General features: G+C 31.7%; 5 protein-coding genes across 8 annotated transcripts; 1 reads left to right on the top strand and 4 right to left on the bottom strand.

The window, feature by feature from the left end:
- Nucleotides 1-13397: 13397 nt before the first annotated feature.
- LOC129289161 (MDIS1-interacting receptor like kinase 2-like) lies at nt 13398-16366 on the top strand. The gene is made up of 4 exons (XM_054925968.1): nt 13398-14899; nt 15008-15150; nt 15256-15480; nt 15870-16366. The coding sequence occupies exons 1-4, from the start codon at nt 13398-13400 to the stop codon at nt 16364-16366; spliced, it is 2367 nt and encodes a 788-aa protein (XP_054781943.1).
- An 11580-nt stretch (nt 16367-27946) lies between these two features.
- On the bottom strand, nt 27947-32383 carry LOC129288428 (ent-kaurenoic acid oxidase 2-like). Its single transcript, XM_054924990.1, has 9 exons — nt 32356-32383; nt 29988-30186; nt 29418-29895; nt 29073-29339; nt 28835-28924; nt 28611-28689; nt 28400-28506; nt 28173-28294; nt 27947-28079 (listed from the first exon to the last, which is right to left on the bottom strand). Exons 1-9 carry the CDS (start codon nt 32381-32383, stop codon nt 27980-27982), a joined length of 1470 nt encoding a protein of 489 aa, XP_054780965.1. The 3' UTR covers nt 27947-27979.
- Nucleotides 32384-35788: 3405 nt separating this feature from the next.
- On the bottom strand, nt 35789-47210 carry LOC129288429 (3-hydroxyisobutyryl-CoA hydrolase 1). Its single transcript, XM_054924991.1, has 14 exons — nt 47085-47210; nt 46402-46482; nt 45901-45969; nt 44288-44351; nt 43988-44067; nt 43803-43886; nt 42860-42944; nt 42448-42533; nt 39654-39775; nt 38801-38861; nt 38593-38691; nt 36709-36810; nt 36577-36618; nt 35789-36100 (listed from the first exon to the last, which is right to left on the bottom strand). The coding sequence occupies exons 1-14, from the start codon at nt 47115-47117 to the stop codon at nt 35960-35962; spliced, it is 1149 nt and encodes a 382-aa protein (XP_054780966.1). The 5' UTR covers nt 47118-47210; the 3' UTR covers nt 35789-35959.
- A 1129-nt stretch (nt 47211-48339) lies between these two features.
- Nucleotides 48340-49849, bottom strand: LOC129288526 (late embryogenesis abundant protein 6-like). Its single transcript, XM_054925150.1, has 2 exons — nt 49546-49849; nt 48340-48585 (listed from the first exon to the last, which is right to left on the bottom strand). Exons 1-2 carry the CDS (start codon nt 49780-49782, stop codon nt 48388-48390), a joined length of 435 nt encoding a protein of 144 aa, XP_054781125.1. The 5' UTR covers nt 49783-49849; the 3' UTR covers nt 48340-48387.
- A 118-nt stretch (nt 49850-49967) lies between these two features.
- On the bottom strand, nt 49968-55409 carry LOC129288525 (uric acid degradation bifunctional protein TTL). 4 transcript variants are annotated; one of them, XM_054925147.1, is made up of 6 exons: nt 55315-55409; nt 54977-55224; nt 54269-54326; nt 53793-53894; nt 51564-51717; nt 49968-50654 (listed from the first exon to the last, which is right to left on the bottom strand). In XM_054925147.1, exons 2-6 carry the CDS (start codon nt 55204-55206, stop codon nt 50197-50199), a joined length of 1002 nt encoding a protein of 333 aa, XP_054781122.1. In that variant the 5' UTR covers nt 55207-55224; nt 55315-55409; the 3' UTR covers nt 49968-50196. The 4 variants fall into 4 exon arrangements, with proteins under 4 accessions (XP_054781122.1, XP_054781124.1, XP_054781121.1 ...); XM_054925149.1 differs by having other exon boundaries at nt 49968-50615; nt 54977-55393; XM_054925146.1 differs by having other exon boundaries at nt 54977-55392.
- Nucleotides 55410-72089: the final 16680 nt, after the last annotated feature.

The following is a 72089-nucleotide window of genomic DNA, read 5'->3' as shown; positions in this document are numbered from 1 at the left end:
TTAGCCACTCGAGATCTAGAATATTAAATTGTTTAACCTAAAATGTTAAAGAATGAGACCAAGACGCACAATACATCGATGCTAGTGATGAGAGGAAGATGTCAATTGATGACAATGGAGGGAGCAATAGTACGAGGAAGAATGATGAATCATCAATGGTGTCAACTGCTAGCTTTATAAGGAGAGCTTTGGTGTTAAGGTAAGGTTGAGAAACGCAATACGAAGTTCTAGCAAGGTACTATCATTGTCACTTCTTACTCCTCGATGGACATCATAGAGCCAGAACAACCCTAGGTATCCAAATTATGACCAAGTTTGTAGAGATTCGACTATTATTCTTCTCTTCTTCTATGAGTCAATCATTATTTCTGAGCTTTTTCACATTCCAAGGAAGGTGTTGGTACTTCACTTGGCATGATAATAAAATTAAGCAGAGGTCAAAGGATGCATAAATGAGTTAATTGAACATATAGATAAATTTATTGATGAATTGTAGCCTTGAGAAGACGAGTAGAGCGTGGGCAAAGCTTTTTGGGAGAGATTGACTTGATGTTAGGGGAAGTACGAATGTTGCAGAGCATCCAAGTTGAGGTTGCACATTGCAAAGAAGAAGATGAAGATGTTTAAAGTAGCGTTGATAATGTCTTGGTTGTTATTTTTTGTTTTTTTTTCTTCATTTTGTGAAGAACTTGGCTCGTCGAGGACAATTGCAACCTTTTGAACTACCCTATAAATCTCGAGGACTCATGTGGATGAGGGAGCCAAGCTACACAACCTCGAGTATTGTTGCTGAAAGGGAGAGGAGGATACGGCAACTAAGGAGGAGGACAAGGAATTCTAGGATCTAGAATTAGTTATACTTTTGCTATGTACTAGTTTGATGCTATTTTTTGGATATAGGAATTTTGGTTGTTATTTTGGATGCTAGAATTCTGATATATAGGCTATTATTCAAACTTAAGACTATATTTTGATTGTTATTTTGAACTACTGTATTTAAGACTAAATATGTAATGCAACATGGATTTATGCAAGAATAAGACAATTTGTGCAAGAATGGCATTATAGTCAAATTGTGCTTAATAAGGATAATTGGTTCATACGTTTAATCTCTGACGCTCTATTCTTTTTTGTTATCTTGCCTAAAGCTTAAATTTGTTATTAGGATAAGTATTTGATTTATCTCAAACCCTTTTGTGACTCTATCTTGGGTTTTGAAAAGGTTTTAGCTTAAATCTAATTATGTTATTGACATTTATATTTTGAATCAAGAGTTGTGGAGATATTTAGTTTTGACCTTTATTCAGTATATTTTTATATATATCTTAATATATAAATCCATTTGATGCAAAACTTCTTTTATTTGAAAATAGACTTGTACATATTTCCAAAGAACTTAATTTTATTCAAAATAGATTTTATATGAAAGAGATATGATTTTTCAAAGTTGGCTATTGAAGTTTCTTTTTATTCAAAAAAACGCTACTGATCTTTGCTTACCCTTTTGATCATATCTCTTTATATAATTTGAATTTTTCAAGTGAATCTAATTTCATTGGAAACTAACCATCCATAGCTTTCCAACCATAGGTATTTTCCTAATTTGGAGTTAAAATGAAAGAGTTATGACCTTTAGAAATTGATACAAACTCTATTCTGAAACTGTGTCCATTATTCCAAAATAGCTCACTTATTTTGGTATAATCTCACTTATTCTAGTATAAACTCACTTGTACTGGTATAAGCATCAATTGTTCATGCTCTATTCTTTATGGTTGATTTCATACTCTTTAAAACTCATTCAATATAAATTCCTTTCATTCTCTGAGTTGTATTAACCTTATAACCTTTTTAAAATCATTTTAAACACAGCTTTGGCTAGGATTGAACTCTTAATTCTTTTTTTTATCATTATCATCTCTTCATTTTTTATTTCCAAACTATCAAGAAACTCAAAAGCTTAATCTATGTTTGATCTAACTAAGTTTCTTTGTAAAGATTAAGTATTTGACTTGATCTTAATCTCTCAATGACCATTTTTAATGTTCAAGAAGTATTTCAGCTACTCTTAGAATTAAACAATCTTTAGCTTGAAAGTTTCTGTGTGTTTTTCATTTCACATCTTATAAGTTTTTATTCTTTCTTATTACTAAATCTTTTCATAATCTAAATGTTGTGTTAATGTTCTTACATATTTTAGAATTCTTTTTAACACAACTTTAGGTTGGATTAAGCACTTACCGATTCTTATAAATTCCTTTTACCCTTATAGTAACTTAGTACTGTTCACATATGAGTTATTACTTACACCTTTACAAATAGCTTATACTAGTACAACTATGAAGATTTATGCTCTATTTTTAAATCTCTTTTTTGTGCAACTTGAAGCTCACTTGTTTTTCATCTCTTTTATAATCTAAGTGATAGGCTCTAATATTCATCTGTCTAGAAGCCTTCCACATACATTCTTGGGTTAGAATAAACTTTTGTTCAATCCTTGGTTTTTCTTTATACCTAAATATTATGCAATCAACAAAATCAAGGTTGAACAACTATATTATGCATTGCTATTAAATCATCACAATTCAATACGTAAGCTCTATCAACAAGAATGATTGTGCCATTGCCATCATCCTAGTCCTTCCTCAATATAACATCATCTTAATGACAATTAGAATTGTCCTCAATGAGCCAAGTTCTTCACAAAATCAGAAAAAAATAACAAAAATAACAACCAAGACGTAATCAAAGCTTCTTTAAACATCTTCATCTTCTTCTTTGTATATGTATCCTCAACTTAAATGCTCTGCAACTTCCTTACTTCCTCTAACATCAAGTCAATCTCTCCCAAAAAGCTTTGGCCACCCTCTATTCATCTTCTTAAGGCCACAATTTTATTAGTAAATTTATCTATATGTTCAATCAACTCATTTATGACATCGTTTGACCTCTGCTCAATATCATTGTCATGCCAGGTGAAGTATCCACACCCTCCCTGGAACACGAAGAAGCTCAAAAACAATAATAGACTCATAGAAGAAGAGAAGAACAATAGTCTAGTATCTACCAACTTAGTCATAATTCAGACACCTAGGGTTGTTCTGGCTCTATGAAGTCCATCGAGGAGCAAGAAGTGACAATGACAATACCTTGCTAGAGCTTTGTATTGCATTTCTTGACCTTACCTTAACACCAAAGCACTCCTTCTGAAGCCCATTGTTGACACCATTGATGATTCATCATTTCTCCTCATACCATCGCTCCCTCCATTGTCATCGATCGACATCTTCCTCTCATCACTTGCATCGATGTGTTGTGCATCTTGGTCTCATTCATTAACATTTTAGGTTAAATAATGTAATGTTCTAGACCTCAGGTGGCTAAATGAAGAATTGAATGCCTTATGTGGACAATGACCTGGCAGCACCCATTGAAGAACACAGTCAAAATATGAAGGATAACAGTCAAAGTAGTCAACACTTAATGGGAGGGCAACATTGTACCCAAAAAAATACAATGGGGAAAAATTGCATACAAAAAAAGTTCAACATATGGGGTGCGCTTGAAGAAAAACATTGAGGGTATTTTTGTTCCTTAATCCATTATTTTTTTTCAAGGATATTTTTAAAATAAACATTTTAATTACTTTTAATTTCTTACATAATTTCTTATAAATTGTAATATAACGTTTTTAAAAGTGTCTTAGATCATAGTAATTTGGCAATATATATATATATATATATATTTTACCAAGTACTCCATTTTCTTTTACTGCTCATTACGTGCATGCGATCTTATTGAGGGCAATTAATCCAATTCGAGGGCATGTTTTAATATTTAAATATATGCACATTTTCCATGCTCCCATACCAAGAACTCCCTTTATTTTCATATATAAACAAAACTTTTACATTATTTCATATTTTTTAAGTAAAATAATTTTTAAAAAATATTTGACTTTTTAAAAAAATTCACTTCTTTAAACTAAAATTTATTTTTATGAGATAAACTTCTTTCTCATGCTAAATATTAATTAAAAAGAATTTTAATTCAAAATTTTTAATTTTAAATATACTTATTAACATTAATTATTTCTTTATATATATATATATATATATATTACACAACAGAGGGCAAGACCCTGCAAAAGAAATAAACATATAGGGGGTTGAGATCTCAAGCTCTCTCTATCCACTAGTTTCCTCGAGTGAGGTGGAACCACATCCAGCAAAGAAGAATGAAGTTCTTCTTTAGCTAACATATCTACCACATTGTTTTGCTCCCTTGATATATATAAAAATATATATCTATATATGTGTGAGAGAGAGACATGTTAGACTCAAAGTATCTTATTTCTTTTAAAAAGCTCGTATAATTGAGCCCGATCCTAACTTTCTTCGAATAGGTTTAAGCTAATTTGTTGGGTTGGGCATGAACTGCCTTATCTACATACATATAGAGCAAATAATTCTAATTGTTGAACTTACTTAAGTCAAGCTTATTCAAATTAAACTTAAAGTATTCTACTTTTAAAAAATGCTCATATAGTAAAGCTCAGCCTTAACTTTTTTTGAATGTGTTTGGGCTGGCCTATTGGGTTTGGCTTGAATTACCAACTCTAATACCTCTTAGTTAGCAGTGGAACTACATCTTACTTGGAGGCCAAAGTTCTACCACTTCAATATGTATATAATAGGAAATTGCAAGACATATTCTATTAGAAATAATAATTTCCAGGTTTTCCTTCACCGATTCACACATAATACTATACAATTATGGAAAGTTGTATTTGATGGTTAATGTCGCACTGCAATAAGGTATTGTTAATATGGCACTTTAAAGGTAATAAGGTATGATCTTTAATTTAGAATAAGAATGGATAAAACTTGTAAAATTAGCCTTATATACTTAATATAATTGTTTCTAATTAAATCAATATAAGTAGATGTTTTATGAATTATTTATACTATAATGAATTTTTATTATTAATTTAGTTAATATATTACGATCCACTAATCATGATTAGACTAGAAATAAATATATTATTGAGTATATATAAGGCTAACTATATAAGTCTTTTGCAAACTATAAATTTTTAATAAGAGTTTTTTATGATTAATACATGCATTGTCATCCTATTTATAATCTTAAAAAGAGAAGAATTTTTTATTTCTATTTATGAGGTATATCATTGACTTTTTATAATCTTAATGTTAGCATGTTTAATAAAAGCAAAATTAAAAGTTTATTAAATTTTTAGATTTAAGTTAACAAATTTTAAGATTTTCATAGACTTTGATGAAATATACTAAAAATAACTCTTAAATAAGATTGGAAGGAACATATAATTGCACTTTATCATATTTTTTAAATTTTCTTCATCTATTATTGACTCTATTAGAAAATATAAAATATTTTTAACTGAATCTCATTATCAAATAAAGTAGTTACTCATTTTTGAACTAATCATTTCTTTTTATTTTTACCCCTATTAAACACCCTAAAACAAATAAAGTGATTCATTTAATAGGGGTAATTTAAAAAAAGGCAATAATTATATGTTAAAAGATTAAAAATGAATTACATTTTTTAACATCCAACTTCTCAAAAAATGCTTTATATTTTTTAGCAGAAAGAGTATATGATTATATGTAAATTATTTTCTATTAATAATTGTTGGCCCCCCTTCACATTGATGTTGGTTCTGCCACTGTTCCCAATCCAGATGAAGCATAGAGATTTTTTTTTTCCCTAAAAAAGGTGAAACACAATTTTTTTTTTTGAATCAAAGACCATGGATAAACAATGCTAATTGACAAGGTGAGTTATGTTAGCGTATAAAAGATTCCAACAACCTAGCAATGAGGTATCAAAAATATGAGCATATAAATTATTGGTAGGAGTTTGATGAGATAACCAATCTATGCATTTATTTGTCTCCTTAAAAACAGGGTCAAATGTGATTGTTCAATTTTACATGATAAAATCTCTAATTTTATTGATAATTGTAGAAAGTGAGTGATTAGAAAAAAATTCATTACAAACGAACGAGAGAGCTCTAGCAAAGAGTTGAAGTAAACATTAATTTTGTGAATTTACGAAAGAGCCCCCGTAAGGTGATATAAATTCAAATCAGAGAAAAATTTACAACACTAAACGAACGTCGCAGCGCACAAACGACACAAGACAACTTTCAGTTACGTTACGTCTGGTCCGAGATTCTTAAAGCAATCCTCAGTGCGAAGGATGTGGAAAAACTGAGCGTAGACCATATTGACCAGTATAGAGGGCTCCACGCATTCATTGCTGAGGTGAAAGATTTTGAAAAGTAAGTAAACCAGGTTCCCCAAAAAGAAGAAGAAGAAGAAGAAGAAGAAGAAGAAGAAGAAGAAGAAGAAGAAGAAGAAGAAGAAGAAGAAGAAGAAGAAGAAGAAGAAGAAGAAGAAGTAAGCAAAACACTAATGTCCTTGGCCTACCCTGCAGAACTGAAGTAGACTACTCGTTGTATCAAGGCCAGAACCAAAGACGCATGGGGATGGGGATAATACAGAAGATGTTGAAATGATCTTATCTAGAGACGGTACTTTGAACTTATTGACTTAGATTAGAAGTGACTTATATTATTTATTTAAAAATTATATTTTTTATATAATTTATATGATATGCTCCCTCCGTTAAAAAATATAAAATATTTTTAATTGAGTCTCACCCCAATAAAATAGTTACTTATTTTTAAATTAACTTTATCTTTTCATGTGTATCCTTATAAATACTTTAAAATAAATATAAAGTAATTTATTCAATAAGAGTACTTTAAAAAAATTATTGCAACTTAAAAAATTAAAAATGCCTTATATTTTTTAATGGAAAGAATATATATATATATATATATGTGCGCGCGCGCGCGCGCTTTAACTATAAGTAAAATTTTAATGTATTATTTTTTAAAACGAATAATAAATAAAGTAACTAGGGATATAGTTAAAAAAATAATTATAGAAATTACTCAATACTCTACATTTTGAACTCAACAAAATTTTTGAAAAATATCTTATATTATAGTATGAAGAGAGTAGATATTAGTCCTAGTGAAAGAAGCAACTTAAATATAAAGTGTTACTCCCTCTATTCAAAAATGTAAATCATTTTTAACCGAATCTCACCCCTAATAAAGTTATTACTTACTTTCAAACTAACCCTATTTTTCTATATTTACTCCTATTAAACATTCAGGAAAATTTAATCCTGGTTTTTTAACCTAATGAAGGTAATTAGTGAGTTAATGAGGTGTATGGTCAGAGGGGCTTAACTTAGTGTATTTGTGGTGATTTTATCCCTAGAAGTGGTTCTGGATCGATGGTAGGCTACCCGGGCAAGGAAAGAGAAAGAAAAAGTGAAGAATTGTCCTCTGTGCCACATGCTGCGATGCGTGGTCAGTCCATCGTGGCGCACAGAGATGAATTTGAATGCAACGAGCTCTTTTGTGCCATGCGCCACAACGAAGGGTAGCGTGTTCCATAGTGCACGGGCAAAAATATGATAAATCAGATATGTTCTGCATGTGAAAATAGAAGAAAAGGAGGAGAGAAAAATGAAGAGCTCAACTTAAGCTCTGCTAAGGCATGACATTGGCTTCCATTATTGACATTTTAAAGCTTCCAAACACCAAAGATAAGTTTATGGTGTCTTATTCTTCCTTTCTCTCCCTCATTTATGATGATTTATGGTAGGGTTTGAGTTGAAAGATGGATTTTCAGTCCATCAGAGTATGGGTTTGAACGGGAGTTGTTTAAGGTATTGGAACACCACATTGATGATTTTGGAAGTGGTTGGTCCATGAGAGCATTTAATATTTAAAAATTAACATAAATATGGTAGTTGGTAGAGGTTTATGTGCATTAATGATTATTGGAGGTGTTATTAGTGATAATGTGCATTATTAGAACCTAATGAGCCCATTGGGCATGAATGGTAAGCGACTATGGGTTGACAAAATAAAGTGCGTAGAGTTATATGTTGATAAATTTTCAAGATTGAGATAATAATGATATTGTGATATGATTGTAGTGTGATTCATTTTGTCACCATTCGAGCTTGTTGAAGCTTTGGGAAGTTGGTATAGTGAGGGGTAAACCTTTGACCTCTCAAAGGTTTAAGGTAACCGGAAGAAACTTAATCTTTATAGTTGAATGTTAATTGTGTTTGTGAAATTTGATTTATGATTTAAATCAATATGCATATTGGCAATGTGTTTGACTTGCAAAATGGTTTTAGAAAGATAAACATGATTATGCCACCCTTTATGTTTTAAGAAATTGATTGTGATTTGTTATTATGGGTGAAGAATTGTGATGTATTATGTGTTAAGTTTATGGAGTATTTGAGTTTATGTGAGTCCATGTACTATGAATTGATTGTTAAAATGCATATCATGTGAGAAATGTGCATAGCATGATCACTGACGGGAGTTCGCCTAGAGAGAGGAGAAAATTGATTTAAATCTATATGGTATTAGTAGTGACCATTGGAATAGGGAACTAGCCTTGGCATCAACTGTTAGAATCGATAGGTAGCCCTTGTCCTATGGTTGATTTGAGATTGTCCCACTTGATCTACAAGGGATTTAAACCTAATTAGTCTCCACCGGTTCATGAGAAGGCTAGATTAAGGGTACGACACCCCATGGTTATTAGTATTAGGAAAAACTGGCACTACTACAAAATAACCCTACAAGAACGCTTATTTTCAACCTTTTGGAGTGCTTTGTAAGTGCTCTTGTATCCAACGCTCCTATATATATAGGAGCGCCTTATAAAGCACTCCCGTAGAGGTGTCTTATAGGAGCGCTTTTATAAAAGCGCTGTCATATATATCAAAATAAAGCGCTCTTAATATGTGAACTTATGGGCATATGGGAGTGCTCAGGAAAAGAGCGCTCCTATATGCCTCATATACGGGAGCGCTCATGCCAAGAGCACTCCTGTATACAACTTATCGAAGCGCTCTTTTATAGAGTGCTCCCGTATGTAGTCCTACAGGAGCATTTTGTTTTTGAGCACTCCTATATGTATTTTTTATTTTTACCATAATTTAAATTTTTTGAAACTTCCTCCAGTATCCCTTGAAAATGATTATTGCCAATATTAAAAACCAATCCAAAAATAATATTGACTAATGAACCTAAAAATTTGTATACAATGAAAGAATTTGAAAATAAAACAATTACTTCAATTTCCTAATTTAACTAGTTTGATCTCTAGCTAGTCTAACAAATGAAGCTATTTGTATTATTATTATATGTTAGAATGATATGTTAGAATAATGAGGCTTCGGATGCTGGGCTACATTAAGATCAATATACCTTTGCTCGCAATACAAGCGTACATTCAATTTTATATATACATGCATGTTTGTTTTTCACTTCATTGAAAGATAAGCTTATCTGCATCATCAAAATTTAGAAGACTATTAGAATAGGCAGGGGGAAAAAAGCAATGCCCAGAGATAGCACTTTGTAGCTTATTGCAATATACTTTGATTGTATTATAAAAGAGAATATATATCATACATTAAAAAATTTGTATTCAGCTAATATCTTTAAACCTCAAAAATAGAACCCCAAGCTAACTAAACGTATACTTGAATAATTGTTAACGTGGGAAAGGTTATAGAAAAGCAAGTAATAAATTGTTTACCTGACTTTTTTTTTGTTTGGATGCTTCTCGACCCAATTAATAAATTGCTCAATCTTGTCATCTACCTTCTTTTCAAGTTCATCTTCTCCACTTTGCACCTATGTTGGAAAAGTTAAGTAAAAATAATAATAAGAAAAGGAACTAAAATATAGGAAGACATGAAGAATAAGAAGTTTCTCCAGTTGTCGAATGTTTAACACATTAAGAACTAGGAAATTTTAAAAAGATCAATGAGTAGAAGCCACTTGCTAGAACATAAAAAGAAAAATATGGGAAGGAGAACGAGGAACCCCATTTATATAGATTAGAAGGGAAAGCTACTGAAAATTTACGCTGTACAGACATGTATATGAAATGAGTTGAAGGAGTTTGGTAGCCAGCATAGTGGACGATATTACTAAGCTTGGTATAAAATGGAAGTTGATCGAGCAAGCAAAAGTGAGCAACACCAAGCAGAGTCAGTGCAAAATGGAGAGTTTATATTTTTCCACACTAGAAGGGAGATGGGTAGAGGTTGTAGAGGAATACAAAAGCAACGAAAGGATACACAAGAGACCAATCAACACCACGAATGAGTAGGCATCGTGAAGGAGCTGGTAGATGAAATCAAGAGAAAGAGGACGTTGTCAGTGGTGGAAGCAGTAAACGAGCGAGGAGATACACCACTGCACTGTGCGGCGTTGACAGGGTCCTATCGAGCGGGTTTCGTGGAAGCTGAAGCGGCGGCCGCAGCGAGCTACATCTTTGAAGACTGACAACATTTTAATATATATATATAGCATGATAAATTTTGTACCCACCGTCGGCAATGCAAGACTCAACAGCTCACCAATGGCGATGCAAGACCCAACGGCAACGGTGTGACTGAAGCGACGGCGTAAGGGGATTCGAGCAGGATAGGCTCGACGGTGTGAGACTAGTTCAGAGGCTTCCGGTGATTTTGATACGTTCAGCTTTGGCGATGCTGTGCGGCGGTTTGAATCTAGGACCAAGACTCGGTAGCCACGTTCTGACGAGCATCTTGTGGCGGCAAAGAGTTTCAGGGCAAGATTTGCCTCTTGCGGCGTGCGACTGAGAGACGAAGTGGGAAAGAAAGAACGAAAAATGAAAATGGCCAAGAAATTCAAATCTGAACTGCTAAAAGCTAATAAACATAAATTTTTTAATTCCTTGCAACATCATCATCAGGAGCGCTCAAGTGGTGAGCGCTCCTGGAGCATAAATGATATGGGAGCACTCTTTGAAAGAGCGCTCCCAAAGGCTATTTTTTTTAAATTTTTTTAATATACTCTTCCAGATGCTCTTGAACAGTATAGAGTATGGGAGCTCTTTTTCAAAGAGCGCTTCAAAAAACTCATAATTTTTTTTATTTTTTTAAAAAATAAGCTCTTTAGGAGCACTAAAAACTTGAGTACTCTTAAAAAATGAAGGCTTTTAGAGTGCTATTTAAAAGAGTGCTCCCAAAAGCTTGTACTTTATTTTTTGAATTTTTTATATAATGTTTTGGAGCGTTCATTTATTGAGCGCTCATAAAGACTTATATTACAGGAGTGCTTTATTTTAAAAAGTACTCTTATAAGTTTTGCCTTCATATTTAATAGTGCTTTTTTCGTAAGCGCTCTAAAAGATATGCTCTAAAAGACAGTTTTTGTAGTAGTGTGGATTACATAAGTAAGTGAGTTCGCCCTAACTCGGTAGCTCCTTACAAGTAGAAGGTTGGGTTAGTCCATGAAGGACGTAGCCACCGGTTTCGTGTCAAAGGTAATAGAAGAATATAAGATTGGCATATGATCCTGCATATAAGTCCGGCCACCTGGTTATTAATTTTGTGGTTTGACATGTATTGAGGGCATATAATTGTTATTTTTGCAACCTCATGTTATGTTTTGTGAAATAATATGATAAAGTATGTTGTGGTAAGCTTGGTCACATGGTTGTTAGTTTTATGAATTATGGCTAAGTGTTTATTTGTGATATGTGTGTTTATTTACTTATTTGCATCTATTTCAATTGATATGAAACTGTATGAGTTAGGTGAAACTTAGTTACTGGGTGATTGTACTCACCCCTCAATTCTCAATATTTTCAGGACCTAGCTCATCGGATCCAAATAGGGGAAAACACACAGAGGCCTAAGATTGTGGAGAAATTCTCTTTATGCCTCTTTTTGTTACTTTCATATGTATTTGTTGATGTACTTACCAACTAGGATTATTTGACATGTTTTATGTACTACTTGTATGATTTCGTGTATCACTTGTGTATTTTGTGAATTGGGTTAGTGAGTTTTAGTTGTAAACCCATGGATAGGGCCAAAATACTTATGTAAGAACATATGTATTTTGAAAGATTTGGAATGAAATTGATGATTTTGTGCAACATTTCCTCCCCCTTTGTGTTTTGTGAAAATCGGGGTTGAGTAGTGATTTTATGATATAAGTGTTTTATATTGTGTATGGTGCATTGCATGGGTTCGTTAGAGTCTATTGAGTGTAGTCAGATGATTGGTATGAGCTATTGGCATGAGTGGTTGAGTTGGGACACCTGTTTGTGAAATTTTGTGCAAAAGTAGTCAAAATGAATTTTGGTGTCCAACTTTTTATAGAAAATAAGTTTGAGTATGAAACTAGTGCCATTAGCTAGAGCTAGGAGGAAGCTCCATGTAGACACCAAAACCACCTCAGTCGGACGTCGGATGAAGATTTATAATGCATCAAAAGTTCGCTCCCGCTAATACTGTAAAATTCATGTAATGTACCACGACGCATGGCATAGAGAAGACAAGCCACAGTGCACATGACATAAGCTGCAGTACACATGTCATTTTCTATATAAAATCTGTTTTTTGAGTTTTAAAACTCATGATTTTGGGTCCCAATTAATTTTTAAACTTCCGCATTGCTTTTAAAACTCTGATTTGAGACTATTAAATAATGTTGAGATTCAAAATATTGAATTTAGGATTTTTTTCAAAAAGAATTAGAGAAATTTATTTTATGAAATTTTATAATTTGGTAATTCTTTGAGGGTTAAACCCTAAATTGTCATGATTTAGAGTTAAACGTAGTTTAGCAAGGGAGACCTTAGTTTCATCTCTTGGTTCTTACATTATCAATAAGGGCACTTTTGGAAAAAAAAAAAGGCAATGATTACACGTCAAAAAACTAAAAATGCCTTACATTTTTTAACATCCAACTTCTCAAAAAATGTCTTGCAATTTTAAACGGAGGGAGTATATTAATTGAAGTCCATAGATGCAAAAAATTATGGGAGAGCTACTCCCAAGTCAGTCTAATAATAATTATATAAACAAGAAGTATTAAATTTAAACATGATTTTTATCCAGTTAAAATATTTTATAAAATAAATTGTACTGCCCAAAATTATAGATAGAACAACTTGTAACGTGTATATAATATATATATATATATATATATAATTTATTATTTATATTCTTCAAGCTGTTGTTGAAGAAAGGAAGAACCTACCCGCCGCTATTACCATGATGACTTTTCTTCTACCACACGATGGGGAACAGTACAGATACCTTTTTTATTCATAAATAGACCACCTGACTATCATTTACACGCATTCATATGCTTCTCTGTGAGTTCAGTTTAATTCAACATTGAGAAGGCATAGCCAAGTCATGGTGTTGAACTTCAAAAAGGTTGATTCAATTATTCCATCACTTGTTACACAATGGCAGATTATCTCCATATTCTTCATCTGCACTTCTTTGCTATTTCTTCATCCTTCACAGCTGGTGGTGATGAAGCAAATGCTCTTCTAAAGTGGAAATCTACCCTTGAGATTCAAAGCCAAGCTACCTTGTCTTCTTGGAATGGAACAGATCCTTGCAAAAATTGGAAAGGAATTACATGTGATGAATCCATGTCTGCCTCCACCATAAATCTTACAAGGTTGGGAATACAAGGTATACTTCACAGTCTCAACTCCTCATCATTTACTAAACCTCGAGCTCTAGACATCAGTCAGAACAAGTTCTCAAGAATTATTCCTTGCCAAATCAGCAATTTGTCTAGTATTCATACGCTCAATATGAGTCATAATTTCTTGAGTGGTTCTATCCCTCGAGAAATAGGAGCGTTGACTACTCTGAATATGCTTTCTATTAGTTGGAATAATCTCACAGGGAAAATTCCAAACGAGATTGGAATGCTGAGTAATCTCGTAGTGCTTGCCTTGCAAAGAAACACTTTCTTAAATGTTAGAATCCCTCCTGCAACAGGAAAGTTAACCAAACTACAATATCTTTCCCTCTTTCAAAATAATTTCTCAGGTCCTATTCCTTTTGAATTTAGGAATCTCCATTCTCTCATTAGTTTGCAAATGTCAAATAATAACTTGCATGGTCCATTTCTATCATCTATAGGAAACGTGGTCAAATTAGAAGACCTCAAGCTTGGAAACAACACTCTTTCTTGGCCTATTCCAGCTGCCATAGGAAATCTAACGCGGCTCAAGGTCTTAAGTTTGAACATGAACAAACTGAATGGAACAATTCCAATAGAGATGAATAACCTTACTGACTGGAAAAATTTAGAGCTAACCAAGAATGAATTCACTGGCCATTCGCCACAACAGGTTTGCCTTAGTAGATCACTTGAACATTTCACTTCATGTGCAAACAAATTCACTAGCCCTATTCCAAACACCTTGAAGAATTGTTCTAGCCTTATCAGACTTAGACTAGATAACAACATATTGGTTGGAAATATAACAATTGATTTTGGTGTATACCCACATTTGAAATACATTGATTTGAGTGGCAATAAAATTTATGGCCACATTTCATCAAAGTGGGGAAAGTGTCATAATCTTACATCACTTAGGATTTCCAACAACAATCTGTCTGGTAGTATACCTCCAGAACTTGGAGAGGCAACCAATCTTGGGGAATTTAATGTCTCTTCAAATCAGTTGACAGGAGAAATTCCAAAAGAATTGGGAAAGATGATCTCATTGACTAGACTTTCTTTGAGAAACAATCAATTTTCAGGCAAGATTCCAACAGAAATAGAATCGCTAAATCAACTTGAACAATTGGAGTTGGCAGCAAATAAATTCATTGGCTCAATCCCCAAAAATCTTAGAGGATTTTATAGGTTATGGCTCTTAAATTTGAGCAAAAATAAATTTGGAGGAAGCATTCCCATTGAGTTTGGTCGGTTACACGCAATGTAAGAACTTGATCTTAGTGAGAATATGTTAAGGGGAATAATACTCAGAACACTTGGAGCACTGAAGATGCTACGAATTTTGAACATTTCGCATAATTACATCTTTAGAACCATTCTATCCAATTTAGATGACATGTCAAGCTTGACAATTGTTGATATATCATACAACCATTTAGTAGGACCTCTTCCAAACAATCTTGCCTTTCAAAGCATTACATTTGAGGCAGTAAGGAACAACATTGGTTTATGTGGTAATGTTACTCGGTTGGAGCATTGCAATAAAAGTATCAATAACCAGCATGGTCATATGAATCAAATACTGAAGCTATTGATGCTGTTACTATTATCTTTTACAGCTTTAGTACTAATAGCAGGTGGAGTGTCTTGTATTATGATTCAAAAGTCAAAGCAAACCAAAAGCCAAGATGGAGAAGCACTAAATCTACTTTTTTTCTCCATTTGGTTTTTTGATGGGAGAATTTCGCATGAAAAAGTTATTGAGTCAACAGAGGATTTTAATGACAAATATCTTATTGGTGTGGGAGCACAGGGAAGTGTTTACAAGGTTGAATTACTTGAAGGTCAATTTTTTTTGCTGTAAAGAAGCTTCATTCACATTGTAATACATATTCCTCTAATCTAAAAGAGTTTTCTAGTGAAATTCAAGCATTGACTGAAATCAAACATCGTAACATAGTGAGGTTACTTGGGTTTTTTTCAAATTCATGCCTATCATTCTTGATTTATGAGTTCTTTTAAGGTGGTAGCTTGGATAATATTTTACAAAATGATAAGCAAGCAACTACTCTAGATTGGGCCAAGAGGGTGAATGTTGTTAGAGGTGTGGTTAATGCATTATTCCATATGCATCATGGTCTTTCATGTCCTATAGTTCATCGTGATATATCAAGCAAGAACATTCTATTAGATTCAAAATATTGAGAAGCTCACATCACTGATTTTGGAATAGCCAAGTTTCTAAAGCTTGACTCGAACAACATAACCTCATTTGTTGGTGCTTTTAGCCCTGCAACTCCAGGCAAGGCCACTTTCTCTATAGCCAAGCAACTTTTTTTTATCATTCCATACTACGCCATTCTAATGCATGGTACAGAGAGTGCTTTAACAATGCAAGCAAATGAGAAATGTGATGTATATAGTTTTGAAGTTCTTGCATTGGAAATCTTAATTGGAAGACATTCAGGGGAGCTTATTTATTCTTTGAGAGAGATTTCAACAATGTATAATCTGCCACTTAAGGATGTGTTAGACCAACGACTTCGTCCACCCTCAAACTTGGTTGCTGAGGAAGTAATGTTGATTGTGAAAATAACTCTTGCTTGTTTGAATGAAAGTCCTCACTGTCGTCCAACCATGGAACGAGTATGTTTGGAACTTGAGGGGCCTAACCATTATTCTGTGAACCAATTTGGCAATATCACACTTGGACAACTCAAGATAGTTTAAACTTTAATTTTCTCCAATAATTACTTTCATAGTCGTATGTGCATTTACCATTGCATCTGTTTTCTTGTATATATAATCCAATGTCACATCTTTGTGATTTGTATTATAGACTGTTGTTAGTTTGATCTAGGAAAAAAGTGACATACTTATCGAATATTAGTCTTCCAATATCAGTAAATGTTTCTTATATTGTGCATATATATGCCCAACACTCTGGATTTGACAATAAACTTCTTGTGTTAATTTAAAAATATTAATACTCTTACTTTTTCTACAAAAATAACCAGTATATATACCTAACCACTTAATCACAGCATCAATTATTTTGGCTCTCATCAGCCTTGGTGTTATCAGCTAGGGAGGCACTGAGCTTTATCCTAATTTTGAACTTCTATTTGTTTTTAAATAAATTTGGCATTTTCCTCTTGAGGAACAGGATAATGGGTTCGGTCTCACGTTTTTCCATTTCTTTGCCTCAGTTCAAGACATATTTTTGAATGAAACTTAGATTCATTAATCAAAAGTTTACAACTAGTTAGAGTATACTAGACAAGTTCTTATTATCTCCTCCACCAACTTTCTTCCGGGGAAAAAAAAAAAGTAGGGGTTGATCAAAGGTATAATAGTATTCAACTCAATCTTTAATATTTGCAGCTAAAGAAGGGGGTACAAAAATTAGCTTCATGTACATAAAATGTAATGAAACATAACACTCTAAACAAAAGCATCATAGTTTGTTCAATAATGTCTTTAAAAGGATGATTCACTATGTCACATATTACAATAAGATTAATAGCTTCAACACATGCAATAAGCAAAAACAAGAATGCGACAAAAGTTTTTGTAGCACAAACGAAGACCATAAATAATACCAATCATCTATGTTATAGGTGAAGTAAGTGCCAATATTTGCATTAAAACCAATTATCCCCATTCTGCACTGTCTCGAATCACTCATCCACATTTGCCGCTACCATCTTTTTAAGAGCCATCAACATCCAAATCCATAGCATTAACCTCTGGTTTTACCCAAAGCTCTTGAAATAATCTTGTGTGCACTCTAAAAGCATAAGACTATTGCGAGAAATTTTGATATGTTTTTGCCTTATGTAAAGTTTCAAGGATAAAAGAGTAAATTGGATCATAAACTATAGATTCAGGAGTCTAGAACCTATTTGGCGTAATTTTTTTTAACCTTTGAAAAATATATAACCTGACTCTTACAGTTAATAAAAGTTAATTTTAATCATTGATTGACCAAAAGATGTTAAAAAATGACATAAAAAATATAAAAAAAGATCAATAAAATTTTCTTGATTCTCAATTTTTTTGTCTTTAATTTGTTTTTAATTTTTGGATCATTTACTATAATTTTTGAGGTTTTTATATATCATTTTCTGATCAATTAATAGTTAAAGTTAATTTTTGTTAATAATAAGGGTCAGATTGCATCAGTTTTAAAAGTTGAAGAAGAATATTGTATCAAAAATTAGTTTAAGATCCCATATATTCTTGAACCTACAATTTAAAGGGCTAGTTTTTCATTTAACCCAAGTTGCAATTCCAAATCCCATCCTCTACCTCGTTGTCCCAAAAAACTCTTTTACATCTTGAACATCATATCCAAGCAAACATATCCAAAGAAAACATCCCATGGAACCTGTTCAGTGAAATTTTTCAGAGTTACTTTTTTCCCCCCAAATTCCACTTGATTCGCTGCTCTCTCTTCAGACTTTTGAATTTGCCCCATGTATAGCTCTTATTTGACCAGCGAGCCCTACCACAAAAAAAAAAAAAAAATTGTTTGGTGGTAACTTTTAACAACAACCAAAAAAGTTGCCATTAAATGTTTACTTTTGGCGGTTACAATTATAAGTCACCACTAAAAGTTAATCTTTGGCTTGTTGCTAAAAGTTGCTATCAAAAGTAAATTTTTAGTAGTGACTTTTAAATGTTGCTACCAAATGCCCTTTTTTAGCGGTGACTATTAATTGCCGCCACTAAAAATTACTTGTAGTGACGACAGTTTGTTGCAGCCAAAAGTATTTTCATAAAAACATAATTATAAAATTAAAAATAATTTATACAATTACTTTTAACAAAGACAGTTCATTGCCATCAAAAGTATTTTCATAAAAAATAATTAAAAAATAAAAATAACTTATGTAATTACTTTTATCAGCAACAGTTTGTCACCGCTAAAAGTATTTTCATAAAAAAATTAGAAAATATTTTTGTAAAAATTAATTTACATAATTACTTTTAGCAACAAAATTTGTTGCCACTAAAGGTATTTATATATAGAATAAGAAATAAATTATATATAAGATCAGTAATGATTACTTTTAAAAATAATGAGCTTGTTAAGCTAGTATTTTAATAATGACTTATTTTAATAATTACATTCAAAAAAATTTTTTATGGATTATTTTTTAGTAATGATCTTATTAAGCTAGTATACATAATCAAGCTAAGTTATATATAAATTATAAATGAAATTTTTTATAATTTTTTATGAATGATTTCAAAAAATTTCTTTAAATTGTAATCGAGTTAAGTTATACATAAATACTTACTTACTTACATATACATAAATAGAATTGGAATGTTAAAGTTGTATATATGTTGTAAGATATAAATGGCATTGCAGACTATTTAATACATTGTACACTTGATGCTCAGCTTGGTATATACATGGTATCTACTCTGTTTGTTGTGCTCTACTTTTCACTACTACAGAATTATTTAAATAAGACTCTCCATATTTGATGATTATTTAAAATAAGAAACAAATAAAATAGGTGAAGAATCGTCAAGTAAAGTTAGCTATAATATACGTTGCACTGTTACTTGATTGTTAAAAATCATCAAGTATTAACAAAAATAAGCATCAAGTATGTTGGTATTTTGTGATAGTGTTTCCTCATCTGGTTCTTATTCTTCAAATTATTCAAATTTTTTAATTTGTTAATGTTAAATTTGTTGGGATTAATATTGGATGATAATTGTAAACTTGATTGTTTATTTATGTTAATATTTGAATTATGGATCAAATTTTGTTTGCTGTGCTCTACTTTTCACTACTACAGAATTATTTAAATAAGACTCTCCATATTTGATGATTATTTAAAATAAGAAACAAATAAAATAGGTGAAGAATCGTCAAGTAAAGTTAGCTATAATATACGTTGCACTATTACTTGATTGTTAAAAATCATCAAGTATTAACAAAAATAAGCATCAAGTATGTTGGTATTTTGTGATAGTGTTTCCTCATCTGGTTCTTATTCTTCAAATTATTCAAATTTTTTAATTTGTTAATGTTAAATTTGTTGGGATTAATATTGGATGAGAATTGTAAACTTGATTGTTTATTTATGTTAATATTTGAATTATGGATCAAATTTTGTATAAAGTTATTATGGATTATTTATTTTAAATTGTAAAGTTATTAGAAAGCATTCCCTATTATCTTAAGATTAACTCTGTTAAAGAGACTTTAATGAAAGTCTAAATTAATTTAGATCAAGTCAAGACAAGATTCTTTTTATTTTGATTATGAAATATCCACCTTGATTTTTAATTTAGATTTTTTGTTTAACATATGATTTTAGCTTTTTTCATGCTTCCATACATTCTAGAACTTTGATTTAGTCTTATTTTAAATAATATTTTTATTTACTGGTAAAAACTTGGGATCTCATTGGCAAAGAAGTTTAACTATCAAAGAATTTTAATTAACCGGTTACTTTGAGTTTTAAATTCGTTGATGAACTCAGCTTTTACATTTATCGTCTGTAAAATCCTATGATACTTAAACTTCTTTTCAAATAGAATTTCAAGTTTTCACCATTAAATAAAAAAATATTATTCAACATAAGACTAAATTAAAGTTATAGTGTACAAAAGTGAGAGATACCAATCATTTGGAAAAAATATTACAAAAAAAGGGCAAAAAAGTCATCTCACAAAATTATGAGTTGTTTACTGCAGTGAACCACGCTAAGGCTAATTTGATTTGTATAATAATTTACATTCTATACATAAATGGTAGAAGTAATTTATTCAAAATTTTAAAGTTTAAAGTTTAGAACATTACTTGCGTAATAGTTTAAAACATGTGATGCTAATTAACTGAGGCCCATGTGAATAGTAACAGCATTAGAAAACAATAACAGTAAGGTTTACTTTGCTACTAATTTAAAAGTTTAGAATTTATTTTGTATATTTTAAGAGTTTAGGATCCATGGCACTTTTCGAATAAGAGTTCAAAGTATATTTTGCTCATTAATCCATTAATTTTTGAGAAAAATATGAAATAAAGTAAAAGATATATATCTAATGTAAACTAGTATAATACATAGTTATAAATAAATTTTATACTTAATTATTTTTGTTTAAAAAAATAAAAATAAAATTTAAAAATTGGTTGAAATATTTATAAAAAATATTTAATATTTAAAAATTATTTCATTTTAAGTTTATTTTCTTGGCAAAAATAATATTTGCTACAGAAAAAATAATATCGTATTAAAAATATAATACACACACACACTCTCTCTCTCACCCATATAAATTATTTTATCATATTAATAAATGAAAATAAAATATAATATATATGTATATATTTCTAATAATATATTATTTGATATATTTAAATGTAATTAAATAATATATATTTAATTTCGTATATAATAATTGTAAGTGCCTTTTACTTCAACTGGCAAAAAAAGACTTAAGGCTTGGAAGGTGAAGGTCATAGGCTTAAATCTTGACTTGAGCATATTTCACAACGAATATATAGCATAGTACGTGGTAGTGATATGGTGTGGCTTCACACAAATTGTCAGGTGACGTGGCATGTGTTGTGGCATGAAGAGATGCACATATGACAGATGATGTGGCATAAGGTGTCAGTTGATGTAACATGAGATAATTCTTTTATTTTTCAGTTGTGACTTTTCACCACCAAAAGTCTGATCACTAATAATGTTTGGCCATTAGTGATCAGACTTTTAGTAGTGATTCATTGGCGATGAAAAGCTGCCGTTAAAAACTTTTAGCGGTTCCAAATTATTGCCAAAAGTCTTTTTTTTTGTTTTGGTGGAACGCCATCGATCTTCAGCATGTGGGTAGTCTGTTAACAAATGCATAGCAATCTTCTTTCCCTCTGCACATTAGAGGGCATATATCTAACGTCAACATTCCTCTTCTAAGTCGAAGTTATGCTGTGTTTGCAACCTATTTTTTAGTAGAATAACAAAAAAAGAACTTATTTATCTTTGGTCCTGCCCATTTCCATATTGTCTCTTGCTCCTCACAGGAACTAGTACCTGTAAGAAAAGAATAAGTAGAATGAACACTAAAAATTCTATCATTACAAGGGAGCCAAATAAATTTATCGACAGTGGCATGGTACCGTCCTAGCAAGTGGCATGGTAGTAGGGTAACAAGTGATGTGACAATGATGTGCTGCAAGGGCACAGTAGGATTTGTTGGTTGATATTAACAGCCAATACTTAGGTCATTAGGTGCATAGGTTATGACAAATAATAAAGCATCAGTAAAATATCGTTTTCATGGATATTTATTTTAAAAAATGTGATCAAATGAAAGATTTCACTATTTTAATTCAGTTAAGCAAAAACACAATAAGCTGGAAAAAGTTGAGTTTGAAAATTGTATTAAAACTAGGGAACTAAGAAAAGCAATTGTGATCACTTCCACAAGCATATGAGATCGATATAATAATAAGTCTCAAAGTATTTCAAAAGTTGAACCCAAAGAAAAGTAGTTAATTCTGTTATTTATATAAAAAATAAATAATAGTTTTGAAAAGAGATTTAATATTTAATTAAATGAAGCAGTCAAAAGTAACAATAAAAGCAATGAACCAACCAATTAGAAAAATCCTAGAGATCAAGATTTACCTACTAGGATAGTTTATTCAAATTTAGTTAATTATCTTCCCTTAATTGTAGTGCCAACTGTTATTAAGGTATCCTAATTACTTCTCAGTATATTAGAGTGTATTTATTTAAGGTTAAATTAGCTCTTTCTAATCATATTAAGCTCCTAAATAAACCATGCTATGATCTAAGATATCACAAATCCTAAATTATCTTAAATTTAGTTATATGTGTTTATCTCTCTAAGTCTAGGCTAACTTTTCATCTCTTAGTTCTTCAAGAAGCCCACGAACAGATTATATGCTGACCACATATATAATAAGGTAAGAAAAACGAGAGAGATAAATATTAATAAACAAAAATTCTCATAGATGACTACACAAATTTATGTTCAAAGGGAAAATAAAATAGCCAAATAAAAAAGAAAAATCAGCTATCCCCCACCTTGAATGGGAGTTTAGAAACAACTCATAGAGTTTAATCTAAAAATTTCAAATAAAAACATAAATATAATTTGAAGAAGAAAAGAAGAGAGAAAGCTCCCAACCTAAAAGAACTCCTCCAAACTCTATAATATACCTGCTAGCCTTATGATATTAGATGATTTGAGAGGCTTTTGGCAGGTTTATCTATAATTAATTTTCTCTTTTTGGCTTAGAATCCGGATAGACCATGCTTAATCTTATCTGATTTGGTGATATTTTGCATTTCTAGGCCTTAGTCCGCACGTGGTTGAACCCAGTTATAATTAACTTGTTCGTGCGCAGTCGAAAGTCGAAGCTCCATGTCTGTTTGGGTCTCTGCGTGTGGTCGAATATCAAAACTTGGCAACGTCCACGAGGGGTGAATATTTGTACTCTGTTGTCCTCGGCCATTCGTGGCAGAGATGCTCAAAGATCAACGTGGTATATTACGTCTGAATGGAGATGTCTGGTGATGACCTTGTCTGAGCATGGAAACTGCTCTTAGGCCTGACTACTGGGCTTTGATCCGATACTCCATATTTTTGGCCTTTTATATGTTATTTTCACTCATTTTTTCTGTAAATATTTCAAAATCTGCAAATAAGATATTTCATCTAATTTCATCTTCAATTCACACATTAATTAGCCAATGTAAGAACATAAATTATATATAAATTTAGATACAACACCCACTTATCAAATTGATTCTCAGACTTTAGATTAAAAGGGGACTTAGGATTGTTTATTTTCCTAAACATTCAATAACACTAAAATTATCTCCTCTTATAAATGTTCTTATAATGAAAATAAGTGCTAATTTAAAGTTCTAAAAATACTTGAACAGGCTTTCTCAAGTTATAAATAAGTATTTAGTTAAATTAATTTTTCAATCTCTTATGATAATTTTAAGTTTCAACTATAATGTGGCCATACAAGGTTAGTAAGTATATATTTATCTTACTAACAAAACTATCCATTCAACATGCAAACTTCAAGTTCTTGCAATATTTTACTCAAGTTCTATATTCAAGCTAGCCCTCTCAACCATCACTTAAATGAACAAATCAACCAAATAGCTGCCAATTACTTTGAAGCATTAAGAGAAAAGTGAAAAAAAAAAAACATATATATCATTAATAAAAAAAAGGAAAAAATTAGTGTTAATCCATATAAGAGTTCAAAATAATCTTGGAATAAAGAGTTTAGCTCCTCATAATTATCAAAAAGTTACAAATACACAAAATATTCACAGTCATATTAGATTATAATGAAAAAAATAAAACTAAAGAAATTGAGGTTCAAATGTTTTCAAAACTTCAACTTTTGCTAGCACAACCATACTCTCAAAGTATCTTCGAGTGTGTAGAATGTATTATGGGTTGTTCGAGCAAGATGCATATATGTATTCCATTGAATCATTTTTAGGTAAACAAAACATAATGTTTTGCTAATAACAGCAAAAGTCACAAATAAATTCACATTTTTTGTTATGATTTTGGCTAAAAGCCTTTCAAAAACATCATCAAGGGTCCAAAAATATTTTCAACCAAAACCTTAAACCAAAATAATGCAAAGTGTCAAATTAAAGTCAAGTATGTATGCAAACTCAAAACAAGATACATATTTTTCTAATTTGAGTAATCAAAATATATATTATTATGCTAAAATATATTATAAATTGAGGAAAATGTAATGAAATAACATGAAATTCTAGAGGTTAATAACAAATTAGCAAGGGAATGTAAATAAGTAGGAAATAATGAGACATGATTAGTGACAAAATAGCAAGGGACAATATGCCTCTCTAATTAGTGAGGGAATAACCTACCGTTGCTAAATTTAGTGTCTTGATATTTAGTAGCAAAATTAGATAAGGATTCAATCTAGCAAGGGATTTGGCCACGCTAAATTGGTTTTTTCTAGTAATAATCCTCTCTTCTCTCAACTCTTGAAACAGGAGTACGAACAATTTTATGAATATAACATGGGCAAGCAACAAAGTCAAGCTAGATGTCAATGGACCGATCTAAGATTGAATGGGGAAGTGTGGCAGTGTCATTAGGGACAGCAAGGCATATTGGGTAGTGGCACTCATTGAAATGATTGGCATTATACATAGATTGCATCTATGTTGGAATAAAGGCTTTTGCAGGGTCAAGGTTTTCATTGATTGTACAGAAGCTATCAATCTCATCTTTCGACAAGAGCAACTTGGACCAACACTCCTTCACAAATATCATGGACAGGCTAGGGTGCTCTGGCAAAGAGATTGGCATGTTACAATTAATTTTTTTTTTAGAGAAATTAATTTTTGTGCTCATTATTTAACTAGGAATGATTAATTTACCTTATCTAGGAAATTGGTATATTTTTTATCACCCCACTTTTATTGTATTGAGGTGGTGGATGAAGAGAGACTTACCTCCTTTGTTTCTAACTAGGTTGTAACTTGTTTACTTTGTTTATCACTTGTAATTAAAAAAAAAAATCAGCTACCACTTCGTTAACATTAAAAGTATTTTTTAGTATCATCATTTGAGCTAGAGGTTTATCCCTAGCAAACCATATATCCATCCAAAATTTTGTACTCCAACCATCCTCAACTCTTCTACCAATGTAACTTTGCCACTTGCCTCTTCTCTTTTCTCTAATATCTCCTTTAATTTGGTGTCCAATTGATGTATATTGTAATCATTGATTCCAAGTCAACCTACACATGAAATGATAAAATCACTTGAAAATGTATTTTATAGAATTTAAAATAATATTAAAAAAATTTATGAAATAAATACCAGAAATTCCCTAAAAAATATTTTTGCCCTTTAATGACAAATATTAATCAAATAAATCCAATTAAACCAAAACAAGTACTAACCATGACTTATCAGTCACTTACAACCCAACTTTTGCCTTAACTCTTTCTTTTAATGTTTGGAATTAACACATCACCACATTTGTAATTTAATTTATTTTAAATACTTTTACCTACATATAAAGAATTCTAAGTGTGTAGGACTTCCCAACAAAGTTTGTGAAAACAAAGGCCATGTTATGCGTAGCAAGATCTTTTAACTCCAAGCCATTCAGTCGCTATCACCATACACGTTATTTTTAATCATTCTATTATACAGCAATTTTAATCCACTTCACCATTCTTTGTCAAGCCCGATCAACCTCCAACTCATCAAAATTAACCGTGTTATGACTGTTTGTATATTTAGGGATAGATTCCTAGAACAAGTGGCAGAGCTAGGACCTAGAGTCAGATGGATACAAGATAATTTAATAAAAAAAACTAATATTTTTTAAAAATAATAATTATGCTAGGAATAAAATTATAATAAGATAAATAGATTGATCATTTTTTTATTTTAAAATATTATATTGAATAGATTGAAGTCTTTTATTGTAAATATGCTCTTCATCTCTTATATAAATAACTAGAATATTATATATAATAAGTTTTTGGGCCCAAATATTTTTTAATTAGTTAATAGTTCAAAGAGTGTAAAGATACAAAATTTATATACTTTATAATTTTTCCCAAAGTGTCTAATGTGGCTCCACCATTGGTCACAACCTGTGACAGATTAAAATACAAGGACCCAATTCAAAGAAAATAAACTACAGAGATTTGATACAAAATTGAGACAAACTATAAAGAATTGTCAATTAATTTTTTTAAAAAAAAAATTAAACTACATGTTTGTTAACTTCAAATAAACATGAAAGCGTGTTGAATTATAAAAGATATGTCTTTTAATAAATTAGAAAAATGAATATTTGCGCCAAAAATAATTAGAAAAGGTGGGTCTATTAATTTGAAATTAAACAAGTTTGGAAAATTGAACTGGCATGTCTACTGGACGTGCGAGATCATTTAAGATGTCATCTGTTCATTGTCGATAAATTTTCTCAGTTCACAAGTGCATGTTGAGGATTTTTTATACCAAAAGACTTTAATTTGTTATATTATAGAAAAGAATTCTTTGTATTTTGTAATCCCCTCCATGTGCAGGCAATCACTCTTTAAAGGGATTAATGCCTCAAAAGTCAAAACCAATTCTCTGATTTTGCGATATGGCGATATGAATTTTTTCTAACCTTAAAAACATCGTTTTGATCCCCCCATAGACGAGGCATCTGACATTTTAACAAATATAAAATATTAATATTTAACTTGTTAGAATCTAGCGATGAAAAGGCCGTATATGATCCTAGATCATTAAGACAGGCTGTGTTCCTGTACTTGTACATATGAGCTAATTCATATGCACATTAAATAAAAACAAATATAGATTAAAAAATGACTTTTTCGTGTGTATACTTTAAAAATTAAGTAAAAATAATAAATTAGTTTAAGTAATGATGAATATATTTAAATCTTATCAATTCTGGATCATCCTCCTCAAGACTTGAGAAAGCTCTTACAAGACGACGTTCTTGGCGTGGGACAGATGCGTCTTTGTAATAGTTGGATCCTTCCTTGTTTAAATGGTGGGAAAAATCTTATCTAATAAAATTAAATATTATACAAAAATATTTCACTGTTTTTAATTAAATGTATGCCCTGTGCTCTTTCCCACGATGTGTTTTCATAATTCATAGCCAACACTACCTTACGATCTGGTTTAAGATATAAAAATTTCATATATGCAACAAATAATCAATGACGCTTTGCATAAACTTCTTTTAAAAAATTTAATCATTTGATCTTATATTTTTTATCCGACTGTAACTTAATCTTTAAATTTTAATTTATGACAATTTAATCCCTATAATTTAGATATGTTGCAACTCAATCTCTAGTTTTTGTAATTTAAAATGTTAGTCCATAAATTTTAAGGAATAATTTTATTCTTTTAAATATAAAGATCAATATCTTAAATGGTTAAAAGTTAAAACTATGAACACTAAACAGCAATGAATAAATTTAAAGATTGAATTTATTTGAGTCAAAATCATAGGATGACAAATGATTAATTTTTTTCACACTTTTTTGGAGTGCTAACTTATAAAATATCATTGAACACAGGATATATTTTCCTGATCATTATTATTATTATTATTTGATAATCAAGCATCACCCGTACAAGAGTTCAGAACATGAGGATCTTTCTTAGGACTTGCTTTTCACTACATTGAACACACATGTAAATAGAAAATATATATTTAACAACATATAGAGAACCATAAATGCGCAGATAGCGGCTTTTATTTATTTGTCTATCCAAGAGTGATCATGCTTCGAAGACTTTGTGAATCCTCGCCACGCAGTTATCAATGGGCCTTGTATGAGGAAGATACATCACAGGACTCTTAGGATTCAAACGTTCAAGCCTGGCAACACAGCCGAGACATTAATTAATTACATCAAAAATTGATAATGTATGCCTTTTGTTAGAATTGACGAGTTAATGGGTGTGTACGTACTTGTAGTTGAGAAGGAAATGATGAAGAAATACAATAATCTCCAGCTTTGCAAGCTCATTTCCTGGACATAGTCTGCTTCCTGCTCCAAACGGCATAAACTCTGTAGCTTTCGGGACAAAATTCTGTAATACACAAATAAAATGAACGGTTAAAAGATATTGTTACAAGTGAATGTTAATAGAAATATTTAACTTTAGAATGTGAAAATATGTATATATGCAACTCACATCCCATCTGGAAGGATTGAATTCCATGGGATTTGGATATATCTTAGGATCATAGTGAATAGTCCTGAACCAAGCAAGAGCTCTCCATCCTTTTGGAACAAGGTAGCCTGCATAGTTTCAAATTAGTCAGTCTATCCAAAAGCAAAAGAATTTCATGCCTTTTGAGACATGAGAATTAGTTGATTAAAGTCATATGGGTTGGAAACCAAACCATTGATATTCACATCTGATTTTGCCTGCCTGAAGACAGTCAATGAGAAAGTTACCAAACGCATGGTCTCATCAATAACCTACATGTGCAATCAAGGGAAACAAGCATAGCACATTATATTGAAAAATGATATAGCATATGATGATTTTAGTCTAATCTAAGGTTTATAGAATAGTTTGCAATTACAGAACATACAAAAGTGTGTGTGTTGGATTGATAGATACCTTAGAAAGATATTCCATTTGTCGAATTTCCTTTAGTGTCAACCCAGTCTGTGTTGGAGGCCTTCTTCTGATGATTTCTTCTTGCTCAGCCTGCACAAATAATCGACGTATACATTAGCACAAGTTAAAACTTAGGATTCAATTGGAACATAATTTGAAAATAGCATAGTATTGAACTCAAATTCTCCAAAATTAAACTTTATAATATTTTGGAATTAGAAGGGCAAATTCATGGTACCTTAGCCTTTTGGAAACATTCTGGGTGTTGCTGCAAGTAAACTGTTGCCCACATGGTAGTATGACCTGAAGACTCATGACCAGCATTCAAATACATTAACATCGTATCAATGACTTGTTCATCATCCAATTTGTTTCCGTTTTCATCTTCTGCATTCATAAGACCATCGATCATGTCCCTGGATTTTCTATAATGAACATTTTCCTTCTTTTCCTTTCGTCGTTGATCAACAACACTCTGAAATACTGACACTAGTTTCTTCCTAGCCTGCAAAACAGACCAAATCACACATGATTTAAAGAAAATGTTATATTAAACATATAGAGTGCAACTGTACATACTTACCTTGAGGGCCTTATGATATGCAAATCCAGGAAGATTAATTTGCATAGCTCGAACCCCAAGATTTAGGGCTGTGTACTCATTTTCCAGATTATGCATCACGGTGTCTCCCTCAGAGCCTAAGAAAATATGCATGATGATGCGAAAGGTGAATCTTCGCAGCTCAGTGAGAAACTCAATCTCTCCCATCTTACTCCATTTCTCCAAAGAAGTTATGGCAATGTCTTCAATTTTGGTCAAGTAAAAGGACAAGGCGTCCATGCCATTGATGGAAGCAGAAGTCAGACGCCTTAGACGTTTGTGTTCTTCATAAGGGATTGAAATGAATGATTTCTTTCCCATGAGTTCCACTGTGGAAGCAGGCCAACCAGGCTCAAATTTTTCATCATCCATTAAAACTTTCTTACATCCTTCAGGAGTTGTCACAATGACGCTTGGAAATCCAAACAGTAACGCTTTGTATATTCCAGTGTTGCCGTATCTGCATTATTAAGTTCCAATAATCAGATCAGAAATCATGTTTGTGAAAAGAATAGACAGAGAGAGGTTTTTGACGTATGTATATATACTAACTTGTTGACAATGGAGCCAACATAGGAATCAGGACGACCAGACTTGAAGGCCAAGAGAAAAGACCACATATTGCCAATGATGGGGAGTCCCATATCTCCTGGAGGTAGATTATACTGCTTATCGCCTAATGGACGTTCATGGATCCACCAATTCACATTCTTAAGAAGCCATCTCAGCAACATGAGACCACCAAATATTGCTATAGCCAACATCAAAGGACCCATTTCAATGGCTATTTTGTAGAACTACTGTTAGAAGATCAGTAGTTATTGAGAACTGTGGTGGGTCTCTCTTGTTTGTGTTCTCCCTCTATTTATATTAGTCTCCGGCAAACTAATTGGTTCTTGTTTTGGCAATTTATAATCTTATCTTCTATTTTTAAAATTTGTACTTTCTTTGGATTTAGAAGATACATTGTCATTCTTTTCTCGTAATTCATCATGACTTTGACTACATTGTCCTTATATTAGTTAACCAGGCACCGTTTTCTGGCATTCAATTCATTCAATTGTACAAAGGTTGATAAATGAGACGATGCATTTCATTATTCATAGTCTTTTATCCAATGAATTGAATAACTTTAAAGTTGTTCATGTGCATTGATGAATAAGACACATTAAATGCGTGTTCATTCGTTTAAACAATGAAAGTGGTTCATGTATATACATTTATGAGCATTATTTAAATGCTCGTATCATCCAATTACAACAGTTGAATCAGTTAATGCACCTCGCAGTATACAGTGAATAGATTTAATGTATAGGAAAGAATCATTTTATTCCTGTTTATAAGTCATATAATTAAATTTTCTTCACAAATTTTTCTTTTTACCCTTCATTGAATGTTAGAAAGAAAAAATAATTATTAATATACATATATATATATTTAATGGGAGTAAAATTTAAAACTTATTAAATTTTTAGAGATAGTTAATGAATTTTAAGATTTTTCTTATTCCTATAAAACATGTTTAAAAATAACTTATAAATAGAACAAGAGAAATAAGTAACTTTCATATGTCAGATTGAGATTAATATTTTATAAGCTTAGAAAATATTTGAAAGCCGAAAAAATGTTAGAGAATTTATTACTATTACTAATTATTAATCAAAGTATTCACAAAGATTCATTGAATCCTATGAGATTCTTGCCATAACACTTTGTAAGGCTTGCCTTGACAATCCGTTAGAAGCCCACTAAAAGTTGGTTAAAATAATATTTTTATATTTTATATGAATAATATAAATTGTTTTAGTGTTATTCATAGTTATTAAAATTTAGGAAACTTAAAATATTTTATAATTTTAATTGGACTTATTTACAATTTTATAAATGACTATAGTTTAAATTTAAACTATATATATTTGAATGATTTTATTTGTTCATTATCTATGATGCATAAATACAAAAATGGATCAGGTGCGATGAAACGTGATCTCATACATTGGATGGGGCAAATTTTAAATTTTTAGGGTGAATGCAAGAAGTATTTATTTGACATTATCTTTGTTATGACATTTCTATAACCACATCACAGGTATAAAACAGAAGCGATCGATTCAATCATTAATAACTTTACCTCACAATAAAATAAATTTCTGATTTTTTACGTATTTAAATGAAAAAAATTTAAATTTATATTACATTCTCTTTCATAGTTAATAACTTTAAATATAGATAATATAAAAAAAATTAATTAATATTCTATCTGGTGGCTTGTAATAAAAATCGCTCATTTCTTCTAGAAGCTAGATATTTTGTAATAAAGACTGGTTACAAATAATATTCAAAACCTTAATTAACGCAAGGAAAAATAAATAAATAAAAAAAGGCTTGAGTTCACCCATGAGAGTTGTGTCTAGCAAAAAGGTTTAGTCCCACATAACATGGCAAACTAATATTTAAATTCTTGTCAAAAATGTGCTCATATTTAATATTTGACTTTGCCTCTAATATAATTATTGTCTCCAATAGGAGGATATTTGTGAGTAATAAAAAAATTTAAGTTCTTGCTTTTTTTTTTTTTGTTCCTTTGCTAGAATATAAGACTTGAGTTCTGAACAAATAATTTAAAAGTAGGGAGATATTGATACCAAACAACTAATGCTATTAAAAAAGAAAGAATTACATTCAAAAAATACTCAGGTGAATTATCACAGACAAGAATTAATAACAAGTCCTATTTAAAAAAAATAAATCAAAGTTTTTATTTTAATAACAATCTATTCTGTATTAATCCTTATCTATGAGTAATTTATTTGAGTGATCTTTAGAAGTAATTCACCCTAAAAATAAATAAATAGGTAAAAATTGAGTTTTCTATAACTTTTTTTATTATTGGATAGTGTGATCCCCTCCAACACGAAACCACCAAAAAAAAAACACACATTGAACATTAAAGGAGGTTATTTGGATGAAGATGTTTGCTACATAGTTTTTGTAGTGTTCCTAACAATCCAGTGCCAATGGATCTCTATACTTTGATAATATCATTAACCAATTGAGCATTGACAAAGCCTCACTGGCGCAATAGGAACATGATAGTCAACAATAGGCCACTCAGTACCCAATCAAAAGAACATTTTTGGTTGAATTATAATTAAACGTCTTTGACTTGAAATCCAGACTAGAAGTAATACTTGCGTTCGTCATCTATTTGCCAACCTATAGCATGATGCCTTGCCCCTTAAAGGCACGTGTCGTTGACAAAATGTTTATAGTGGATGGGTATCAATGGACGCCTTCCCATTGAGCCATGAGTGAAATCTTTTGCATACAATTTAAATATGCAACTTTCTATTGTATTCTCTTTAATTCTATTTATAAGATGGAGAGAAAATTTTTTTAATTTTATTTATAAGTCACATTATTAAATTTTTATCATAAATTTTCATTGTTATCCTCTGTTAAATGTTGGAGAGAAAAAATATATTATTAAAGTATGTATATTTAATAGATATAAAGTTGAAAACTTATTAAATTTTAAGATAGAATTAATAAATTTTAAAGTTTTTCTTAATACTAATAAAATATATTAAAATTAATTTATAAATAAAATAAGAGAAGTAAGTGGTAGGGTGGCATTGCGGCCAAATTAACCAAAAATTCAATTACATTCACTTAGGTCCCTCCCTCCTATATTGGGCTAGTTTATGTTGCCTACGAGAAGGTACAAGTAAGTCTTTGTGTGTTCGTGGTTATGTACACAGGTAGAGATTTACTGAAGAGCAAGTTTGTGAATTGCTTGAGTAGGATTGGTTTTGTCCCCAGTGAACTTTAAGCAAGTCCGTGAACCATTTTTGAACATTGATAATAGATTATTAGATCATGCTTCTTATTTGGACATTTTTAAACTAAAAATAATGCACAATTAAAAGTTTAAGATACTAAGCACCTGTTTGGTTTATATTTTCGTTTTTTATTTTTAAAATTTATTTTGCAATATAATTTTTAAAACTGTTTTTCAAACCAAAGTAAAAAAAAATCTATTTGGTTGTGTTAATTAAAAATAAGTTTTATAATTAAAAATTGATCGATGGTGATAATCACTAGTGATTAATAGTGGTGGCTTATAATAGTAATGAATCAAGGTTATTGCAGTTTTTATTAATCAAATATAATGTATTTTAAAAACAAAAAAAAAATATAATGAAAACAACTTTAGCATATTTCAATTTTTTTTTTAAATGAGGATGGTGTACATATAAATTTTAAATAAATAGATAAGAGATACAGATGCCATCATCATAAATATTAGCCGATAAGGATGAAGAAAATTAACAGCAACAATTTATCTTGGTTTAGCTAATCACTTGTCTACATCCAATTCTCAAGTTTTATCGGGTCACTTGATATTTTTCACTATCTCCTCCAAAATTGATTCGAGATCTTGGAAGCCTTGGCACAAATAAGACTATAAGTTTGTATTACTCTTCTTTACAAAGGTAATTAGGAATGAATAGAGGATGTTCACTCTAATGATCAATCATAATAAATTTCTCTCAAAAGAATGAATATGTAATCAATAAAATTTGTAATAAAATAAACAAATACAACAAATAGTAGATGAAAATTGAATGCTTAAGCTTGTCCATTGTAATTCTCTATCTTTATCTTCATAAATGAGTCAATTTATATTGGTTTGGTGTGAACTATCCATTAGACTCATAAATTTATCGGTTACATCTTGATCTTTGTTGGTTTGCTTTATCCAATTTTAACCAATGCTAAAAGTTGAGATTTACCCATAAAAGATGGATGGAACAGGTTTTTCCGATAAGGTTATGCGTTTTAGTCTAAAAGCAAAATATGCATTTAATATTCTGATATTGTTACCATTGAGATAATTTCGAAAGGTAATAGAGTTTCGAAATTCATAGGTAAGAAAGAATATTAGTTTATTTTTGAAACACAGAGTTACTTCCGAAATAAATACAATTATCGTGATTTAGAGAACAAGGAATAAATAATTAAAGCCCAAAAATCACGAATTTAAGAGACGAGGAATATTGAACCCATGATAAGAGAAATAAAACCAGAGAATTTGGAGTAAGTTTGTTCAGAAGTAACAAAGAGAAATTACCCAGGTCTGTTTCGAAGAGCACGAGTTCAGATTTTGATAAAGAAAGTATAATTTTAAAATTTAAAGAAATATTTGAAATTATCAATGTTTAAGAATTGGAAAGCTCAAGAAATGGCTTTGTATCGAAAGAATTATAACATAGAAAATAGAATTTCAAAATACGAAGTGACTATCGAAACTCCAGACATAGAAGGGAAATAAACGTGAATCAGAGAATTTCAAAACAAGGAGCCACCATCAAAAACAAGAAAGTGAGTGCTTAGAGGCTTTCGAAATACAGAACAATATTCGAAGGACAAGAATTTTTTTTTAAAAGAAAAAAAAGACAAGATTTTGTTTTTTTAAAAAAAGACAAGATTATTTTTTAAATGCAGGAATAACTTTGAATTTTGAAATTCTGAAATTACTTTGGAAATTCATAGAGCATATCGAAATTTCTTATCAATAACGCCGGAGATTTTCAAAAGCTCACGGAAAAATTCAAAACTCAAAGGATGAATATATCATGCTCAGGTTTTGAAATCATACAGATAATTTCAAAAGAGATAAGGATTTAAAGAAAGATAAAACAACTTGGAAGATTATGAAAGCAAAAGACAAAAGCAGAAGAAAGCAAGAATTTCAAAATTTAAGACACTACAAAAATTTTAGGAATATTTGAAAAAACAACGAAAATGATCAAATTAACCTTCAAACTAAATACCTTTAAGCTCTTGGGGTAAAATAAGTTTATTAAATACAACGTATTTTCTAAATTTGTCATGATAAAAACTAAGATACATATTTCTACAAATAGTTTTAAAAACAATTTAAATTCAAAACATTCATCCAAATAAATTTTTTTTTTTTTAAGAACAGATACCAAACATGTTCTAATTGTACATTAAAAAAAAAAAAATCTCCCAAGACAATATTTCCAATGACAATATTTCCCTTTAAACCTAGTCAAAATTGTTCAATTAACAATCAATGTTAGTCAAACATTATTATATGGCAACATTTATTTTTTTTTAAGGTAACATTATGCCAATTAAACCTTTTTTCTTTCTTTCTTTCTTTCTTTCTTTCTTTCCTTTTTTTTTTTTTTTTTTTGAGCAAGCCAAACCCAAAACTTTCTGGGAAATTTTTTCCTTTAACCCAAAAAAAAGTCTAAATGCTGCTACAAACAACTATTCTAAATTGTAATGTAAAGTAAGCTTATACAACATCAAGTCCTATGTAACTGTTCAACTTATTGATATATACTGAGTTTATAAAATACATATCATGGCCAGTCAATGGATTACCATGTGGAATGTTTCAAGAAGCCAATTGACACTGACATTCTGGCATATTATTTCATAGTTGAATTCTATGCTTTTGGTTGGCAAGGAATTGGTGATATGATGCTCTAAAGCTTTGAAATGGCCCAAACAGGCAAATTGTCGAACCTTTTGGGAAGCTCCAAGTCGTTCCACCATTCCTCGTCCACCTTGGAGAAGTATATGTCAACGTCTGTATCAGTTACAAGCTCCAATTTGGAAGGCTCCCACTGAAGAAGATATAACAATGTAAGAACTAGTGGAATATCATGATTCACTGACAGATGAAAACCCTACTTTGGTCCCTGATAGAAAGAACTTTCAATTTGGTTCTACACAGATCCTTACATTCAATTCAACCCAACAATTATAAAAATGACAATAATCTTGTCCTTTTATCTCATCTCCATCCAAAATTTTGAGGCCTGCTGACTTCAAGGCCATACAAACAATGCTCCAGTCAACAGATTGCTAGGGACCTTAGATTTTAGATAGAAATAGGATGAGATGTTTTCATTGTCAGGATTTTAATGAATGAAGAACCAAATTGTAAGAAACGATTAAACAAGTTAAAAGTTTACCAATCTGTCAAGGATTAAGATAAAGTTAATAGTATCAACATGTGCATAAATGACAAATGATGGCACACAATCGGACTAATCACATAAATGACAAATGATGGCACACAATCGGACTAATCACAAACCTTGGGGTTCCTATCTTTATCCAATAGTATAGCTCGACAGCCCTGAAAGCGCATGAATTTGATGTGTCAAACATGAATGAAATGTACTGTAAATGGGGGGGACAAAGCTATTTTTCCAAGTCAACTGAAAACCTCAAAGAAATCCTTGCTGAAGTCTCCTCGCAAAACATGACAGACGATTCTATACTCGGTAGCAAGGCATTGACCAACACCTTGAACCCTGCCTTCTCTAATCTGGAATTACAAAAGAGAAATAAAGATAAACAAAATTCTGAGTCTTGTACAAAGATCCTCAAGGAAATCAACACTACTGATGATCGCAACGACACCAGTAAAGTTCAAACTTTTTATTAACATTTGCTAGCCAAACTGTTGTCTCCTTTCAGATGAGGAGGTAACTTGCAGTTAGCAACACTTCAAAGAGTTAATACCGTTCAAGTTTACAGATTAAAAAGAAGTGTCCATGATTGTTTACTAATCAGAGTTTTGACATACTAGCATTTTCTAATCACCAGACATAGCAATCACAGGATTGCAAAATCACTATTCACTGAGAGAGAGAGAAAGGCACTGGCGGAAGTGTTTCACTTTCTCTGTATTTATCAATATTTACATTAGAAGACTATAACGCAACGCACAACAATTCTGCAATGTTCTCACAGAATTACACATAATCCACCAGATTCTGATATTCCCTTCAATTCACATTCATCTTTGTTCATTTCCTAGGCAACATAATCATCAGAAGAAAATTATGATAATCATGTTTTGATTGGACAAGACTTAAAGGGTGGCAAATAATTCAGTCTTGGAGGGGTTTAGAAGTCGTTGAAAAACAATGGATCAACTATGACTCATCCACCTGTTTAAAATTTTAAAGGTTATTGCATGATTTATTTATTGAGGTTAGCCCCAACTCACCTAATAATACATACGTATTTTACATCTTTAATCATTTAATAAAGCTTTTATCATTTTTTAAATGTCTTTGTCATCATAATTTTTCTTTCAATCCATTTGACTATAACAATAAAATTTGCAATCAAAGCAAGAAAATCAAAGTGATAAAAACGGAACAGACATCCTAAAAATGGCGATTTTGAATAGTGGTTTGGTCATTGCAAAAGGAGGGGAAAAGCACTTCACAATCTAATTACACACATACATGCAAATGCTACCATTGGTATAATCTGCCCAACTGAGTTCAAGCAGGCAACTAAAATCAATTTATTTTTCCAAGTGAATGTCACCACAGATAACTTAATTTCTGTATTTAGGTCAACTAAGTCGTATTCAGGCCTGAAAACAAAAAATAACTCGTGTACGGAAAATTTTTGAGTCAAGGGTCCAAATTCAACTTTTGATTGTTTCTTCCATAAAAGATGGAGTGGTTCCAACACATTCATCCAGAAAGCATAAACCTGAATACTTACATTGTTTTCAACCAATGAATTAAGGCAGTAGTTACAAATCATAAGTGCTATCAATAGTCAGATCTCCCGTGATTCATTCTCTCCATGCCCTCCTTAATGAACTCTACCAATTATTCAAGATCATTCATAAATAGAGGAGATAGTTGACTAAGGATCATTCATAAATGCTCCCTCCAATCTTTAATACAACGCAAAGTTAACCATCTTCATGCTTATTAAGAAATAGTAGTTATATCTTTAAAATTGTTAAAAAATATGTAACTTTCCAATTTTACCCTTCTCGCAATTAATAACCATAATAAATTGTTGTCTAGGAATTCAAATGATAATAAATGAACAAGGGCTAAAATTGGGAAAAAAAAATACTTACTCTAATTTTGTCTTGTACTAAGAACCAAAAAAAAACATCCAAACTTTGCTTTATATTAAGGACAAGAGGAAGGATCTAAAGAGTTGATTATTGATAGAGCACAATAGCATCATATGATCCATATAGCTGGCTCCAATTAGTAGGACAAGACGTTGTTGTTGTTGTCATTGTATTCATAAATAGAGTAGAAATAAAGAGAACTATAAGACATACCAATCTAAGAAAGATTTTAAGACTTGTTGGAGATGCCTTCTTTAAAGACTGAATAGTTGCAGATATCCACTCATCAGCCTTACTCATTGCTTCCCCCTCCTAAATCAGTAAGACAATATTCAACTGAATAATTCATACTTGATAATGAAAAGAAATTAGCAGAACAAGATTGTCAGTGGATAAGATTACAACTGAAGACATATCTTACAAGAGAAGATAATATTTCTTCAACTGTTCTTCGACAGAAACACTTATTGATGATATCCAACCTGCAGTGCAAACCACTATGAGATAAAAGAAACACACAAGGCAAAGGTGGTGTTTTGTTTCAATTAAAACACATCGAGAAGAAAACCACAAAGCTTTTCTTTTTTGTGGGGAGGCGGATTAACATTATATGAATAAAAACTTTACCATTATAAGCATAATTTGTATAATAAACAGCCTCAAGTCACACCAATATAAATATATAAAAGTAATGCATTGGATGAGAATGAAAAAAGACATCCTAACTTTTGTAGCTTCAAATGAAACATGTGAAACAGAGAATACCAAGCAATGAGACCAGCCGGTTTACTAGAAGTGATTCCAGTGCCAAAACAATTTTTAGGGGAAATAAGTATGGATTTTTTTGTGGACGTTGCCTTGGTCACATGAATTGGATATGATAATAATTGTGGTAAATCATTTAACCAAATACAGCGCCTCAATAGCTCCTTCTCACAAATTTAAAGCAAAGCAAGCAGCTAACCTGTTCACTCAGGGGAAGCCTTTTCTCAGATAAGGATGGGATTTTCACTAGCCAATTTGGTAAGAGTTATTCAACGGAAGGACTATTTTGAAGGTGAGTTTACACTCTGGGAGCACTTTGAGAAATTTTGACAAAAGCTCAAGCACAAATCCTCCATATATTTGTGCATGCATGCATGTGTTTATACAAATGTGCTTTGTCAATTTACATTTTCATGCCTTGCAAACACATGTTAGTATGCAAGTGTATGCATACACACGCATGCATGTGCATATGAGTGTGTGCTTGTGGATGTGCATCGCATGCCAACCTGCGATAAGCACTGTCCTCCTTTAGTATGGGTTGCTCAGAATATTTATCAATGATAGCAGACACTGCAGCAGGATCACTGGATTCTACTTTGCATAAAGCTTCTTCCAAGGAAGTCAACTTCTGCACAATGATTATAAACGGAAACAAATCAGCACCACAAATATCTACTAGAACAGAATGAAGATCCCACAAAACAGTGCAGAAATCAAGTCAATTTTCCACAAGGTTATGTAAAACCATGAACTATGCTCACACAGCTATGCCTATCTGTGACACATTGACACAGTTATACTGCATGATCTTTGAGCAAAAGTATGCCACTTAGTAACCGTATTTACAACTCAATTCATCCAAGAGATAGAATCACACATTAATAAATGGATACCAAATTTCAAACTTATATTTGTAATACAGAAGTAATTTCCAAACGAAAAGGGACTCAGCATCTATTACAGATAAAGTTCAGGCTTTAATGATAGTGTTGTAATAGTAAGCTGACTTCTCAGCAAGAGACTGAAAAAACAAAACAAAAAACAAAAAAACAAAAAAACAAAAAAAAAACAAAGAGCGAACCCATGGCAGCATTAGATTTGAATGTTGATATTTTAAGAGAATGCAAATGAAGAAGGGAAAAGCTGAGTTATGTTTGGTACACATAACTGTTAGTATGTGAAAGGAAAAAGAACAAGAATATGAAATAAGATTAACAGCTAACTTAAAATAACTGTGTCAATGATTAGTGGATCAGGCTTACACTAGTTGTACTGTTCTTACATTTCACCTATCTACGATTCTAAATAGACGCTCACAGAACTTGACCGAGTTAATTCAGTAATCATTTTGAATCTTCATTTATAGTGTTACAATAGGAAAGCTAATTTAAGAGCAAGAGGAAATAAGCATTAACACCCACTTAAGTTTATACATCAGTGCTGATCTGTAGAGAGAGAGAGAGTGTGTGTGTGCAAGAAAAAAGTTCAGTGTAAAGCTATCTAAAAACAAGACAGCCTTACCATACTATTACTGCTTGTATAGTCACCAAGGTTGATGCCTAAATTAGAAGGGAGAATTACATTTTACAACTTACACCCTTCAACCAGAACCTTCAAAAACTAACAAAACACTTCCACGAAAACAACAAAAATTAATTACAATTTTAATACATCAGCTTTAAAACAAAGCAGACCACTCCCTTGAACTAAGGTTTAATTCCAACTTCAGTACGTCATTTTTAAAATGTAACAAAACATCCAATATTCTTGGGAGAAAACAGCAAAAAGAATACTTCCCCCTCAAGCTTTTTAAACATTAAAAAGATCTTGTACCCATTTTTTACGCAATTGCTCCTCCATTTCCTTAAGTTGGCTCAAAGAATGGCTAAAACCCTTGTTAGGTTGAAGAGCTAGATTATGTGGCCTCTTTTTTATGTTAAAAACCAAGGGCATTGGGTAACATTTTAAAGCTGAAGTACTTAATAGACAGGCTGAGTAGCAAGGTCTAGATGCCAGAAAAGTGAGATAGATTTCTTACCCCCAAAGTCATCACAGCAAAATCTAGAAAAATATCCTGTGACTATGTTGGGCATATTTAAGATGAATCCAGTCCCCTTCAACTTGATGGGATGCTGGATCCATATTCAAGATGTATCCAAAATTTCATAATGTAAGCAAACAAGCAAAAATTAGATGGAATATTCTGTGTATATGTATCTAGCCCATGCCATACACTTATTAGGCACAGTGACCCTCCTTAAGTAACATTGCTGCATAGATCATAGATTTTCCACTTTAAAGAGTTAAGAAATATGCTTCACTATTTATTTAAGCCTTTTAAAAACTTAAATTTTCAGCTCAAGAATATTCGATAGTGTTCTTAATAGGGTCTCTTTTGACACTTTTCCCACAACCAAGAGAGTGTAACTGTGACAAACAGTAGGGGTTTAAGTGTAATTGCACCAGAACAAACAATAACTGAAAGGGGACAAAGAGGACCAATTTGTCTAGTTGAATATATGCCAGACAATTTTTACTCTACAATAGAAGGTTGTTAACCATTGGAAACATGGGGTTTAGTTGAGCTTCAAACACATATAAATTATCAAAATATAAAACCATAAAGAAAATCATCAATTTGAAAACAAGATAATCAAAAACATCCAAAACAAATCAAACTCCATGAAACAAGAAATTTAAACTTCTATGATGAAGACGTGCTATCAAAATATTTATTGCCAATCAGTAAGGAGTTCAATCATTGTTGTTTCCATCCCCCAACTTATTTAATTTCATCTCAGGTATAGTGCTTCATCCACACTCAAAGCCAAAACGGTTTTCAGATGAGAGGATAATTTAGAGGAGTAAATAAAAGCATGAATGGGTCAGCTCCTGACAGGCTAGTTTTTAAGGATAAAAAGTTTCTTTAGACACCCAAAGTCTCGTTCTCTCTCTAATTCCTTTCTATTGTTGAAACTGGTCCTCTATAAATATAGCAGGATGACGCTTCATTCAGGTGCTAGATTTTGCTTCAAGGTACAAGGCAGTAACTTGCCAAACACCAGGTGATAAAGCACATCTCACCAACATTGAAGAAAAAAGCAAAAAGAATCGCTCTAACTTTTTAATATTATAATATGATGCACAGGCTTTTGATAATTAAACTTCATTCTTAAGATCAAGGCCACACTAAATTTTAAAAGATGATGCACGTCTATTCCTTATGAGTGAACTCTTGGTATTATAATCCAAAATTACCTAAAAAATTCAAATCTACGTGTTATTAACTACAAGGCATACCGATGAGTGCACAAAATGTGTTGCAAGGCCACATGCAAGCAATTCTGCACCATCCAGCCTAGCACCTGTAAGACCAACATATTCTCCTGCAATTTGTTTTCCAATAGAAAGAAGGAAAGAAAAGCCAAAAATGGAATGTCACTATAATATTTTCTTTAGCCATTTGGAAATACTGATTAGTTGGAAGTATAATGAATAATTCAAATGCACATGTATCAACAAAGACAAACATTGCAAAATCAAAGAAAACGTTAACCTATCTGCTCTCTCCTAGCAATGAATCATACACATTTATGTAGAGGAACTCACTGGTGGTAGATGGTGAGTCTATTCAATTTAAGGGATCTTTTGATATAAAGGGATTAAAAAGTACAACAGTCAACAATTAAAGGGATTGGAATTAAGGATATACCAAAAAATCCAGCCAGTCTAGACAAGAAGTATGAGGCACCTACATCAGGAAATAGTCCTAAAGCTGTTTCTGGCATTGCAAAGACCTGAAAATGGTCCATCAATATAATGAGTTAAAACATGTAAACAGAAATTCAAGCTAATAAAACATTTGGATAGAAAAACAGTTACAGTCATACATCAGATAACCTATACTGTCCCTCATCAATAACTTTCCTCAAAAATAAAACATTTGGATAGAAAAGCAGTTATAGTCATATGGTTACAATTATCATAAAAGACATTATGTATAAAAGACAAAATTCAACGTTGTCAGAACCAGATTGGATCATTAGTTTGACCAATCAGACCAAGAACCAGCCATATGTCCATTCTGGAACCCTTGAAAGCTGGCCAAAAAGTTAAATGGTGCAGAACAAGTCAAAACTGGCCAGAACCGGTGAAAAACAGGTCAAAACCAGTTTTTGTTCTTAAAAAGAAAATCAAAAACCCAAAACTATGTTATATTGTGTTTTGATTTGTCTTCTGGTTGGTTCTCCTTGAGTGTTATATGTATTTGATGATTTACTAGTGCTTTGGTTAATCGTGGCAACCTGTACTAGCTTGGTTGGACAATTAATCTAGCATACTAGGACAATAAATAATATTTTAAGTTGCGCATGTATGAGACTGATATGAACAAATATTACAAGACATATTTGGGCATATATGACAATATATGGATGAATATTATCTAAGTTATTTTTTTTCGCACGTATTATTTAAAAAATATTATTTTAACTCACATCAGTCCAACCATGGTTCAATGAATCAGTGGCCCAACTAATTCAATGACCAGTTTGGTTCTAACAACATTGAAAATTCAATATACCGTCAACCAAATCAGACAATTCTTTCAGACAAATCATAGAATTTAGTAATCATATTTTGGATTGGAAACATACTGTATTCTCTGTAGCAACACGGAATCTACCATGAATAGAAGCACCAGCACCACCGCCCATGACAATTCCATTAAGAATTGAAATCTTCAAAAGTTTGCAGACCAAAATATGAAAAATTTCATACATCAGAGTGATGATTGATAAAACAAAGCAGAAAGAGTGCCTTTCATTAAGAAAAATTTCACCTGAGGTTTACTGTATGTTGCCATCAAATAATTCATTTGATACTCAATCTCAAAAAACTTTGCTCCGAACTTCCAGTTATCTATTTCAAAGAAAGTAATGAGATCAATTTTGCATTACTAGTCAATCCTACCATCGAAAACTAATAAGTGATTCAGCAGGTTCTGCAAGTTTACATTGGTGAGCTTAAAGTAGCACAGGGTTTCAGATATCCAAGCTTCCATAAAAAATGAGATCCTAGTCACACATTGAATATTGAGGATTTGTCATGCAGCCTATTAAGAAACAAGGTCAAAACATACCTCCCTTGGCATAATGAGCAACAGCCGCAACATCACCACCAGCACAAAATGCCCTTCCATTTCCCTGATATTTAAACAGAAGATGCATGATGAGAAGATGATGCTGATGATATAGCTAATCCCCCTTCATGTTGAAGTAAAAATCAGCCACAATTTACAAAATTACATACGTTGTTTAAATAGTAGAACTCAGCCAAATATATAAATGATGTACAAAACTACATGAATTTTTTTTATCAGGTATAGAAATATTCAAAGATGATGAGAAACTAGTCAACCGTTTGAGGGTAAAGAACAAGTGCTGCAAATCAAAAAATAATAGATTAAGAGTTTGTTAATAGGTCCTGCAAATTGAGAGATAATAGGATAAGAGTCTATTATTATGTAGGAGTGACGAGTCATCAGTTTTCTTTTACTCTAGGAGTAGTGGCCCTTTTTATTCAGATTTCAGAGTATTATAAATGAAGGAAGGATGCAGAGTATCATAAGGAAGCCCAATCCTGCCCAAACCCCAAGTTCGAAGGGGATGGGGAAATAGAGCATGAGATAGGGTGAAATGGATTCTGAACCATCCAAATCCACCCCCACCTCATTACCCTTTGAACATACAAACAGTGATGAAGAATAAGATACTTCACGCAGCTCCCCCAGCCCCCCTAAAAAAAAAAACAAAAACAAAAACAAAAAAAAAAAAACAACCTAAAACATCCTTCCTACTAAGCCCTTAATTCTATTCCTGCAATCACCAAACACATGAACAGGAACGGTCAATCCATTCTAACCCATTCCATCACCCTTCCATCCTCACTCTTATTCTGAAAAGGTCAATAATGCATGTTGAATGTAATAGATCTGTACGGTCAATGTCTTGATGCACACCTTTGCTAAAGTTTTTCATTCAGATTTTCTGGTGAGAAAGAGACCAGTCATACATTTCGGTTTGCTAAGAATCTGCAGAAACCTCTAAGTTCCCATATGAATGTTTGTCAAGATATGTTACAAATTAGAAATTGTAGAACTCAGAAATCGTATTATTCATTTTCTAAAGGAGTAGGGTGTACAATATAGAGAAGAGAGTAGCATTAAATCAGTTACACCAAATCCTAAATAATCTAGGAAATAAAGAGAGATAAAACTGATTTATTAGGACCCCAAACATCAGGGATATAATGGATAAAATAAATAAGACTAATATGAAAAACCCTTTTGTGTTTAGAGGCCCAAGTCATTCTCCAACAAAAATGATAAAAGGGAGGATGATCAGTTGTTAATTAATGAATAGTTATTTGTTTGTTAGTATTCGTAGGCCTGTTTGTAACAAGTATCCATTCATTTGAGATTGTAACCAAATGGAATCTCCCTCCCACTGCTCTAAGCCTGTATAACAGGTCAGAGGAGTTAGCAGGAAGTTGTTGAGATACTTATTTTCCAGTTAGGAGTCCATATAGGGAAAAAAAAATTGCATCCTGGTTCCTAAATGTATATAACAGCAGAATACTTAGCTTCAGTAAACAAAGTTACATAAGAGATAATTCCATTTCAGCATTGGTAGGACTTTCTTTTATTTCTCTGTCAAGAAATAATACTACAGTTGCACATTCAATGCACAGTACCTTCATGACAATCAATTTTATATCAGATTTTGACTCATAGTCATAAAAAAGCTCCAGAAGCTGAGATACCTACATTAGGAGAAGACCGAATAACAAACAGAGAAAGTTAGGGGGGAAGTAAACATAGAACTGGAATTTAACCAATAGAAGAAAAACTTCAAAAGACAAACATATGAGAAAAAACTATACTTCTAAGGACATTGGTAAATATTAATTTGAATTGATATTCTGGGTCCTCAGAAGTATACTGGATTTCTGAGTCAACCTAAGGTAAAAGGAAGCAGATGATAGCAAACAATAAGAAAAGGCTTAAAAAAGTACAAAATAATTTAAAACTGAAGGCTCAATGTTAGCCCCAACACATGTTTGTCATAAACTGATATTCCAGTCATATTAATACAAAACCTAACCCATTCAACAAATAAGACTGTGTGGGGAAAAAAAAAAGTAAAAAAAGAAAAAACACAACGCATTGAGAAATATTGTAAATGAGTGTTGTACCATTTGAAAAGATAAGGCATTCAATTGCCTAGGCCTATTTAGTATCAGAATTCTCGAAGACAACTTATGTTCCACCAGAACCTGTTTCACATTCACACAGAAAGAGAATCAACAAAAAATCAGAAAGAAAGAAGAAAAGATGCCAATATAGTTGAGATACCCCTAGAGAATCAACGGAGCAATATTGCATCAAAATTCAAAAAGACTAACAAAGCCTCATGAAAAGTGAAAAGATACACAAAGCAGATGTGTGATTAAAATGAATCCTCTTAAGTCATAATAATGAAGTAAAAAATGGTTTCAATCCACTGATGTCTATAAAGACGTCAAAATGGTTCAGGACACAAATACAAGTAACCCATTTCCTATTCCATGAATGTAATCAGCTAATTAAGCAAGGAAATGTGTAGATAAAATGAAGATGACAAAAGAACAGGAAAAGAAAAATACCCAAAAACAGGGCATCTCGAATAATCAGAACAAGACGCATACAACCCTCGAAAGCAATAAGCATGAGTATCAACAATCCATTCCATTGATAAAATGTCACAAATTAAGAGAAAATTAAAACAAATAAATTGAAAAAAGGAACAGGAGTTCGAGCTTTCTCCGAGTTTGTGCGGTTTCCAAACAGAGCAAGTAAATTCGAAATCTACAAGTGTGTCATTTGAGGATAAACAGACCTGATCCTCGTCGCCTTTGGTGTGGGAACTCATAGTTCGTTAACTTGAGAAAGCTGTACCAACTCAAACTCTGTACAGTCCAGTAGAGACACGCAAGGCAATATCCGATTGTTGAAAGGATCATCACTATATAGTTGTCCATTTAATCATTTAAAAACATTTTTTCATTTCTAAGTGAACATTTAATAATTTAATACACTTAAATAATTATATTTAATTATATAGTTGTCCATTTTATCGTTTCTCAATTATTTTCTTGAAAGTGTGTTTACTTATTTTTCATAAAACAAATGAATCATATTTTAAAATTTTTAATTCTAATTATATTTTTACTACAAAAGTTTTTCCATTTTTTACTTTTAAAAAGTCTAAACACGCGCTTAATTTTTTGAATGCACTAATTATGAAGTTACTGTAACATTGGGGACGCCTTTAATGCATATTCCTCATCTTATTTATAAAGTACATTTTAAAAAATTTATTTAATTTTATTTATAAATTATAGTAAAATTTTTAAAATAATATTTAAAAAGTATTTTTAATATTATTCTTTATAAAAGAAAAAAAAATAATATGATATTATCATTTGAATTTGTTTTATAAGGGTATATTTAAAATTTTACATACTTTTATTCTTTATACTTTTATTTATTATTATTGATGAGGTTAGTAAAAATTACTTATAAAAGAAACTGGATAAGTACAAAACAAGCGGAACTTGCACTTATAATTAAATTAAATTAAATTCATTTTTTAAAAAAACATCATATTCAAAAAAAATAAAGTAATTTAGATTTTTTAAGGCATAATTAATACTCCTTTATTTCTATTTATATGGCAAGTAAAGAAGATTAATTTCAATCCTATTTATAAAAGGCACTTCACTATTTTATATGTTCATTTTTACCTCTCTCTCCTTATTAAATACTAAGAAAAATTATTAAAAGTTAATTCTTTTTATCTTTTTTAGGTAAAGGTAAAACTTATTAGATTTTAAGATAAAGTTAGTGAAATTAAAATTTTACTTAATTTTTATAAGATATATTAAAAGTGACTTGTAAATAGCGTCAAAGAGAATTCAGTTTTTCAAAAATAAACTTAATTAGGTTTGTAATTAATGAAATTTTTTAATTGAGATAAGATATTAAATGAAAGTAAATATGAAAAAAATGTAAAACTTTAAAGTTAAGTGTCAATGACTAACTCATTGGAAAGCATAAACTAAATAAGAATGTTTTATAATATTGAACGGTAAGAGTAATACATTTTCCTGGTGATACTTCATATAATACACAGAACCTATCTAAGTGTAAGAGGGATCGTCGATGGAATTGATGGTGGGAGGAGCTGCGTGAGACTGGTTTGGTGGGTGTTTAGCCAATTCTTGTTGAGCCTTCTGTTGAGCTTTGGCAGCATGCAACTCCATTGCAGCTTCAGCCTCTTTGGCCAACCTAACTTCATGAGCTACTTCCATTCTTGCTTTTGCAATGTCCTTCACTACCTGTATCTTTATATTTTAATACAATGGTATTTTAATCAATCAAATACTTTTAAATTCTTGTTCTTCTTCTTCTTCCACTTAAATCGAATTTTTAACACCATTAAACATGTGTCATTGAAGATTCTAAAACGCTTATTTTATTAATTGAAATTAAAAGTATGTTAAAAAAAGAATAAATGAGCAAATTACTCATAAAATTATATTGTACTATTTTTAAAAGTTGAAGTAACAATTTATTTAATAAACAAGTTCAGAGTCTATGATGCTATTAAATTCAAAAGGTAATTTGTCCATTTATCTTAAAAAATTTACATTTGTTAATTAGTGTAGATAAAATTTGTTTAATGAGAACTATCTTAATGACCCCTCCTCAGTAGACTTGTTTCATAAACTTATAAGTGCTAGGAATTATGCCCTTAACACTTGTGTCAATTTAAGTTGAAAATTACTTTATATAATGTTAAAAGATAAATATTTTGAAATGAAGGAAATATTTTGTTGAGAAAAAGAGAAAGAGAAGAAAAACAACGAGAAGTGTGTAGTAACCTATTTCTTCTATATGGCCAAAAAAACAAAAACCTATGTCTTCTACCATAAAATCTTGTGCCCAAATAATATAAATCGAAGTTTTGAAAATTTGAGAGCATTGTCAATTCATATTAATATATAAGGGATTTATTATTAATATACAACGGTGTATTATTGACAAGCATAATAAACCGACCACTATGCAAAATACAATAAATATTGGGCTATTTACTTAATTTGATCCTATAATATAAACTATATTTGCAAAAGTCTCTCTGCTTTTTTTTTTTTAATTCATAATCACTATTTTATGTCAATTCCTTTTCAACACAATAACATCTTATTTAACACCAGAAAAGAAAGCATTGAAACTTGAATGAGATGCATGTCATGGATTAAGACTCTCCTAATCCTCTGCCATGCATGTCATACCTGCTCTTCAGCCTTTGCCTCTGCTTTCACCTTGCGCATGACATTCATATCTTGTATTTTTTCCTTCACAGCCTGCATTTTTATTATTTGTTTTATATAACTTTGCAATAAAAACTCAGATGCAAGAAAATAACAATGTAAACTGCTTCTTACACACACACACACACAGAGATTCATACACAAATGCTTAGAATGAAACAAGCTAAATATGTCTATTGGCTCTAATTCTCTCCCCATCTTTCTCAACTCTTATGGTTTTTTCTCCTACCAAGTGTTCATTGTACACATATGTATTACATTTTATTTTCTTAAAATAGAAGACATATGCACACGTATATAACATTTTTTTCCCAAAATTAAAACATAGAATATAATTCTCCTACAATTTAAAAAATGAACTACAAAAATAGGAAATTAGAAAGTGAGATTGGTATGCCTAACAAGGCACAATCTTATCATTGTCAATATTTGAAAGCTTGATTTTCATCTTAACTAAAGCAGACAGATATAACATTCACTTCCATATATTTAAGCATTTACACGAAACTTAAAATCTTTCTACAAGCCATTAGGAGTTAACAATAACACCACTCTGGCAAACTTATTATTGACTTATGGTACATGTCCTGGTTGATCCTTCTCAGTCCTATCCTAGCTTCCACGGTAAGTAGAGAATGAGAATGGTGAAAGCAGCAGAGGAACATGAAAATGTTGCCTTGTTTGCGATTCCCGGATTTCGAAAACGATCGATACATATGGAAAGAAACCACCTGGGTTGTACTCTCCAGTGTTGAAGCTTATCTTGTATATCCCTGGATCAATGTCGTCAACTATTCTCATCAATTGACCACTTCGACCATCGGAATCTGTAGTTGAAGACCCTTGAAACACCCAACTGCCACTATCAGTCTCTCCAAAGGTTGGTCGAGCTTTTGTGTTTTTCCACTTTTCTAAAAGCACGTCAATGCCAGCAGCCGGAGAACCTCGAGAAACATCCAAAACATGAGTGGTAATAGGTGGACGAGTTCTACTATGACTTTGAATTGGTTTTCCAGTTGAAGCTTCTGAAGCTGCATTCACATGCCCACCTATAATGCTTAAACGATCTTCTAGCATTGTTAAGAGGAAACGAAAATTAAAAGAGAAAAAAAAAATCAAAACAGGCTAGGTAAAGATGGAAAAATTATATATGCATGCAAGTGGTTAAGCAGATCAAGTATACTACATATATAGTTCGGCAGGGCACATGTTCATATTGTAATTTTCCAAGGAAAAGCACAGTGCTGAAATATTTAGGTTTATTTATTTGGACAAGAGTAACAAAAACAAAATAGAACAAAAAGAAGCTAAATCATAAAGACCAAAAACAGAAAATAGAAACGGGAAAAATGAATGGTGCTAGAGAAAAAAGGATGACTACTCATACAAGCAAAAGAGACATAAGAAGGCAGCGCTGGACCCACGGAAGTTGATGTTGCATAACATATGACACTCATTATGCTCTTAGTGGAGTAAGAATTTTTTTTAAAAGCAAGTACGGATATGGTTTTTCAAGCTGAAATTCGAACATAAAATAGACATGCAAAAATGTTAAACAACGTCCTGTATTGAGCCATTTTGGTAAAGACCCACTCAAGCTGATAGTATACCTTCTAGTCAATTGACCTATTTTACTCTTTTCCTCATAAAGTAAGCAATACACTATAGCTTGATTATGTATGATTTGGACACAAGTTTAGCTATTGTAGCATTAGGATTAATGCATGAAAACAAATTCTCTAGTTTTTAACTTAAAGAAACACTCTAATATTTGATTTGGAATTTCTATTTCAAAAATCATGATGGAAGAATTTAAATGAGAGATAATAGTACTTTTTGGTTTTAAATAAGTCATGCGAAATTTAAGTATTACCAATTTTTCAAAACACAGCTGATAGAAGCATTGAGTTAATTAAATTTGACTGTGAAGTGTGTTGGGCTTTGACATTTTAACCAATCAAGAAAGAAGAAAAATTCACCTTCTGCCTTTTGAGCACCAGTGGGATACTTGTCAGTTGCAGAAGAAACATTTGCTGCGGATGAAAAAAGCTTTGCAAGGCGCAATTCTGTGATTTTCATTTGCTCCTGAGCTGCAATCTCAAATTCAATTAATGGCCTGTTTGGATAACGTCGCTGTGCAGTGCAAAACAAGATGTGATTAGCATCAAGCTTTGAAGCTCAAAGTCAACAAGCATTTTCACTTGATGAATTGCAGGAAATTAGAATTTCATTTTCATCAAATCCTTTTTTCTCCTTTTTGCCTGATTTTCAGCAAATCAATGCACAAAAAATCAAATCATAGAAAGCTAGTAAGACACAAGCCTCAGAGAGGAATATATATTTCCAGAAACACAGATGAAAAATAACAGAACTTCATATGAACTATTTCTGAAGATTGACGTTTACAGAACGGGCGAAAGGTTCCAAATTAACACAACTGATATCAACTGAGCACACTAATCCTCTTTATTACTATTTATTTGTTTATTGCAAGACACACTCATGCCAATAACTACATAAACTATTCATAATGCAGACAAGTGCCCTGAAGATTAAGCATAGTCTCTAAATCATTAAACTATAACAACAACAACAACAACAACAAGCCTTTATCCCACTAGGTGGGGTCGGCTACATGGATTGCAAGACGCCATTGTGCTCTATCATTTATTAAGCTTTTAGAAATATTATTAATTAAGAGATCACGTTCAACAACTTCCAAGAATGTTCTCTTAGGCCTTCCTCTACCTCTCTTAATCGGACTCAAAGTTATATGTTCCACTCTTCTCACTGGTGCCTCCCTTGGTCTTCTTTGTACATGCCCAAACCATCTCAACCGATTTTCTCCCATTTTTTCCTCAATAGGTGCCACCCTCACTTTTTCACGTATGTGCTCATTTCGAATTTTATCTTTACGTGTATTAAATCATTAAACTATGCCAAAACTTAATTTTCCTTTCTAACAAGCTTTGCTACACCACAGTAAATCAGACTTGCACTCTTCTTCTTGTCCATGTTCACATCCCACATCCTATAAATTTCTGATATATGCTCAATGATTTAAGCTTTTAGACTAGTGATACACCTTGCAAACAGATTGTATAGATTGATCATTGTTTCTCACACAAAAGTCTCCAACCCCATTTCTTTGATTCTTTCTCTGCCATGACTACGTCTTTTTTAACTGCAATCTGTCCCAAAACGACTACAGTAATCAAGAAACCCATAATTTAATAATAAAGCTCACACCCCTGTCAATGTAAGCATTGGGAAGAATATCCTCGTGCTCCAACACATCTTTCTCATTCCTTAATACAGTAAGGCTCCATGGTTATTAAACTTAGTAAAGGAAAGGGTAAGAAGCATTATCTTTTATATAATAAAGCACATTCATTCATATTTGTATATTTGAGGAAAGAATACAAACCCAAATTATAAGTATATTTGAGGCATGCAGTTATATTCCATAGTTGTTCTAAGATATTTACGTTTTATAACTATATAGTAGGCATAATACAGTTTCGTTAGGTTCATATGTCACATCTTTCGTTAGGATTTGTGATTTTAGAGTTCTTAGTGATTTACATATCAGTCCATAGTTAGAAAGTTCATAAAAACTGTAGAATATATTCTCTTAATAGTATAAAAATCCCCTAAGAAGATTTTAACCATGGAATCATTATCAAATTTTATTTCTGAAACAAAGAAATTGGAATATTGCATGATTTGTTCCAAACTAAAAAGTTTCTATGAGAGAGCATAAATATCAATTATGAAATTATCAATATCATAGTATAAATTTTCTCAAGCCACACCAAACACCATCTACTTTCCAATAACAATTTTGTGTTCTCGATTCATATCTGATTGACACTTTCAAATTCAAATCCTGAGAATCCTGTCTCAAAAGCTAAGCAGTACCTAACAAATAAAATTTAGCCTTCCAAGGTCCCACTAAAAAGTTCACAAAGTTAGTCTTTATGAGTATTTCATAGCCCAATGCAACAAACATTGTATTATAGTAAACACTAAGTATAGAAATCCCACAACGTACTCTATAGATCATCTTCAGGTCAAAACTCAAGGTCATCAAAAGCAAAACAGCTATTCATCTGCATTGACAATTAATTAACTATACAATAAAAGAAGAAAGAATACAAGAATCAAGTAAATTTACAATCAACTTCGAATCATGAATTCCATTTTACCTTCAATTCAGCAAGAATATCATCAGTGCTTCTCCCAGATGCACAAATGATAAATATAAACCCAAATTTTTGTCTATAGCGAGCATTCCATTCATATAATTCCTACACAAGTCAAATGGACCACATTTAGGTGACTAACTTTCATTTATAATTTATAAATTGCATAAATATCAGTTAATTCATGAAATAATCTTTCCAATAATAAAGACAATAGATATGTTATCCGACAAATCAGCTAAATGGGGTTGCAAGCACAAATGAAAAACAGAAACCAGATCAAATATTTCTAGCAAATCATCTCACAGGGATTAGCCGACTTTCTAGCAAAATGACAAACAGAAATCTGATCAAAATTTTTATGGATACTGATCTCTGAAATGATATGATAGCAGATATCAGTATGCATAAAATTTGAAGAAATATGAAACAGTCATTAAATAGAACTTCTAACTTTTCAATGAAAGCAATAAGCAAACCTGTAAGCTAGTACCCGTAGCAGTAGCTAAAGCAGTTGATTGTTCTCCCTTACTCCACCTGAAAAATAGTTTCTCAGACAAATTACTATCTTATCATTGACCTTGAGTCTTTTCAGTCAATTATTTTCAAAGGTGGCTAACAAAATAATGAAGACGCATGACACAGTTGCATGAGATGCAATTAAAAGGGACAATCGAAGAAATACAATCAATAAGAGAAAAACATTTGCATCAAGTACTATCATTTTCTTCTTTTTCCTTCTTGCTATTTACTCTCAATAGCAGTCTCATTTTTCTAGTGGCCTGTCAGTTGAAATGCACGAGCAATCTTATTAAAGAAATATTTCAAGAAAACAAACCATCCAGCCACCTTTAACAACATGCTAAGAGCACAAATGGATCGTCAGGCTTTATAAACTATAAAGGCATCAACCATTTGCTACGAAACGGAAGCAATTTTAATTATAAACTTATAGTATATTATCAACATAAACGCATGAAACAGATAATTAACTATAAATCCAATCCTGACATTAGACCAACTACAGAATCCATGATTAGTTTGATCCTTTTGGGAACCAGTTACCAGACGACTAAGAAGTAATATCCCAAAATCCAAATGAAAAATAAAAGAAAAACAAATATTCGCACTAATTCGAATCCTACAATTTGTGGGGAAAATGAACGCAATTTAAGGAATTACTGAACTGAGAGCTGGTTTCAGTTGTTGGAGCGGAAGCACGGGTTTCTCCAATCTGAGGATGAGCCGAGAAAGCCTCAAGCCAGCCATTGACATCAACCTTATTGAACCAAATTTCCTGAGCAGCAGATATGGCGTCTTGAAGAGAAGAGAAAGGAGAAGCTATAGCCATCTCTTTGGCGAATCTGGCACTCCCACAGCATCCTAAGAAGTCCTTCTCGTCAAAACACAGATCCATTCGTCAAATACAAGGCCTCTGAGATCGGAAAGAAAAACGAAGTTCAATCACAAAAGACAATGGATTGAAGGCTGATGAACGGTGAGGTTGTGAATTCAATCCGCTCACCGTCGTCTTGATTGTCAGTTGGTCACTCACTGAGTCAATGGCGAGTAGTGGGGTACCGGAACGGTCAATTTTGCTCCGACCAAAATAGATTTATGATAAAGAGATAATAATAAAGGAAAAGTTATAACAAATAACCTGAAAAAAGAAATATTTATTAAAAAGAATCTTAAAAATAATTACACCTAAAGAGTAAATTCAAAATATAAATTTAAAAATACTATGTTGTTTCTAATTATATCTTCTACATTTTTTCTAACCACATTTCGCACCTTGTATTTGATAGTTACTAACATAAACGTATTATTTGAGAAAAAAAAATATTTTTTTGTATGACAAGGAGATTGACAATAACAAACTAAAACATAGCTAAATTAATTCCAGGAATTACAGGTTAATAATATTATATCTCTTAAAAATGCACAGTATAGAGATTGAGATGGGTGTTCTTGACAAAACTGAATAATTCTTTAAAAGTAAAGATTTTTTTTTTAATTTTATTGATTTAATTTTAAAAGTAAAGATTTTAAAAAAATTATATTGATTCAGTTATTTAAAAATAAACATTTTTTAAATTATATTGTTTTAATTAAATTTAATACTATTTTTTGTGCGAAATTGAAAGTTGAACAACCTTACAAAAGAGTACTTTTAAGGTCGTCAAGTTTTATATTAAGGTTATAATAGTCAATTACATTTACCTTGGTCTTTAATCTTAATTTTAATTTTATGGTCTTTATAAAAAAAAATTAGTAGTATTAGATCCCTTTCCCTAATTTACACAAAAATAAATAAATAAAATTAAAATAGTCCATGGAATTTTTAAAGGAAGAATAACAATAAAGTCCTAAAACTGAGAATTTATGATAGTTAAATCATTGATAAAAAATTTTAAAAAATAAGTTGCAAATATTAATTCATACAATTACAAACAAGAATCTCAATTGCAAATTGAGAGTTGCATTTAAAATTCAAATGTCTTATTTACAATCAAAACTCTTAAATTTATAATTGTCTAAATCAATATTTATAATTGATTTTTTAAAAATTTTTGTCAAGGACCTACTTGTTATAAATTTATTGTTTTCAAATTTTAATGTCATTCTTCCAATATTTTATGGGAGAATGATAATAAAGTCAGAAAACTAAAAATTTATGATAGTTAAGTTCCTAACAAAATTGTCAAAAAAAAAATACAAATATTGATTCAAATAGTTACAAACAAGAATCTCAATTGCAAACTAATAGTTATATTCAAAATTTAAATGTCTTATTTACCGTTAGAATACCTAAATTTATAACTATCTGAATCAATATTTATAATTGATTTTTTTAGAAAATTTTATCAAGGAACCAACTGTAACATCTTGAATTTCAATTCAAGAAAACTAGCTGCTAATCAAGGATAAATTAGTAATTAGTTGATTGATTATGGTTTTAGATAGGGGATTAATGTGTGGTGTTGATTGGTTAGTGTGGTTATAGGATCGGATGGTAGAAACTACAATTTTGGACTTAATGCACAAGCATTAGTGAGATTTGTCTCACTGTGCCACGCGTCGCAACATGTGTTGCATGTTCCATAGTGCATGGCACATAATTTAGATAAGTCAAATTGTGGATCAGCTCATGGATCATAGGAAAGAAAGAAGAAACACATGTGTGAGAGGGAGAGAAGAGCTTGGCTCTGCAAGGGCTTCAATTTTCTAAAGTTTGGGAGTTTACTCTAACTCGTGACTTTCTTGGTAAGCTTCATACCATCTTATACTATGTTTCTACCCTAATTTCTTTAAGTTTGGTTAGTAGAGAAATTGAACTAGAAAGTTTTAAGGAGTTAAAACCTAATGAATAGGTTTGAAAAGGGGTCTTGGGTGGGAAACTGAGGTTTTGCAACTGGTCTAAAATTTAATGGTTGAACTTTAAAGATATAGACTTAAATAAACCTATGTTATTAGGTTGAGAATGGGAAAATTGATAAACAGGTGAGAAAGAGGAATGTCTTAGGTCATTTGAGTGGCCTAAAAGCAAATGACTATAGAGAATGAATCATGTGAACTTAAAAGGTGTTAGTTGAACTGTTTCATGTATTAAGGGATTTGGCTTAACTAAATTAATGCCATGTGTGAATGTTGGAAATTGAGTAAGAGATGTTTGTTGTGTAGATTGAGCATCCAAGAATTGCTTGTAGAAGTTGACACAAGTTGAGAAGTTAAGCAAGAACGGTAACCCTGGGTAATAAGAGTAAAAGGTAACTAGAGTAACCTTTTTATTTGTTAGTTTGTAAAATTATTTACAAGTATTTTATATAAATTGTATGCATTGTATTTTATGAACTACTAGAATAGTAATGTTGTGAAAGGATTATGTATGCAAGTATGTGAGTGATGCCTATGATGCACGCAAGGAAGCATGTGCACTTGCATTTGTGAGTATATCCTAGACTAGGATAGGGGGTCATGGCCCTACTCTGTATAAGTCTAGAAAGCCCTGAAGGTTGTAACATCCTAAAACTTTAAATTTGAAAAAATGGACTAATTAAGGGATAAATTAGTTAAAAATATAATCAATTTATTTAATTATGTTGTTGGGTGGCTAATTAAATTTTTAGGTCATATTTGGCTTTAAATTGAAATAGGATGAAAGTCAGATCAAGTCGGGAGGCATTGGGGGGAGCAAAATCAAGTTGTTGCTTGCTGTGTTGTGAGCCACGGCTTGCGTGGTGTGATATGTGACGCACGGCATAGCAGGCAACTTAAATTTTCAGGAATTAGCAGAAAAAAAATCAAATTTTGGGGTGGAAAACCTAGAGCATGAAGGGGGCAACTTTGGGCACTATTAGGGCATCAATTTAGAAGGATTTTGAAGATCATTTGAGTCTCCAAACTCTTGGGTAAGTTTCCTACCCTTCTCCTCTACCTTTTCATCTCATTTTCTATGGGATTTGGAAGGGTGAGAATTTGGTCTGATGGGATTAAGCCATGAGTCAATGTTTTGAAGGTTTCTATTGACTCTAAAGGTTTAATTTAGGTTTATTGATCTTGGATATGTGGTAATAGGAAGCTATTTTCTTGTTTAGTGAATTTTGGATCGAGCCCCAACTTGATCAGAGGGTGTTGAAGTGTGATAAGTTGAGATATTGAGTTTTATGTTGTGATAGAGATAGAAAGAGACTTAAAGGGATGAAGTGAATAAATTCTGATATTGACAAGTCTATTTGTTGAGAATTTGAGTGAGAAGTGGGAGAATTGGGAGGTTATTATTAGCTAATGGTGCTTGTGTTAAATGAAAATTAACATATAATACTTGTTGATGTAGATTGTGGTGTGGGAAGACTTACTTTGACACAAGAAGAGAATTAGTACCACGGGTAACCCTTTTAGTAACAAAAGGGTTGAGGTAACTAGATAATTTGCATTGTTTATTACCTTGTATAAGTTATTCTCAAGTGCTTTTCTATGATTTGTTGAGTATATATGCATAAATTCTTTAAAGGTTATCTATTTTAGAAAAAGTGGAGTATTGGTTTTGTAAAATTCTATATTTTTGAAGTTAATGGAAAGATTTTGTTATACTTGCTTGAAAAATTGTTTATGCATGATCAAGTGGAGATATGTAGTGAAATGTGGCATATTAGAGGGTGGGAGGTCACCTTAGTGGAGATAGTAAAGATTAAGTCTATATGACATTGATGACCCTCGGGACGCCAAGTGCAGCATTTACTCTCCTTAGTACCCAAAAATGGGTGTGGTGTTGGAGACTTACTCTCCTTAGTACCCAAAAGGGTGCGGAGTTAGGGACTATGCTCCTTAGCATTTGTAGGATGTGGTGTTGGAGTAATGACACCCTAATTACTTGTAATAGGGGGAAACAGTAGTCCAGAAGTGGTTTAGGACACCTTGGCTAGGTAGTCTTATCATGGATGGTGAGCTTGGGGACCATACATGTGGTTTGATTCTGTGAAATAGCCTATTGGTACGGTCGGGAGTATTGGAGGACCGGATAGTTAGGAATTATGCATGCAAATTTGTGGTATTATTATATGATGTAATTATGTTACTCATTTTAATACTTGTTTATAACTTGGCTTGTTAATCAATAATGTAGATTATCTTAGTTACTGAGATTTATATTTCACCTTGTGGATTATCATTTTACAGGTACTACTAGTGAGACTGAGCTAGGGAGGGAATCGGGCAGGGGCTAGCATATCTGCTACACTCTTTGTAAAGCTCGATTTTGGTTTGAGTAGTGTACATAAACTTGTTATATGATATTATATGTTGCCTATTAGGGATGCATATCATTTTGATTAGTTGCACTTGTTTCATACTATGTTGTGGTATATTTTAGCCCAATATTGTATATGAGGTGGATATGTGGTAATTTTTATGGTGATGGGCTAAAATACTAATACAAGTGCAAGGAATGTTTTATCTATGTGGTGATAATGTATTGGTAGTGTATTATGTGGCAATAGAGGCCAAATAGTGCTTGTAGTGCTAATTGTGCATTTTGGCCATATTAGGCAAAATGGTTATTGAGTAGCCAAATTTTGTGTTTGGTATGTTTTTGTGTATTTGATTGGTTACTCAAATATATTTTGATCCATTGGACTTGGTTTAAGCCTCACAATGGGTTAATGGTATTAGCTATGAGTTTTGGATACTTGGATGGTTGAAAATTTCTTGAAAAAACTGACTTTTACATCCGAGTGTCTAAAATTCTCATACACTATTGAATCGTAACAAAACTTGTACCATTAGTTAGCTTATTGAATAAGCTTTGTGTGGGCGCTTGAATCACTCTAATCGAACATCGAATGTGAAAATAGCGCGCATTCAAAGTTCGTCTAGAAAAGTTATCATGACAGCATTGCTGTCATGGACACATGCGCCGCGGCGCATTTCGCGCAAGCCGCGGTGCACGGTATAGCGAGAAAACATGGCATTTTGTACCACAAGCCGCGATGCATGGACCACGAGCCACGGCATATGGACCAAAACACTTAAAAATGACATTTTTGGCCCTGTTTTGAAGTAATTTACTTCCCAAAACTTTTTCATGCTTCTAATACCTTTATAAATCATTAAGTTTGAGCTCAAACTATCAATTTAAAGGGTTTTTATGGGATTCCAAATATTCCTCAATTATTTTTAAAAGATTATTAGTTTTAACCCTTTTATATATAATGTGAGATTAGGAGCAAATCCTTGCACCTAATTATGATTGGTTGTTGTGATTGTGTGATGAATTTTGGTAATGTAAAGGTGGACATTACAAAGGTCTTGAGCGTAAAGTTGCTCCGTCAGGAAAGACCTAGGAGAATATCCACGAGTGTATCCTAAACTAGGGTGGGGGGTTGTGGCCTTACTTTGTATAAGGCTAGGAAGTCCTAACAGTTCAAGAATTGAACGTACTCTGCTAGAGGAGGCTCAAGAGACCACCTATATTGATGATACTTGGTCTAAGATAGTGGTTTGGTGGGCCTTGTTTCGTGTAAGGCTAGAAGTCCTAGTCTGAGCATTGAACTTGCTCCGCTAGGGGGAACTGGGAATGGATGAGCATAATAGTGAATGAGAATGATATTTAATTTGTAAATGCTTGTTTATACTATTTTATTAAAAATGACACTAATTTTTCTCTTATTTATGATTTTACTTACTAATCAGTATTTAAAGTTTATCCAAGTTATTGGGATGTATGTCTCACTTGGTTACCTTTTGTGCATAAGTTAAGAGAGCTCTAGAAGGTTGGGAAAGAAAGCTAAGAAAGAGTAGCCTCGTTTCTAGTAGTGATATAAAATTACCCTATAATGTAATGAATGTATATGATTGTAGTTATGGATTTGGTTGCCAACTAGGATGCATATATATGGATGTATATATATAAAAATGATGTTTGAAAGCTTGGTTATATATCTTGTGTTGCATCTCATTGAGTGTATCACAGTGGTGAATATATGGATAGGCCTAGATTCTATTCAAACAAGTATATAATATGTTGTGTAACTTGTTCCATTAGTAATGAATGTCAATGTGTCGTGTGAAAAATGTATATATATGTGAAACTTGACTAAATGGCAAGGCTTAGCCCCATTTGTGTGTAAATCAAGTGAATTGTGATACTCGACCATATGATGAGGCTTAATCCCATGTGGGAAAGTTAGGTGGTTGAAAAATGAAATAAGTGAGTTTGTGAATATGATGTGATATATGTGATATAATGTGTCAATTAGGTATTTGTGACCTTTTTAGACTTAGTTCAAGGCCAAAGTGGTCTAATGGGACAAGGGATGAGAATTGAATATTTAGGGTACTAAATTTTGAAAGAAAAGTAGCTTTTTGCACCCGAGTATCCTATTTAAGATTGAACTATTAGATCCTGTCCAAACTTATCTCATTAGATAGATTGTGCTATAAACTTCGTGTAGGCGCTTAAAGCACTCCAATTAGATGTCGGGTGTGAAAATGGTGTGCAATGAAAGTTTGTATCAAAAAATTCGTCATAATAGCAGAATCTAATACATGCACCATGGCACATGGTGTGTGAGCCGTGGTGCATGACCTAGAATCACGGCACGTTGCTTTGTGTATGGCCTACTTTTGGAAAAATTATTTGGTTGTTTTTCTTTTAAAAATGGGTATGAGCCCATGCTTTCATTAGCCCTTTTTATTTAATATATTTTCTACAAAGGTGGGATCCTACATTATAAAAATAAATTAAGAGCTGTATCTTTGATATTGTATTTTAATGTGTATATGGATTGGTAAAGTCTGAACGAAATATGAGACTTTACACTAACTGTCATACATTTATTATTTGGGACTTTAATGTCATTGTCCTAATACTAAAAGGAAACATTAAAAAATAAGTGACTCACATTTTTATTTTATTACGAAATAAATACATCAAACATAAATATTTTAGAGAGATGATAGAGGATGAAAGGAATGATGGTACTTTAGAAACTTGATGTGATTTTCTTTCTTTTTTTTTTTTGCTAATAAATTCTCTAGATCTCATCATTCAAAAGGAAAAAAAAAAGAAAATGATAGTTAAGTTGTAAAAGGTTGAATTAATAACAGTTTAATTATCTAATAAATTTTTTTTAAAAAAATGAGTTGTAAAAATATTGTAGACATTTATAAATAGAAATTCTGGTTATAATTTAAGAGTTACATGTGATATTTAAAAACCTATTTATAATTAAAACTCTTAAATTTATAATTATTTAGATTAATGTTTTTCAACTCATTTTTCAAAAAAATTTGTTAAGCACTTAATTGCCATTAATTTAATGTTATTAGACTTAAATGTTGTTAGGTTAATATTCAATTTGAACCTTAAATTATAGATCCAGGGGCAATGTGAATCCTATACTCGTAATCGATACATTTTGGCTCCTGAACAATCAAAGGACATCCTCGCTCCCACCATTAATTTGGTCCTAATGTCTATTAAAGGGATATAGGTGGCATCATTTTTTTTTATTACCATTGGCTGAAGTGGGTGAGTTAATAATTCTAAACCAACAAGTTCTATCCTTACCCACCTCATTTACTTTGCTTCACCCACCCCTTTTCTTCTGTCATTTCCCCACTCTCTTTAACTCAGATTGGATATCGAGGTGCAAAAATAATGAGGATGGCTGATTCCTCATCATCACCACTACCACCACCCATGAGCAGAACGAGGAAGCTTATACTCTTGAGGTAATGAGGCATGGATATTGATTATGAAGGTAACACTAAATGCTGTCATTGTGAGATGATGGCCCCTCATTGGACTTCATAGAGTAAGGCTAACCATGGGTGAGAAGATTTTATAGGGCCATAATTATAATTAGGCATTTATAAATTAAAGGTTCTTCCTTTGTTCCTTTTAGGAAAGGTAGAAGAGAATAACCTTGATGCAGAACAAGAAAGGAGAAAGATAGAAGAGAATATAGAAGAGAGAGAGAGAGAGAGAGAGTAGTGGTAATATAGAGAGAATTGGGTAGAGAGGAGAAAGAAACTTAGATGAGAGGCAATATGATAGTAATTCTTATATGATAATAGGTGTGTGTACAAATCAAATGAGTTGAGATACTATCTATAGAGCTTAACCTAACCTTAAAAATAAATGCATGAAAATCCTAGAAATTTTAAAACTAAACAAAAAGATAATAATAAATACTGAAAGATGATAATAATTCAAATATTATGATAATTAAAACAAAATATTCCTAATTTATAAAATACCCTAATAAAATATCTTTGAACTTCCATCTTCTCAAATCTTCAGTATTTATAATTATTTCTTTTTCTTTTTCTTCCCATCATTTCTCCCTCATTTGAAGAACTCTCCTCCAAAGAGTAAAATTGTAGGTGTGCTTAAGAAGTATGATGGGATCAAGAGATTCCAAGTCGTTGCTTTATTTGGTAACCCTTTCTAGCAAATCAAATACCAATAAAATGGCATCAAGTAAACAGTAAACAATTTGAGCATGTATAAGCACAACATATAAATTTGAAAATCCTTTCCAACAAACAAGATAATATTGGAGGGGACCATGTGGTTCAAGAATCTATAGTTGCAATAACATTAACACTAGAGGGCATAGTGGACAAATAAGGTAGAATAGGAGCTAGATGAAACTAGATACCATTATTAATCGTCTCAAAATTATTAGCTATCGTATGAAGAATTCATTTCTATAATTGCTCTTCTTCTTGATTAAGAGTTGGATTTTGAGTCTCAACAATGCTTATATCTAGGGTAAGAGCAAAAGCTTCAGTATACTTTGACTAGACTTCTTTGATTTCTATGTCATCACATGCCTCAATCTCTAGCACCATTGATATAGGTATATTATCTTGATTATGCATATTATCTCCTTTAGAAGTCAAAATATTAAGCTCTTTATAGGTATATGAATCTTGAGTCTTGGTTATTTCCTTTTGATATGACTTCTCTTTCTTAATTTGATAGTAATGCCCTTCTTTTAACGTGGATTGACGAATGCTTTAGAGTTCATTAATTTTATCTCTCATAAGTTTAAGACATGAATATATAAAATCCAAGTCTGATTGATCAACCAACTCATGCTAATAGTAATATTGATGATGATTGACATAATCATAGTGGTGATTACCAGTATAATTATATTGACAATGATAATTATATTGACAAAAATTAATATAATCATATTGATAATGGTCAATATAATCATATCAACAATTAAATTAGGCTATAACATTACGATTGAAGGTGGTTTTTTTTGTGTGATCATAAGCAATGGAAGGTGAGAAATTTTTTTTAACCTAAGAGGCTCTACTATTCTCTTTGAAAAAATGTTCTCAAGTTGCCCTTATCTTAAAGGTGAAGACCCTATTCAATATGTCTAATCCTTTAGGAACTCAAAAGTTCCTTAGCGATCAAACATGTTATATAACTAACAACTTAAGTGAAGTTTTAACACTAATCTCCAGGGGCCTAGAAACCCATTAAGGAAACTAATAGAAACTTAAACTAGCTTAAGGTAAAATTTGACCTAGGTATCGGCCTAATTATGTGTGAGGGTTAGGTATGGCCTAAAGTTATAAGAAAGAAGATTAAAAGATATTAATCTTTTTGGGTTGAATCAAAGGGAAAAAATCAAATGAGCGAAGGAATGAAATGAAAATATGGAATCAAAATAAGAAAGGAAGGAAACAAAATATGAAAAATAAAATAATAGCAAAAAGAAGGAAATATGGTAGAATGACTTGAAATGAAGTAAAATGGAAACAAACAAGAATAATAGAAAAAAAAGGAATTAGGGAAGGAAACAAGTAGCAAGAGACCCAAAATGAATACCTCCGTAATATCCAAAAGATATAGAGATTAATATTTAAGATCAAAGAACTTTATCGAGTAACGTAAGAAGCCTTAAGTTATAAACTTTTCTCTTAAAGTGTTTTATACATTCTTGATATTGAGAAGGTATTTTAGAATGGGTTTAGTCATAAAAGGGGAGTGGGAACTTGACTCTGATACTAATTGATGTAAAACAAGAAAAGGAAAAGGGAGAAGAGAATATAAAAAAGAGAGAAAGATAGTACATATAATATAGAGAGAAGAGAGAACTGGGCAAAGAGAAGAAAGAAGCTCAAAGGAGGGAAAATATGATTATAATTCTTATTTGATAATAGATGTATATACAAATTAAATGGTTAATGTGTTATTTATAAGCCTCAATCTAACCCTAGAAATAAATGCATGAGAATTCTAGAATTTCTAAAATTAAATAAAAAGATGATAATAAATACTTAAAGATGATAATAATTCAAATATTATGATAATTAAAATAAAATATTCCTAATTAATAAATTATCCTAATAAAATATCTTTGATATTCCTTCTTCTCCAATCTTCAATATCTATAATTATTTCTTTTCCTTTTGTTCCCATTAAACCCTCTACAAACTACCATTTTCAACATAACAAGGAGAATGTGGTTATTTTGTATAGCATGATGCCGTGATGAGGCACAGATTGTAGGTGATAATTAAAAAGCTTCATAAATAGACTCTCCTTATCTATTTTATATTAACTATTCACTCTATCTAAAAAGGGGAGTGAAGAAACCTAATATGAATCTCTAAAAAAAAGAATGTTTTATTTCAGTTGGGGTGTCATATCTAGTTTTTTCCTTTTTGTTAGGAGATCTATTCCAACTAATCAACCAATAGTATCCAATAAAGCAGCAATCTCTTCTTGGAGTTACTTTTTTCTTGTATGAAGAAAAAAGTGTGCTGAGAAGGAGATTAAAGTGAATTTAGTACTGTATCCATTTGAAAATATTAACTTCCACAACTAGCATGACACTTAGGCAAAATTTAGTCAAAAGAACTTTAATTTCTCTCTTCTTAGTTGACGATTGACGTTGGACCAAATTAACAATCAGGTTGAGGATGCCTTAAGTTTGAGTATTTAGGGTTCAAAATATACCTATTACAAGCATAGGATTTAAATTTCCCCTAGACCTATAGTTTAAGGTCTAAACTATGTATAAACCTATTGTCTTTCTTCCAAAAAGTTACATCACATTGAATGATTTCAAATAATGTAATATCTATGAGATGAATCCATCTACTCTACTGTACTACATAAGTAACACAAAAAAAAAAAAACAAATTGGTCACTTTCACATGGAAGATGTAGGAGAAGCATGTGTCATTTTAGGAATTAGCTAGAATCATTGAAGATAATGTATATCATAATGTTAAGAAAATAAATAAATAATTTCATTAATTTGATTATTATCTAGTTCTTACACCATTTGATTCTAGTATGAAGTTGAAATGGGAAAATAAAAAGGGAGAGTGACAGATATGTCCTAAGATAATTAATTAATTTAAATTACGTCTCAAGTGACAAACTATAGGATTTTGCAAGTTTGTTTCTCAATTTTGCAACTTTATTGTGATGAATTTATAATTTATTTTCTAAATTTTAACATGATTAAAGAACAAAAAAATTTATTTTTATTGTTAAAATTTGAAACACAAGTTGTGAATTCATCATAATGAAGTTGCAAAATTGATAGTTGAACTTGTAAATTCCTAGAGTTTGAGACTTAGGACTTAATTTAAATTAATTGATCCCCATGGGACCTCTTCATCATTCTCCCAAATAATTTTTTCCATGTAAAGCGATTTAGTTATGTTAAAATAATCATATACTTAATGACATGTACATACAAGCTACACATATATTTTATGAGAATGTTAACTAGATATACACGCATTCTAAATAAACATTGTTTGCAAGTTGTACATAGAGTAGCAGCTCTATCTATAATCTAAGTTCTGATAGTTGATTAAAGGTTTGAGAGCTTGTCTCTCTTCTTGGAGAGTTTATCTCTCTAACTTTGCCATTGTTGTCTGCTCATCTTTCTTTGCCTTTGCTTCTTTCCTCACTAATTTCTACCTTTATTTTCTTTGCCTTTCGTTATAATCTGTTTTTGCATTCTCTATGTTCCCTTTTTTAAGATTTATTGCTTTTCTTAATCTTTTTATCCTATTATTTGACATTTTTTTTCCTCCTTTTCTATACTTTCTTGGTTTGGGTTTGCATGAAATGTCTAGTATCATGCTTTCTCGTACTGCTCAAGGCTACTTTATTTTTCCTGTTTTGTGTTTTATGTTTTCCATTGTAGTTGTTGTGTCCATGGCTTTTGGACTAGACTTCTTGTAACATCCTAAATTTCAATCCCAAGAACTAGTTACTAATTAAGGGTGAATTGGTAATTAGTGACTTCATTGTGGTTTGGGTGTTGAGTTAATGTTTAGTATTGTTTGGATGCAATGTTGATAGGATTGAAGGGTAGAATGGGAATTCAAGACATAATGTGTGAGCTCAAGTGAGATTGGCCTTACTGTCCCATACATCGCAATACATTACGCAGGAATTTCTTAAAGCTGACATAGTTAGTTCGTGAAAATAAAAGTGAGAAGTGTGAAAAATGTGTTTAGAGAGGAGGAAGTGTTTTCCTCTACTAAGGTAATTGATATCTAGAGTTTAGGAGTTTCCTTCAACTAGTGACTTGCTAGGTAATTACTACGCAACCCTATACTTCATTTCTACCCTATTTTTGTTAAATTTTATCAATTGAGTAATCAAATCATGAGGTTTTAAGTTATTAGAATCTAAAAAGAAAGGTTTAAAATAAGCTACTAAATATAGAACTAAGGTTTTATGATTAGTATGGAGTTGAATGGTTAAGCTTTAAGGATTTAGACTCATTTAGCCTAAAAAAGTTAGGTTAAATGGTGAAATTAAGTGAATAAATATTTTAGGAGGTTGTTATGGTCATTTGAATAGCCTATAAGACCAATGACTATAGATAGTGGATTAATGAATTCAAAAGGCATTGTATATGTTAAGGGATTCAATTTAGCTGAAGCAATACTTATGTGGAATATTGAGAATTGACTAAAGGGCACTGTGTGTGTAAATTGAGCACTTATGGCATTGCTTATAAGAATCTATGCCTTTAGGAGCTTAGTGTGATTGGTAACCCTTAGTAACAAGGGTTAAAGATAACTGGAGTAACCCTTTTACTTGTTTATTTTTGAAATTATTTACAAGTATTTTTATAAACTATGTGTATTATACTGTGAACTGATAGAGTAGCAGCATTGTGAAAGTATATGCATGCAGGTGTGTGAGTATTGATTACAATGAATTCGAGGTGGCATGTGCATTGCCATGCATCGCGTCCGTAAGAATACCCTAAATTATGGTATGGGGACGCAACCCTACCGTGAGGAGGTCTAGGAAGTTCTGATAATCTAAAGCATAGAGTTTGACTCTACCAAGATGGATCTAAGAAAATAATCCTGATGATCTATAGTGTAAAGCTTGACTCTGCCGTGATGGATTTAGGATATGGAATGATCCACGAGGTTACCCTAAACTAGGGTGGGGGATGGTGGTCCTCCTCTATATAAGGTTAGGAAGTCCTAATGATCTAGAGCATAGAGTTTAACTTTGCAAAGAGGATTACCTGGTTTGAGTAGTAGTATGGTGGGTCCTATTTCATGTGACTAGAAGTCCTAGTTTGAGTATAAAGATTACTCTACTAGGTGGAACTAAGAATGCATAAGCATGAGCATAATGAGATTGATGAGAATGAGTTCTTGTATATACATATGATATTGCTTTTACTGAAACACATGCTACTTTATCACTTATGTATGATTTTGCTTACTAACCAATAATTGGAGTTACCTCCGAGTTACTAGGACGTATGTCTCACTTTGTTACTTTTGAACATAGGTAAAGAGAGTATGAGAAGGTTGGGAAAGGAAGTGAGGAAAGAAAAGTTTCATTTGATAGTTGTATGACTACCATTGAATGAAATAAATGTATAATGTTGTTAAAGCTTGAGTTGCCAATAAGGATGCATAAGTGATTGTGTATTGAATTATGTTGTGAACCTTACTTATATATGTATATTGTAATGCCCTTACCGACATTACCATACAATCTTTCATATAACTACTAATCAAAATAATTAATTTTCAAAATTATGGGATCCCAATATACAATCTTTAAAAATCTCTTTATCAAAACCATTTACATTATTTAGACTAATACACAGCGGAAGCACAAGAAATAAACACGTCAATTCACAATTCAAAATAGCTCAATTCACACAAAAAGTGGGCCGTGCACTGTGGCTCATGTCACATGCACCATGGCATGTGGCACATACACCTAAATCTGTTATCATATAGCAATTTCTGATGCAAACTTCAGATGTGCGCCATTTTCGCATCTGATATCCAATTAGGGTGGTTTAAGTGCCCATACGAAGATTGTTTTGAAATCTAACCAATGATACTAGTTTTGATCAAATTTGATATACTAATTAAAAATTGATCACCCAAGTGTATTTTGACTGTTTTATGTCAAAATTTACCACTTAAGCATCACCAATTGAAACCGTATGTTATTAGCCACTGTTAAGGCCTTAACCATGTCTAAATGGATAATATGCACCTGATTTACCAATTATATATATAATAAAATACACATATAAACAATTGGCTTATAAACTGTCCATATCACACTTTTAGGTAAAATTCACATTTCTCATTTAACTCACACCCAAGACTAAATTTCCACATACACATCGAGTATATCTCATATCTACACACATTCACATTCATCCAGTAGCCCACATTATCATTTCATCATTCACACTTATACATAGGTTTAGGGAACTAAAACCAACAAACACAATATTCACATCTTATGCACATGTACTCAATTTCTATGACAACTTATATACAAGTTCATAACTAATAATATGTAGATTAATTATACCAAATTCTTACAAAGGCTTTAATGAGAGTTATCAACTCAGCCAATGTCTTTCCCCTTTGAACCACTAGTGCTAGAACTTGAAAAATATAAATAACCATGGATGAGATAAAAATCTCAGTAACTAATATAGCTTATTTAATGTCTATTACCACAAATAACCATATCAAAGTAACAAAACTAGAGTAATATCAATTATATGTTAAAGTATGAAGGAATTTCTTCTTTTCAAAGTATTTCCATATAAATACCCACTAGCATGATCATTCAGCCACCAAACCCCCAATGCTCCCAGACATGAAACCATAGGCTCTACTGAATTAATCGCTCATTGACCTAGCATACTTTTGGTGATAGAAACACCCGACTAAAGGTAATTTATTCTACCTATAGACTATGGTTTCTCTCATTTCACACACTTATGATAAAGGCATCGTTGACTCCTAACTACACCCTAACGGGCAGTAAGGAGTTGCCAGACTGCCTGGATGTCCCATAGTAATAGTTACATAATATGTTGTACTGGATTACCTATAGTAACAGCCCATATAATGCTACACTGAATGTTCCATAGTGCTAGCCTGACTATATGAATTTCTCACTCACATCTCCACACACATACATCTCTACATATCCTGGGTGAACTCCTACCCCCTATGATCATATTTTTTACACAATTTTTACTGCTTTCTTTCTACAATTTCTACTATACACATATATAAATACATATCAAACAAAGCTTGAAAATCATCAAATTTTATTTAAAAATTCAATTTCATGCTAAAACCATTTACAAACCTCAATTATGTATAGGACTCATAAAATAACAATTTTCTATTTACTCTTACATAGTTATAATAGTTAATAAATATAATAAACTATATGGCTATCTTAACCCTTCTATTTACTAGAAAGGGTTACCTGTGTTTCACAACTCTATTCGAGTTTCTTTTTACTATTTATACATCACATGCTAGAATCTACATAAAATTGGTAAACCAAAGTCAATCTTACCATTGACAAAAGTGTCAATTACCACAATTAAACATCTACTCACTACTATTTCCATAATTCACCCTCATTTAAACGTATCACAACTGGTTACCACTTAAAACAAGCTTAACTCTCTTACAAACACATTCTCTCGCTACGCTCTCTAGAATAGGATAAATTATGCCTATAGCTTTAAAGTTTTATCATTTTGACTCAAACCAGTCACAAAGTACTAGTTTAGTCTCAGAGGACCTTTCTATTACTATAGGGTAAGAAATCATCTCCTTAAAACTTCCAAATTCAATTTCTCACTGATTAAAACTAAGATAAAATAAGGTAGAATCGGAGGTTAAGGCAGTACAAGACTTACTCGATAAGTAACAAGATGGAAATGTAACATTTTCTCCTGGAATTACTTGCCTTAGCAGAGCCTGGTTCCTTTTCCATGCTTGACCCCTCTAACTCTATCTTTCTTTTTGTTTTTCACAAGCACACACAAAATCATTTATCAAAGTTCTACAACATGCATCGTGGTGCATTCATTCTCTACCGTGATGTGTGGCACAATGAGGAAATACCTCACTACACTCACATGCTCTGTCACAGGACCTCACTCTTCCTTTCATATCTATTCACAAAACATCTTATGGAGTCAATATAACACTTTACTACCCAAAATACTAATCTCACATTAAATTACTAATTAAATCCCTAATCAATATTAAGAAGGAACCAAAACTTAGGATGTTACATATAGGATGTTGCATCTTGCCAAGGGTGCCTTAGTGGAAGGTACGTGGGTAGGCCTATATACAAATCAAGCAAGTGTATGCTATATGTAACTTATTCCACATATTTATATGTAAAGATTATGTGTTGAATATGAATTGATAGTGAATTGTGTTATGTATGTAAGAACTTGATACAAATGG

This window comes from Prosopis cineraria, unplaced genomic scaffold, assembly GCF_029017545.1.
Source record: "Prosopis cineraria cultivar Desert tree isolate PC_DT_omini unplaced genomic scaffold, ASM2901754v1 PC12, whole genome shotgun sequence".
In the NCBI taxonomy this organism is placed as follows: Eukaryota; Viridiplantae; Streptophyta; class Magnoliopsida; order Fabales; family Fabaceae; genus Prosopis; species Prosopis cineraria.
This window is presented reverse-complemented; position numbering and strand designations above follow the sequence as displayed.

What these genes read in the sequence shown, in the direction of transcription:
- LOC129288428 (XM_054924990.1), bottom strand. Translation starts at nt 32,383, where the DNA reads ATGTTCAATGTGTGTTTTTTTTTTGGTG. An exon ending in CATATCATAAGGCCCTCAAG is followed by an intron (nt 29,340 to 29,417) that starts GTAAGTATGTAC and finishes TCTGTTTTGCAG; the next exon opens with GCTAGGAAGAAACTAGTGTC. An exon ending in AATGTTTCCAAAAGGCTAAG is followed by an intron (nt 28,925 to 29,072) that starts GTACCATGAATT and finishes TTATTTGTGCAG; the next exon opens with GCTGAGCAAGAAGAAATCAT.
- LOC129288525 (XM_054925147.1), bottom strand. Translation starts at nt 55,206, where the DNA reads ATGGATCTGTGTTTTGACGAGAAGGACTTCTTAGGATGCTGTGGGAGT. An exon ending in ACAACTGAAACCAGCTCTCA is followed by an intron (nt 54,327 to 54,976) that starts GTTCAGTAATTC and finishes ACTATTTTTCAG; the next exon opens with GTGGAGTAAGGGAGAACAAT. An exon ending in CTACGGGTACTAGCTTACAG is followed by an intron (nt 53,895 to 54,268) that starts GTTTGCTTATTG and finishes TGACTTGTGTAG; the next exon opens with GAATTATATGAATGGAATGC.
- LOC129289161 (XM_054925968.1), top strand. Translation starts at nt 13,398, where the DNA reads ATGGCAGATTATCTCCATATTCTTCATCTGCACTTCTTTGCTATTTCT. An exon ending in GAACAACATTGGTTTATGTG is followed by an intron (nt 15,151 to 15,255) that starts GTAATGTTACTC and finishes TATCTTTTACAG; the next exon opens with CTTTAGTACTAATAGCAGGT. An exon ending in CAAGGTTGAATTACTTGAAG is followed by an intron (nt 15,481 to 15,869) that starts GTCAATTTTTTT and finishes ATTTTGGAATAG; the next exon opens with CCAAGTTTCTAAAGCTTGAC.
- LOC129288429 (XM_054924991.1), bottom strand. Translation starts at nt 47,117, where the DNA reads ATGAGTTCCCACACCAAAGGCGACGAGGATCAG. An exon ending in TGCTCATTATGCCAAGGGAG is followed by an intron (nt 44,068 to 44,287) that starts GTATGTTTTGAC and finishes TCTTTGAAATAG; the next exon opens with ATAACTGGAAGTTCGGAGCA. An exon ending in TAGACTGGCTGGATTTTTTG is followed by an intron (nt 42,534 to 42,859) that starts GTATATCCTTAA and finishes AACAAATTGCAG; the next exon opens with GAGAATATGTTGGTCTTACA.
- LOC129288526 (XM_054925150.1), bottom strand. Translation starts at nt 49,782, where the DNA reads ATGGGGAGAGAATTAGAGCCAATAGACATATTTAGCTTGTTTCATTCT. An exon ending in AGGCAAAGGCTGAAGAGCAG is followed by an intron (nt 48,586 to 49,545) that starts GTATGACATGCA and finishes ATAAAGATACAG; the next exon opens with GTAGTGAAGGACATTGCAAA.